Source organism: Perca flavescens, chromosome 12 (assembly GCF_004354835.1).
Source record: "Perca flavescens isolate YP-PL-M2 chromosome 12, PFLA_1.0, whole genome shotgun sequence".
Lineage (NCBI taxonomy): Eukaryota > Metazoa > Chordata > Actinopteri > Perciformes > Percidae > Perca > Perca flavescens.
Window position 1 is genome coordinate 4372862 of NC_041342.1, and position 72089 is coordinate 4444950.

At 39.8% G+C, this 72089-nt stretch overlaps 2 protein-coding genes across 2 annotated transcripts; both read left to right on the forward strand.

Annotated features, from left to right (window-relative positions):
• The first annotated feature begins 29365 nt into the window (after positions 1-29365).
• LOC114565413 (zonadhesin) lies at positions 29366-48584 on the forward strand. The gene is given in 26 exon segments (XM_028593448.1): positions 29366-29679; positions 29884-29936; positions 30073-30141; positions 31315-31538; positions 31636-31711; positions 34158-34555; positions 35183-35747; positions 35895-36091; positions 36192-36581; positions 37020-37312; positions 37584-37849; positions 39729-39791; positions 40103-40240; positions 40339-40595; positions 40683-40767; positions 40902-40973; positions 41144-41278; positions 42225-42481; positions 42637-42721; positions 42811-43479; positions 43713-43921; positions 45603-45650; positions 45653-45761; positions 45859-46280; positions 47576-47705; positions 47846-48584. Coding segments are annotated over 26 exon segments (5430 nt in total). The 5' UTR covers positions 29366-29602; the 3' UTR covers positions 47989-48584.
• A 17634-nt stretch (positions 48585-66218) lies between these two features.
• On the forward strand, positions 66219-69433 carry LOC114565414 (chitinase 3-like; the record flags this gene model as incomplete). Its single annotated transcript, XM_028593450.1, has 4 exons — positions 66219-66873; positions 67068-67133; positions 67607-67695; positions 67865-69433. Coding segments are annotated over 4 exons (885 nt in total), but the record flags the coding sequence as incomplete, so codon positions are not given.
• Between the last annotated feature and the right edge of the window lie 2656 nt (positions 69434-72089).

Below are 72089 nucleotides of genomic sequence, written 5' to 3' on the forward strand. Positions count from 1 at the left end.
CCTATTGGCACCGAGTTTCGGTACCCAACCCTAGTATCAAAAAATGCCTTGTCATTCAATGCCAAATTTTAATATCTAAAGAGTAAATCTCATCAGCGTCAATGAGCCAATAAGAATGCAGCATGCTTCTACCAAGATCTAATAAAGACGCTGCTTGGCTGTATACACATTGTAGAGACATGCAGGAAAAACTACATTACACAGGGACAGGCCTCACTTGTGTGTTGTTGTATTTTAAGAGGCTTGACTACAGTCACATGGTGTAAAGGAGCTGGCAAAAAAAAGAAAGTACCGTAATGTTGTCGTTTTCTTAAAATGGATTTTATAAAATTGGTATAAAAAAAAAGTATCATTCAGGAACCAATATTGATGTCACAGTATCGGTCTTGCTAACGGTATTAAAAATCTTTGAACGATACCCAGCCCTAACAATGATCACTGCATACAAAGTATATTTAAACAGCAATACATTTTGTGTTGATATGCAATGAATAAACTGTAATACCTAGTCTGACCAGCAGAGGGACTTAGTGATTTGACCATGGTGCATGTGATTGGGGACAGATAAAGAAGAACGGCTAGGGAAGCTACGTGGTTGTGATGATGTTCAGTCGTACATTAAAGTTTGAGCACAAGCTCATTATGGATTAAGAAAACTAAGTCTCATCTTTAAGACTCAAACAACACACATTTACTGAAAACCCAACCTGCAGAAGCAAACTGTGACTCAGTGCAGGTTGTGATTGGGCCTGATTGCAGATAGAATTGACTCACATTATAAGCCAGTTATCTAATTCTCTGAATGTTGACTGCCAGTGATATTTATGGAGGAATGAAAATAAGGATGAATAATCTAGTGTTAATTTTGTCAGACGAGACGAGACTAAATATGTTCGTCAACGACCTTTTTTTCCATGACTAAAACGAGACGATAACGAGACTGCGCCGTTGTCCAAAAACGCTGACTAAGACTAAATTAACATGCATTATTGTTGACGAAAAAAGACGAGACTAAAATGTTTTGCATAAAATAAAAACTAAGATAAAATCTCTCTTCATTTTCGTCTCCAATCGTCTCTACTTTTTCATCATGAAATAGAATATTCAGCTGTTACTGAGACCCGGTGCTACGGCACCGACAGGTGCCCTAACGACCGTTATCTACCGGACCGAATAGCCTGTGCTTCTCTCCTCTACGCCTCCTCAACGGAAGTTAGAGTCAACCGAAACATCGCTGCACGGGGCGCTAGTTAACACTACACTTGGCAGCAGGTAACGTTAGCATACCGTTAGCTAGCAGTTGGAGTTAACACAGTTAAAATGCTGACAGCTAAACGGTGTAAAGGTTTGTCTCTATTTCCAACACGAGACGTACGACAGTCTGCAGCTGCCGTTGTCTGAAAAATAATACATGTTGCGTTCACTTGAAATACGCCTCGCCAGCTTCGTGCTGCATTTATTTTATTGTAAAATATCCTCCCATGCAGTGGTTGTTTTTGTCGTTTACTGGTGAAATAAGGAAGAGGCTCAATATTTATATAACTTTATAGCATTTATTTATTTTTATAACTATTTGACTGAAATGGTTATCAGAAATAATTTATTTAAAAAAAGACTAAAATGTTTTGACTAAAACTTGACTAAAATGGCGAGACTTTTAGTCGACTAAAACTTGACTAAGATACCTTGAGTTCTCTTTTGACTAAAACTAGACTAAAATGACAAGACTTTTAGTCGACTAAAACTTGACTAACAACAAATGTTGGCACAAGACTTAGACTAAATTAAAAATAGGTGACAAAATTAACACTAGTATAATCCATACCGCTTTACACGCACACGTATCATTGATACTGTCAAATGTACAGTATCTTTGATAATTCAGTGTATTTTAAATGCCTGAGTTAATAAGATTATGTTAGCTGTGTTTCACTGCAGCTCCAGGACTTCTGTGCCATCAACAGCACTGCACCACACATACTGTACAGACAGTGATGATGCACACATAGATACAGGCACACAAGCTGTCCACACCCACCACACTCTTAGAGCAAAACCCTTACAAGTGCTTCAGAAGAAAGCTGGAATGTAGTTTTGCTGCATAGAACTGTAGTTCCAGACTCAAATCTGTGTATGTACAAAGGTAGAAATATGCATAAGCTCTATTTAAGTATTTTTCTTTGTCAAAAAAGCACAAAAAAGCAGAATAAAATATAAAACATTTGAGAACACAACAGCCCTAAAAATTGTATTAATAATGCGCATAATTTAAATGAGTTAGACTCCAAAACATCTACACACTCCTGAAACAGCGTAAGAGAGTAACGTTGCCTATTAGATTCGGTTTCTCACAGTTTTTCCATTTACCCTTCACCATATCACACTCAGCTCGCTCTAGAAAATTGTGTTTGCATGGTCTGAAGTGCACGTATTCTAACTGCACATTCTTGTCTTATAAATGGGCTGCAACTAACTAACTAACTAACTAACTAATGGGCTTCCAAGCCCAAGATGTCCTCAAATGTCTTGATTTGTCCACAATTTAAATATATTCAGTTTACTGTCATAGAAGAGTGAAAAAACTATGATATATTCATGAAGCTGTAAGCATAAAAGTTGTACTTATTTTCATAAAAAATGATTAATTAACCGATTAATCGATTATCAAACTAGTTGGCAAATAATTTAACAGTTGACGATTAATTGATTAATCTTTGCAGCTCTACTTATAAATATCACAAAAGGGGCATATGCATGTTTTTTTAATGTGCGCAATGTTAAAGCATATGGCCCCTGGTGATGAGTCCACACAGGTGAGTGTGCAAAAGCACTTCCAAATGAACTCTCACTGCATGTACTATACGTCTGAGTGTTTGGTATGTCCTGTGACATGTGCCAAGATCCTTTGTACTCTTGCCCTGAGGTTGTGAAAACTGGCACCGTGGGCATCAACCTGCTCCACTGCCACCTACAGTGCTGGACTGCAGTATTTCCAGTGCATAACCCAGAGTAGTGAGTGGAACCAATGCTGGTGTGATTAGTCTGGCTGGGGGGTAAATGAAAACCATTATCAAGGTTTTTCTCTCTGCCGCATCCTAATGCAAAGCACAGGAGAGGGGAGATTTGAATTGCAAAAGCTGATGCTCATTTGGAACTGGACAATCTTAAAGCCGAGGCAGCGTTTCTACGTGCTGGCTTTGTTTTGTTTTGTCATGTGTCTTGAAATGATCATCGTTATTAACTGCGACACTCTCAATTGGCTGATGTTCTACTGGTTGGGTCCTGCAGTGCAGCGGCCGTGTAATGTTGGTAAAAAAAAATATGACAGAGATGAGCCATTTTGTTCCTTTTCATTGATGACTGAGAAGTAAATGAACTGATAAAATGGACATGCCACACTGGCACTCAAAATACCTCCGAATGCTGAGATTATGCTGTGGATGTATTTTTGCAGATTTTAAATGAATCAATCCTGAAGCACCTTGTTCAGGGACTAATGTCCATACATATTTAATGACCTTCTATCACATGCACAGGTTGTTAATTCTGCCCACAGACTGACTATACTGTACTGCAAGTTATCTCTGGAAAAGAGACAAATATAGAACGTCTGCTGCATATTTTCTTTTCCAAAGGCATCTCCTAGCTTATAATGAGTACCATATTTAAACATGTATTCTATTTCCTTTTTATAACAGACTCAATTACAACTGCAGTCTAGAGAATATGTGACTCAAAGTGAATTTGACTGAGTTACTATCTTTGGTTCCTAACAAGCATCAAACCTGTCGGAATACAGCACACACAACAAAGCACACTGACAACAATGAAGCACAAAGTCAAGTCCACAAAACAAATAAACATCACAGTTTCTCTGTCATCACTGTAATGTGAAGATACGACGTGTGCTTGCCTATGCCACAACTCAAGTGTAGCAATTCAGATAATAAATTGCGGATAAATTGATCGGGTGCAAATATGCAGATGAAGGCCCAAGGTGGGATAAAAAAAAAGTAGTTCCTGCTCTCACTGTGGCAAAAAATAATTATCTAATTATTCAATACAATACAATTTATACAAAAGCCTTCACTTTTCACAGAGACAGAGAACACGGAATAACAACTGACTAAACAACAGTGATACTAGCCTTATACAGAATCTTCAAGAAATAGATGTTTTCGTATGCATGTAACTGCCAGTGGTTGCAGAGGTGTGATGGCAACTAATTTGTACAAATAATATTTTGAGTTATGCATGTATGAGTAGGTTATTCTCTTTTAATAAGCAGTGAAGCATATGTTCTGAGGAAAGCTTAATAGTCCAAAAGGGACCTATTTAGAATGATGAAAGAGACTTATCCTAAAGACGACACACTTCCAACAGAGCGTGTGCATGAGGAAGCACTTCTTTGGCAAACATGATAAACAACGATTTGGACTGTGCAAAACAAGCTCATTGTTAGCAGGAGGGTAAGTACACAAAACAGCAACAATGCGCTGGGAACAATGCAAAATGGTGGAAGCGCTTGGAGCTGCCTGCTTTCAGCAAATTACGGCTGTCATCCTGGTGGTTGGCAACACCTGTCTACTGTTTAATTGTCATGAAGCGTAGTCTCGCCCGCTCTCTCTTTCAGTCTTTCTCCTATTTTATAGCTCCTTATATTCCCTTGTTTTCTCTGCTCTCCCAATTTCATTGCTGGGCATTCTCCCATGTATAATTCATGGGCGACATGCTTGTTTTTACACACCCCGTACCAACAGCCATGTTGTGGCGCCCTGAGGGGGTTTCATCTATGCCAGCCTGTAATCTGCTTACACACAGAGCAACCAGCTCACACCTCTCCTCACCAATTACACTCAATTGGTGGAATGGCTCTCTCCCTGACACGAGGTTCGTTGTGATGATCCCGTCCTTCAAAGAGGCATAGGCAGAGAGAGTAACAACACAACCTTGCATGTTTATGTGTGACGCCGAGGTAATTGGTTGAGTGCTCAGCGTTGGGGGATTGCACCAGGCCGATAAAAGCACGTCTCTGAATTTGACAGTTGGTCTACTCAATGCAAGGTTAGAGGGCCTCGATAACACCAACACACTGTCCGACCATGGAGCTCATTCACTAAGTTAGAGACTGAAAGCCACGCAGCAATTCACCCAAGGGTGCTCACAATTCATTGTGCACAAGCAAAATCATAATTTGCTGTGCACACCAATACACACTGATACAAAAGCACACACCCTAGACATTGCAGGTAAATGGAGTAGAATGTAGTGCTGTGTAGTGGGTAATGAGTGCTGATTGTTTGTGACGAGGCTGTAGTAAGGTTGATTTCCCAGCTGAGGAATGGGGGCTTTGTACACATCACAGGACTGTCAGCAAAAGACAGAAAATGGGCGCATGCCTCACCGCTCTTTTGAAATAGACAGCCAGAACCACTTCACTGTTTAGCTTTTAGACAGCAGACACGGGCAGAGACTGATAATGTGAGTATTTTAAATATTTTGTGATGCAATTCTAGCCTATTTGCATGGAAATGTGCACTTGGGTGTTATACATTTGAGATGTGTGGGGGGGGAAAAACATGGTTCTTATTCAAGGGCACAGTCAATTACTGACTCACAGGCAGTCTTTATGCTGAAATTTGCATAACACTCAGGTAGACATATTTAGAGGAAAATCTTATATTTTGGGGGGGTATTTTAGCAGTATCATAATCACCCCCGTGATTAAGTATTGATTCTTTTTTTTTACCATCCGAAGGCATTAAAGCAACACACATTTAGGGTTGCTTAAAAAAAAGAAAAGAAAAAAAAAGCATTTCCCAGAATCTAAAAGGCTGCTGTGGAATGAAGAATAAGTGCACTGTAACAATGATTTTTTTCTTTCATTGTGCACACGTTACATTTATATTTGGTCAGGGTAATAATTCTTTTGATTAGTGGCCTTATAAATTAAATGGATTTTGTTTGCATACATTGCATTACAGCCTGGATTAATATCACTTTTTCATTAGGTTTCCTTGATGACACATAGTCAATAACTCATCGATCTTGGTGTGCTTTATTCATAAGTCTTACAGTGTAGAGGGGATCATTAAAGAGACTTTTTGCAAGCTTTGACTACCACTCAATGGAGGCAAATGATTCCTTCTGAATATGTGAGGAGCAGCAGCTCCGTTGGAGTTAAGCTATCCATACCTACACTGATGACCTGCTATTAGCTGCCTGTTCAAACAGTTACAGGCTAATCTACTCAAGTCAGCAACGGTAAAGCAATACATCTCTGGTTTTAGTTTATCTGGTCACTCTCCAGGTGAAGGGAAACAGTCAAAAAAGTTTCCACATGAACTAGGACATACAGTATATTGTAATAAGGATGAGAATAGTAGGCCATTTGTGACCTGAACATTTTCTTTTCATACACAAGGATGACAGAGGAAGTCATTTTTGGAATAACCCCGAATTGTCAACTGTCCTCAGTGAAGATTCATAACTCAGAAATCAGTCAAGTCTCGGTCTATAAATATTTGGGTGTCATGATAGATGAAACTCTCTCATGGACTTCTCATATAGAATTTATCTGCAACAGCATGTTGATTTTCTCCTCGTAGATTGAGATCCTTTGGAGCTAGTAGCCAAATCATGTCTTTGTTTTTCACATCAGTAATTCAGAGTATTATGCTCTAATGTAGTACTGCTTGGCTAAGTAGCCTATCAGTTAAAAATCAAACAAAGCTATTTAATCTGATTAAAATTTGCTCAAAGATTATAGGACTACCTGTAGCACACTTCTTTCAGGAGGCTCACAATAATAGTATGCTTAGACTGGCCAGAAATATTTCAAATGACTCTTTACATGTCTTGCACAGTGAATATCAGCTTCTGCCTTCAATCAGACGCTTTAGAGTTCATTCTTTTAATTGCATCAGACTTAAAAACTCTTTGATACATCAATCTCTCCTATTGTTAAACCAGCTACATTAAATCCAGTGCAATCAATACTTATCGCAGGGATATACGTCTCCAAGACATTGTCTGTGTGTACGTTCATGTCATTTTCTGTTGTTATACATGTTTTCTTTGTTTTCCTACTTGGAAGTTTATGTCATTTGTGGTAATGTTGCATGTATGTCTGTGGTGTTATTAATCTCATGTATGTTTGTATGTATGTCAATGTCCTCTTTTTTATACAAGCTACCCAGGGATGCACAAAGAATTTCAGCCTTGGCTGACAATAAAGTTGGATCGTATCGTACAAGAATATAGACAAACAAAAATCTAAATTGAGACACACCCATCAGCATGTTCTACAGACAGACATAAGTAGGGTTACCTCAATTAGGCCTAACTAGAATAGAAATGGAATAACACTAAAAATAAAGGAAAAATATAACTGCAATTTAAATTAGATTAGCTCAGGCACTAAATGACTAAATCACAAATCTTTTAGAATCAAATGAGCCAAGATGAAACACTTTCTTCTGCCTTCATTATGCTCGAAGGTGCACAGCTACGCAGTGAGCTTAACACACTTCCACTAAAGACTTCATCAGTGAAAGATTTGTATCAGAACCACATTAGCCTCAGACAACTAGTATAATGTCTGGATTGGTTAGCAATAAGATGATATTAGGAGAAATTGATTAACAAATTATTAACAAGTAAAACATTTTCACTCATTTGGAAAATAATGCAAATCACTGTGATCCAATCAAATTCCTTTACGGCATCCAGTTTCAATAATTATTGCACTGCTTCCATTACTGTAAAAAAGAAGGCATTTAACATCAGACTCACACAATTGTCTGTAATCATACGCACTCACACCATGATTTGAAAAGTTGACATTTGAGGGTGTTTGTTTTGTTTGTTGCAGTAATTTGTAGCCGTTTCATCTGACTGACAGCAAGCTCCCTCCGCTGCATCTTGTGCAGCCTCATGTATTGTCTCTCACAGAACTGCTGCAGATGGGGAGCAACCAGAAAGGCTAAAGGAAGTTATGACAAAGAAACAGCGTCTCACTAATCTGGATCTAGCTCGCTACATATGTTCAACATCATATTGCATTCTATAGCTCTCTGGTTTCCAATTAGGGGTAGCACATGCCAATTAGGCATTCCTATGATGAAGCATCTAGTGCTTTTGCTTTCATTTCACAGAGCAAATAAGTTACTATTCCAACACTTCCTTTTTCTTTCAAATAGATGTATAAAATTAACACAGCGTGTTGTCAGTGGTATGGAAGAGTTACACAGCAGCATCTAACCGGAGATAAGTGACATTTGTGTGTATGTTTACATGCTTTTTAATGTGCTGCAGCTGAGCAGCTAATTAGCTATCTAGCCCGAAAGCTGACGTTGGCAGCGCACCTATCCCCAATGAATGTTTGTTTGGCGACTCATTCAACAAGCTAAGGCGCAGAACAAGATGTGTGTTCATGTTTGCAAGTTAGATAAGAAGGAGACTTTAGCAGGAGAGCTAATGTGGGTTGTTGTTAAAAGTATGTGGCTCGTGTGTTGTGTAGCAGGCTGCTGTCTGGCTCAGTGTGACCATCTGCTCTGCCTATTAATGAACGCTTTATGCAAAATTTGATTGGCTGCATTAAAATCAGGTCTTCATCTACGTAGACATGGATGGATAGATACCGGACAGGTATTCCGTCAAAGTAATTTAAAATAGGGGGCGTCATGATGAAACCAGGAATATCTCCATCATGGTTTCGGATTTTTTTCTCAAAGGAGAACACAGGACAAGTGAATTACAGATATATTTATGCTGTAGCAGACCAATAAAATGCTATTTAATTTCAGTTGGACTTTACATTTGTTAATGACTTCTATACCATAGTTTATGCTTAATTTATAAAAGTGTGTGCATGCAAAGACTGGAAAAAGAGAGAGAGAGCATCCAAATCAACAACCTGTTAACAAAACAGATAAATTATAAAGATTACGACAACATAATCAAAGGCACAATTTTAAATTTTACAGTATTTCACTGAATAGATTTGTAAAGTGTTTCCCCATCCAAATGCATTTCATAAGCAAAGTGCACCACCACCGATTTGGACACAGAGCATCACAGACCATTGACAATATTCCAGGTAATAACCATAGCAGATCATGTTTAGCATCTGTTAATAGCATCTGCATGGCCTGGCTATCAATTCTGGGATAGGGAGAGATAAATTGATGTCTTTATTGGTATTGTCTATACTAATCTAGTATTTAAAATGTAAAATAAAAAAGTCAACCACAAAAAGATAACTGCACACCGTCCTATTTTGATCCTATGGTGCATTATTATGATTTCCATTCATGGTGCTATTGATACAATAATTTGGATCTGTATGCATTTATGCTCAACTCGAGACAGGATACAGAAACTTGCTGCCCATGTTTACGCTAAAGTCCCCATATTTCAGATAATTCTGAAAAAAGATAACTTACAAGGATTTGCTTTTGTGCATGAAAGAAAAGCTCAACCCCAGCCTCAAGAAAGACGCTTGTCTCCAGAGAACTCACCTGTTTACTAATGTGTCTCGCTATACTTGTGAGGCCTTTGCCTGATAGAAAGGCTGCACGTAGCATTTCCCTTTAAGGGACAATAAAGATAAACATTGACTTGACATTTAGCTGATTGATATGCCTGAACAAGTTGGATTATCGTCAGGTGTCTGGGCTCTGATAGCCGAACACAAAGACTGGCAGAGCTAAGCTCCACTCCCAGGTACAGAGCATTGCCTCCTGGCTGGAGGGTAGCTATACGCCCACTATGACCCCCAGCCAGGTTAGTTGCAGTGTCGACTGGGCTGTGTGGAATATGACCCACCTTGGGGAGTATGGTGATGCAGTCATTTAAGCAAAAGAACCCAGACATCGAGTGGCACCTCAAGCCCTGAAGAGCCATCTCCACTCATTTAGAGAAAGTTTGCAGGGCTGCCAGAACGTGGCCGAATGGCAATCAGTTGTAATGAGCTACCCTCTTTAAAGCAAAGTGAAGACATTCTGTTGGGAAGCTACTGAAACATGAGGTAAGCATATTACCGTGTAAGCCACCAGAACATAAAGTTAAAATCTTTTAAATTATCTCTTTAAACTCTCACTGGGTTATACTACTTCCAGGAGCTTTTTTTAGTCTCGACTCCCAATCCCAATTTTAGTGTGAGCTCCCCCTCTGGCCATGTAGTCGACTCCAATTAGTCACTGCTAAGGTATATAAGTGGTGGCTGTGGGTGGCATAAGTAGATGCTGCTTGGCTAGCAAATGCTACTGCTATTCTGTCATTTTGTTGCACTTGGTAAGACAATAAATAGATGGGCTGAAAAAATATTCACCTTAGCCTCCTTGCTCACCCTCAAGTGTCCAAGATGACAAATCACATTTTTGATTCTTCTCTCTATTCTTTGGACTTTGTTGAATCCCATAATATAACTTTGATATGGGGAAGCCAACGTATGTCTTATGATCTAGCTGGTATTTGTGCATTCTTTGCTCTTGCGCGACATATTGTTTAGAATGTTAATGCCCAAATTATGTGTAGTAAATCAAATTGTAGTCAGTCACCGTGCGACTGCTATCCTTTCTTACAGTCCATGCCATGAGTCAAACTGTTCTTGTGACCGGGGCAGAAAAAGGGAAATGGCCCAGACCTTTATCACCATATGCCTCTCACAAATATAAGTGATCTGCATTCATTCAGTGTCATTTTCCATATGGCATCAACAGCAGGCCGACAGAACGTTGCAGGCCTCTGATTACCTGGTTACCTTTTATATTTATTTTGCTCCCTAGCATAGTAGCTTCTTCTGACCTAGAATTGCCTGGCTGGTCTCTGACCTTGGCTCCATGCCTGTCTACAGTGTATAATCATCCTTTAGCCATGGATTGGCTCCACTCTCCCTCTATCTCGCTTTCTCCCCATTGATTTTGGTCATTTTATACCTGAACACAGTCATTAATCTGATTATGACTGAGCCTGGGTCCAGTTCATTAGTCTGGCCCAGCTGTAATACAGGCAGATGCCTGCTAGGCCAAAAGGATTCATCACAAAGCTATTGAGGCCTGAAGAACACACCACGTAGGACAGCATCATAACATATATAAACAGACAGACAAACAATGGCTTAGTATTGAAGCCTTTTCACAGATTTTGGCAATGAGAGAAAGTTACATAAGGATTACTGATAGATAGATAAAGGCAGAATTATGTTTCTGCCCATTAGGCTTTTTGATTCCCATTTGCTGAGCTCTGTACTGTACATATATGGTTCTACCATACAGTAGCTGTTGTGTAGCTACAATAATAGAGTATAGTTGGAGTCCATGATTATGTTTTATTGTGTTGTTTTTTTAGCTTCAACTTCTAGTTAATCCCTGCATGGTGCAGTCGAAGATAGTTCCACTATATTTTGTTTGCAATAGAAAAACACTGATTTGTCATTGCAATTGTATCCGCTATTTAAGATAATTAAAAGCTTGATAAACTGCAATAAAAGCAGAATGAACACAACTATTATTTGTATGTCTATAGAGATCAAATTGCTTTGCAGCTGTGGCAGAAACAACACCTGCCACAGAAAGATTTGGATTTTTCTAATTCAACAAAACACACGTAGACTAAATTAGCAAACTCCTTTGAGTCCTTGATTATCCGTGAGAGGTAACTGGTTACTGTGGAGGGTGTTTTCTACTGTAAAGGCCAGCTGTGCATAAGATTCTTTTGTGTAAACATGTTCATAACTTGACCAAGCTTTCCAGAACTTTAGACTCCCATGTGCACACTGAGCATTGTGATACTTACACCCTCCATTCCTTGTTCCTACAGACGAGGCAATGTAAGGATCACCAACAAAAATATCCCATGCTTCAGACATTTCTTTAACTCTGCCAGGTAAAGTCACTACTACAACATTTGGTTACGCTTTATTTGAAGGTATCTACATAAGAGTGACATGACACGGTCATGAACGTGTCATCAACATTATAAAGAAGTCATAAACGTTTATGACATAACACTTCTTTTACTAAGTGTCATTCGGTTTTGTCATGACAAGTTATGGTTAGGGTTCATCGGTCATGACTGTGTCATGACAGTGTCATGTTTTCATGATAGTGTCATGTCACTCTTATGTAGATACCTTCAAATAAAGTGTTACCAAATATTCCATCACTGTCTCCTTATCAGAAAGCATGTTAGTTGGGGTTAGAGCTCCTCCAACATGCCTCGCCAAATGGAATTAGTATTGTAGGACAATGGTGGTAATGTAATTCCGTAAATGTGCACGACAGTTATTTTTCAATTTTATTGAATGATCTAGATAGCAGATGCAGTACTGTATGTATTGCTTTCCTACTCTGATATATTACTGAGAGGTTATATCATTTCTTTAAGATTTAAAACATGTCTGCAATACAAAGTATTTGCCATTAGAAATAATTTTAACATTGATGATATTGTACTGTTGTGAAAGTATCCTTTTCCCCTCGCTCTCTCCCTGAAAAGTCGGGAGGGGAGAGGTACCATTTTTTTATCAGCCTGGAGTAGGGGCAGTTATAATGCTTGATGAGTAACTTAATATCACAAAATAGCTATCCTTATAACAAAAACAACCCAATATCCTACAAGTTCTTCATTATGCTTTTTTCAGTACCAATGAAGTAAGAAATGTGCTAGTTAAAGTGCAATGGAAACTAAAGATGACAAAGTTGGGATTGCGGATGGGCATTTAGGGTCCATACAATATTGACATTTTTATGCCTAATTTTAAAAGCATATTTTTAGTTTGCTTCAAATGAGCAAAAACACCTCTTAAAAAGTGCTGTTAGCTAAAAAATGCTAATTATTTTTGCAAAATTCTAACTTGATGAAAAGGCGGATGCAAATTATCGCATTGATTTTGTGAGTAAATATAGTTATATACTGCTGTCTCTTTTTCTTCTTTTCTTTTTCTCTCTGCCTTTGTTCTGCCTACTTTGTTAGCGCAAAGGCAACATTTATACTTTAAAGACGTGGATGACTGCAATCAGATGCAAAAGTGTATGGGTGTTTACGCTGTAATGTTATTAGCACAATATCTTTTTTGAATCTGACCTTTCAGACGGTAGAAAGTGGAGCGCAATTTATGGTGCTATCAGCGGCCCCAATCCATTCTTTTTTAATTCCCCTGAGAGTGTTTCCTTTAAGCCTCTCTCAGCCTCCGTAGCTCTTTCCACGCTTTTTCATAAATTGCACATTTTCAAAGTCTTATTTTAGTTTCCGTTATCACTTTTGACACACTGCAAAGATGACTTTAAAGATTTTTTGTGTTATTCTGCAATTTCTTAAATAACCTTAGGCCTATCCCCACCAATTGTATCCAAGATGGAAGGCAGTCCAAAAATTGGGCATGGTGGTCAAATGATGAGCCCATTTTGAATCAAGAGAACACTGCACCCTTGCAACAGCTTTTTTATTTGACATTTCAAAAGGACATGTTTTGCTGGGTGGGCAATAGAATGGTGGCTATTGTTCCTTTGTGGTGCTCAGATTGTTTATCGACTAGGTGAGCATGCACCCGTAGCCCTCTGTCAGTGTCCGAGTCCTCTGGAGACAACTGCAAACTAACTGTTCATCTGAGAATCAATACACAAGTTGCATCAGAGAAGTGAGGGTCAGACAACTTTCACCAGTAACGCAAACACATATGTACATGGTGAACGTCCAGCTAATAGAGTAAACACACACACACACACACACACACACACACACACACACACACACACACACACACACACACACACACACACACACACACACACACACACACACACACACACAGGTATCCCTCAAAAGAAGGCAAAGAAAAAATCTTTCTCAGCCCACGTAGTCAACCTGATGGAAGCATAGACCAAACCATTGAAAAAAACTGTTTCTATGACAGTCCACTAAAAGATTCTTCTTCTTCTATTAAGAATTTAGGTTCTTACCCTACACTGATGTACTTTACTCTCTGGTTACCTCATTACCATCAGCAGCTATAGATGGGTGGTGTTAGTTATACACTGAGGGGATGATTAAAAAAGATTCCAAACATGCACCCACTCAGATAATTACAAATTAGCTAGTATTTGCATAAATAAAGCAGCGCATCGATTATTAAAACATACCTCCTGCCTTGCCTATTCTTTACGCAGCTCTTTTTTGCTTTCATTTTGCATTCAGGGCTGCATTAGGCAACTTCAAATTAATGCCATTCAGTTCCCAAGTCTAATCCCCAATATCATGATTCAAATTCCCATGGCTTTTATTCACCTTATCACAGTTGCTCCATGTTGAGATAACGTGTGTCTTTACGAACTGACGAAGTTGCTGTGCCATTTGTAGCTTCTCCTCTGATATTTGACGGTTGACATTCAAATGTGGTCCTTTCTACCTGGTTGCGGCTGCTCACTGTTATCTGTTTCAGCTAGGTTGAGCGAAAAGGTGCATAGGTTGGGTGCTGCAGGCGAAGACGGATCTTCAAAACATAATGAGGGTTTGCCAGGGCGCCTCTGTGCCTGGTCCCTTTACAGAAAAAGGAGAAAAATACAATTATTCTTCCTGTTAGGGCATAGAGGCCCTACAACGCTGTTGTTTGAATATACTGTATGCAGATTACTCAGTAATAAGAATGCCAAAGGTTTTGTCTTTTCACTGTTTTTGCTTTTACCTCGTTAAATGAAATGTAGGTACTGTTTCTCTACGTCCTACCATTACTGACCACAGCCACATATTTTAAGAAGTGAAAAAAAATGGAAGATGGAAAGGAACTAAGGCACAACTAGAAGCCGCACAAAGAATGGGTTTGTCAGTGTGTGTGTGTGTGTGTGTGTGTGTGTGTGTGTGTGTGTGTGTGTGTGTGTGTGTGTGTAAAAGCTTAGATTGTTCTTATATGCTCGACTGCACAGGATTTTGGGCTGGCAACCTTTTTGCTTGAAGCTTCTTTCCCATTGTCTCTCTCTCTCTCTCTCTCTCTCTCTCTCTCTCTCTCTCTCTCTCTCTCTCTCTCTCTTCTTGTCACTTTTTTTGATTCCTCCTATTCTCTCAGTGTAGTAGCTGTATTTCTATATTTCTATAGCTCGGTTGGAGACCAGCATCTCATCACAAACTGGTCTCGACTGGTTGGGTGAGCGAATCAAATCCTGGATAGCACGACCGAAACGATTTCAGTTTGAGACTGGAGACCCTGCCTCACATCTCAGTCATTGGGGCACGTTCAATTGGATGCATTCAATTCAATTCAGCTCATACGTATATGGGAGGTAACGGGGAGAGCGCTGTTGGCGGACAGCTGAGGTTACAACCCACGCGCTTGAGAGAGACATTGAAACATATGGAAACCTATGGTATCCTCTCTGTTAAATGTTTCTGAGAATCACTGGTCTCTCCCACTGTCTTTAAATGTAACTACCAAAGAAATTAGGTTCACACAATCAAGCCCATTGAGACAATGAATAAAAAATGCAACAAAGTCTACAACAGTGTAGTGAAAAAACATTCTGTCTGCGTGCTACGTAAGCACAAAACAAAGTACAGCCTTAAACACATTCTTCATGCTTCTATAACTGGCAACGTGAGTTACTCATTTATGTCTAAGACAGAATGAGTCATTCTGTTACTCTTACCAATGCAGGAATCCCTTTGTGTATAACATCACTACAACTACTCATATGCACTTTTTTGTGCATTATTAATTAGGTGACCTCTTTCCTCTGAGTGGCTAAGTGGCAGTTGAGTCGTTATGGCTCATTGGCTGTGTTTTCTCCCTCGACTCAGAGCTGCTGATGTCATACTTACATCACTAGGTCTGGATAGTGCACTGGTGCAGAAAAAAAACCGCAGAAAAATTCTGATACTAACAAATAATTACAATAGTATTTAAAGATTCTATATTCAACATTTTATCACACACTATGTGTATGTCAAAGAGGTTGCTCCACTCGTAATGAAAAACCCACAGAGAAGCTCCAAGAAGCGTTTCAGCGTCCTTCAACTCATTGTTCAGGTTTTACTGCCCTCGACATTACTGCTTTGGTTCACTCTCAACGCTCTCATTGTCTCATTTCCAGGCATAGCTGGCGGCTGTTTTCAGCAAAAAAAAGCTGTAAAATCCCACTGTTAGGTACCTGCCCAGCACCAAACAACACACAGACAATGTTAGCAGCTAGCTGGTGAAAATAGTGGAGCATTACTCAAATAAAGAGCCCAATGTTTCCCTCAGAAGCTGGTGGAGAGCACATTATAACTAAAAGGAGATATAAGAGACATAGTCTCGCATTGCCAGACCTTCCTCCACAGCGCTGCACAGTAAGGTCTGGCTAGTCCATACAACATTCCCAGAAAGGGGAAAAACATGCCCTGGTTTATTGGCATTTCCTTAAACCAATCACAAACGTCTTGGGTGGGGCTAAGCGTCAGATGCAGGTACGGTGCCTCTGCAAAATAGCCTTTGGAATGAACGTGTGTACGTAGGGAGGCGAGCTCTGGAATTGAAATGGCTGTTGAGTGTGTGATAAGAATTTGAAAAAAAAAATAAAAAGAAGATAAATATAATTTGATTGTCGGTTCTAGCTCAGAGGATGTTTCCCAACACAAAGAAAGCGGAAGGTGAGGGGTATCCGGCCGAAAATGAGGGACATCCGGCGGAACCTCCAGCGGCACCAGAACGATCCTGTAAATGAAACGTCTTCGATATAGACTATAGGAGAAAACAATCCTGTGTTCCCCATAGACAACAGCGTAACGACAGACAAAATGTAAATCGCTCCAAACTTATACTTTAAACAAACCGTTTTGAATTAATAACTAAGCCGAAAGGTTGCGGAGTAGTTTGTTGCACTAAAAAACCCCGGTCTTCGATTTGTCCTCTTGCCATGTACTAAAATAGATCCTGATACAGGCTATAGACCAGACGGGCATCGCCGAGGATCCCAATGAGAGAGAAGAATTGCTCTGTCTCATCACTGTCACATCATTGTCACACCACCCCCTGCTGCATATCTAATGTAAATACATGCATATTTGATAAATTGCCACTACTTCATTACTGCACCATGTTACCACCATTATAGATGAACTAATATTTGACGATTAAGATTAAGATTAATGTATTTGTCATAGTTCCTTATGTACTCACATACATTAAGACAATTAAAAGACTGCCACCAGCCACTTGCAGTGCAACAGGAAAAGACAACAATCATACAGACGTATGTAACAATACATACATAAACTAACACATATAAAACAAGATTTAAAAACATTTAAAAACAGTTAAAACATGTCGTTTAGTAGTGTTGATGGTTGAATATTCGAATAGTTGATTATTGACCTATTAAACCGCTATCACTGAGTAATACAAACCTCACCAATCTGAAGAGAAGTTTGGATTATTTTGTTTGTTTGTTACAAAGTTGTTATCAAGTGGAAAGAGATGAAGCGGAGGAGACAGAGAGGACAGGGAAAGAATTAAACATGGAGACAAGAGAGAAGACTAAGGACACTGATGCAGCTCAAAGAGATGACCACTAAGACAGACGGAAAAATAGACACAAATTACAGCAATGTAGATAGTTCAGAGAACCCTTAAATTTGAGGAGAGTGACAAAATGCAATCTAACGTAAAAAAAAAGGATAAGTAAGACCTGTAGGTAAGCTCACAAATAGTATCCCGCCCAAAGTGTATAAACGCCCCCTATGTGAAGCAATTAAGGGGGTGAGCTGCATTTACTTCAGTAGTTATATAGCAGCCTGGGGATTGTTATTACAGAGATACATTCCTGATTGCCTGTCACTCATTAGGGCAGAGCCGAAGGGCTAACTGATATGAGGGGCCTCCTACCATTAAAATAATGATGTTCTCTAGATTTTTGAATTAGGAACTCAGCTTTTGCTCTAAATTATGCATTTAGCTCATTTTTTCCCCTCTGACTAAGCTGACCTAGCCTGGCTCCGCCCTCCTACGTACTTCCGCTCAATTTTCATTTTTCTTCAGTACTCCGTCTGGGTTTGCGGTATATTCTTGGGTTTTATCCGGTCAAATCTTTACCGGTCCAAAATGTTATCTATTCTTGAGTATGATTTATATCTGTTGGAGAAGAAAGTATACTCTTTGCCCACTGGATTATGAGATCTCCATATATCCAACATGCTGAGATGTAATAAAGTAGCAGTTTTTTGACAAGCCTATAATTAAATATTGATTTGGTTGACCTTACTTGTGCTGAAGCTTGAGCATTTGCATATACTCACAATACATATGTCCCTGAAACATTAAAATCCGAAAATCCGAAAGGAGGCAGTTAACTCAATATTGACTATAGACTGTAAAAATAATGGCCGTAGCATCCGTGATGTCACTCGTTTGTCGACTGCCATTTTGAGGCCTCGTGTTTGGCAATACGGTTCTCTTCCATCTTCTTTTTTTGCAACTGGATGTGATGATTTTTTGACGAGAGGGGGGAGCTGGGGAGGATGTCGTTTATGGTCGCAATAGTCTATATCCACGACGTTCCGCCGCCGGAAATTCTTTTCAGTCGGATATCCGTTACCTTCCACTTTCTTTGTGTTGGAATTTTAAACTCCGGTGAATTTATGAGGACTATGGTTAACTGCTCCTCAGATCTCTGCAGGGTAAATCCAGACAGCTAGCTAGACTATCTTTCCAATCTGAGTTTTCTGCTGAACGACTAAAACAACCTTTGAACGTACACATGTTCCACCAAAATGTTATAAAAGTTTCTTCCCGAGGCTATTTTGCAGATGCCCCATTGTTCCGCCCGGTGCTTTGAGACGTTTTTCTCCCATCCCGGAATGCTGTGTGGACTAGCCAGACCCCCCTCCGCGGCGCTGTGGAGGAAGCTCTGGCTATGCGAGACTATGGTTGCAATGACCACCTGTTGGTCCCTGGGACTCACTACTATCTGGAACAAACTCCCAGAAAACTGTAGGTCCGCTGCAACTCTCAGTTCTTTTAAATCTAAGCTAAAGACCTATCTTTTTGATGTTGCTTTTCTTTAAATAATCTATTTTATTAACTTTAATTTCTTATAGTGCACTGTAACTTTTATTCTTATACGGCACTATCAATTTTATTCTTGTCTTTTAATGTTTTTAATTTGTTTATTAATTTATTAATTGTTTTTAATTGTCTTCTAACTGCTCTTTAATGTTTTATGTAAAGCACTTTGAATTGCCCTGTTGCTGAAATGTGCTATACAAATAAAGCTGCCTTGCCTTGCCTTACTAGAGCTGCAAAGATTATTCAATTAATTGATTAGTTGTCAATTAATAAATTAATCAACAACTATTTTAATAGTTTATTAATTGGTTTGAAAAGTAAAAATTATCTGATTCCAGCTTCTTCAATGTGAATATTTTCTAGTTTCTTCACTCCTCTGTAACCGTAAACTGAATAACTTTGAGTTGTAGACACAAACAGACATTTGAGGACGTTATCGTTGACATTTTATGGCCCAAACAAATAATCAAGAAAATAATTGCCAAGAAAATAATCATTAGTTGCAGCCCTTACTACAGTACATTGAAAACGTATACACATCACTGAATACTACTAGCATACACATTTTTTATTAGAAAATTGCTCTTCCAGGTTTTTCTTCCAGAGTTTCCCAGTACAAAATTGGTGGTGGGTACCAATTTTGTACATGGTAAAATGGATAAGCAATCAGACTCAAAAAGTTTTTGTCTTACACAACTATACCTAACATTGCTTGTATAGCAACAGAAGTACTTCTAAATTCTAGCAGAGCTGATGATTTGTTGTGTTTGGAGGACAGAAAGTGGGGCCACACTGACATTGGCCAGTTAGCTCAGTAAACTACAGCTACTGTGTGTGTGTGTGTGTGTGTGTGTGTGTGTGTGTGTGTGTGTGTGTGTGTGTGTGTGTGTGTTGACCTTTTGCTGATTGTGAATTAAGTATCTGTGAGTGCTTCAGGTTCCTGGCCTTTGAAGGTTATACGGACTAACTCTGTTCACTCCTGGACCAATAAACAGCAAGTACACAGGACGAGTAGAATCTGTCTGTCTCACGCTCTTTCCCTTTGTATCCCCCTTCTGTATCATCCTATCTTTCTGAACATGGGATATTTTCACACCCACTCCCAGGGAGATGGCGGGATGCTGAAAATGGAAAGAAAAACAATTAGTAGCGCTGATGGGCCAGTGAGAGGTAATGAAATTGCGTGTCTCATTGTAGCGTGTAATGGAGAGCAGTTTGAAGTTAATTGAGGGGAGATAGAACACTGGGCCACTGTCTGCCGGAGTATTGTGGTTAGGCCAGGGTTTATCAGTGAGAGAATCACTGATCCTAGAAAAAAAAAATCCTTATCAGACCTCACAAATGGGAATTATCTGGCTTTAACAGACTACATAGAGATTCAATCAATTGTTACTGTAATTAAATTCATATTCTTTTCATCTGGTTCTGGGTCAGGTTTATGGGCATGAAAGCAGAGACCCATTCAGACTAAATGTTACAGCCAGTCCATGTCCAAATCCGTTTACATTACAGGTTTATTATTTCTAAAATATGTATTTCAAGGCCTTTCCTCAAATGCTAAATCATTTTTCAAGTCAGTTTAACATTGTACATTTCCATCAGTGGTAGAAAATCAAAGATGTTGTTTTTACAACATGGTCTGGCTGGTAAACCTTTAGAAACTTTACAGTCATGGCTCTGACACTAGTTTTTAAAAGGCGACAGAGTGCCACCTTCTGGTGATTTAAATGTTCTGCTCCTCATGAATGTGGCTTGTAGAAATTGAGCTTGGCAATTAAAAAAAACTGCCTTAAAAGGGTTACAACAGCTCATATAAAGCACACGAGTGCTTGAACGAGCTATAAAAAAACAACCGTAGTGCATGAAAATGGCAGAATCCTGGTTTGACGTTATTTAAAACAGCTTGTTCTAAGGTGCAGTCCTATATAAAACTTGGGATAGTGTGCACAACATGTATTAAATGACGTATGATGCTAATATTGTGCATTTCCTCTCTTGTAGCCCTTACACAAACCAACAACAATTAAAACGTTCTGTTGTTAGGTTTGTTTTTTCGTGACTGGAGTTTTTCCTCAGCAAGCTGCATGTATTAATGTATAAAGCCTGATAAAAGGATCGAGACTTTGGGCAGATGTGGGGGAGGGGTATAAGGGAGTGGGGGGGGTGAGGGGGTTCTCTCACATCCTCACACAGTGTCACAGTGTTGACAAAAGACAATTAAACGCAGCTTGCCTACAGTATTGATCATGTCTCCCTGATAGGCAGAGCAGAACCACAGCACCTGTATTCATTAAACAACCTGTTTAGCAGCCATGCGGCGGAAAGAGAAGTCAAGCTGTTTGTGAAACAAAGCGCCACTGGCCAAGGCCAAGAAACACCTGCAAGACCCCACGGAAACCTTTCAATGAAGTGTGACGCAAGGAGTGAACAGAGATAGAAGCCGGGGACAGCTCATGACCTTGTCTTATTGAAAAAAGGAAAACGGGGAAGCAACAATCAAACCAAAAGCATAAACAAAAACCAACAAATTTGGTGTGTTTATTGCAATAATAATTGGAATGAGACAGAGGTTATTTATTGCTTCATTGCTTTTTAAACACTTGTTCACTTTTGGGGCTTGGGGGTTAATTGTTAACAAGTTTGACTTGTCCCTGTGAAATTAAGAAATGCTTTGGCAAGTCAAATGATTCAATGCATATTAAACAGACGCTGCATATTGAGATTCTAATTTGTTTTGATAGACTTGTTTGGTTTTTCGGAAAACTGAAGCGATTGCGTCTATCTATAGCTTGCCTACTTTACATTCCTTTGGCTGCTTTCTTTCACCCTTCAGTGGTAACTCTTCATTCTAAGAACCTCTTTCAAAATAGGTCATTTTCCAGCAGACAGACTATAAATGGCAGCTCCTGTAAAAAAATGCCCACAGTCGGGATTTAAAAAGCAATGTTTTAGACCCACTTAAGCAGTTACGTATGTACTCAAATTTCATGTACCGATGTAATTTACTACTAGAATTATAAAGTATATTATACTGTGTATATATTATTCAAGTTTACAAACAATCATTATTCTGCAGTGTTTTGAATAGAATAGAATCTACTTTAACTGTCATTGTGCAGTAGAACCATACAATGAAATTTGCTTGTGAAGCCTCTAAAACAATACTCACTTTAATATACACACTCACAAAATAAATAAAGTAAGAAAAATAGAAAAAAAAACATTACCAAGGCATCCAATATTGCAGTCCCATTGCATAGAATCCTGATCTAGAAAGTGCAACTGTGCTGGCTGGGAGGAGGGGGGGGAATGATTGTTCAGTTCTGTGATGCCCTGGGGATAAAACTATTCTGCAGCCTGGAGGTGCGTGCTCTAAAAGCCTGATACCGCCTCTGCAGATGGAAGCAGGGAGAAGAGATGGTTTGAGGGGTGTGTCTCATCCTGCAGAATATTGTGCACTCGGCGGAGGCATCGGATCTTAAAGATGTCGTCCAGTGGGGGTAGGGGAAGTCCAATGATTTTTTTCAGCAGATCTTATGATTCGATTGAGGGATTTCCTGTCCTTCCCTGTGCAGTTGGCATACCATGCAGTCATACAGTATGTTATGACACGCTCGATGGAACAGTGGTAGAAGATCTTAAGCAGCTCAGCAGACAGGTTGCTCCTCTTAGTATTTGTAAAAAGTAGAGCCGCTGTTGCGCCTTTTTGACCATGGCGGTTGTGTTTATCTCCCATTTTGAAGGCCATACATTATGATCTATAAACTTTGAAGGAGTAGAAAAGAAATCATGTGCAGAGTTTAGAAATGCCAAAACATCTATACACACTTCCAAGCTGGGAATATATATATATATATATATATATATATATATATATATATATATATATATATATATATATATATATATACATATATATATATATATATATATATATATATATACATACATATGTATATATATATATATATATATGTGAATCCTGGATTTGATCAACTGGTCTCTCAGCGCAATTGACACCATCTTCTCGACGAAAAGCTCGGGTTCGGGGGAACCTGACTGCCCTGCCGGAACGTTCACAGCTGGCTACACGATGGACGCGTGGGAGAGGTGGCGGGTCGTGTGTCTGGCGGCTCTTTAAGTGGAGGATATTGAAGATATCTACCTATTCGGAACCATGATAACAGGTCTTTTGCTGATTGGCTTAGGCATTACCCTGGTTTATCGAGAAATTAAGAAGAAGACGGGAGCCAAACAAAGTACAAGGCTGCCCGTTATGGTCGAAGCTGTGGGCAGAGCTGTTGGAACTCAGATTTGGACTATGAACACCATGAACCACAACATGGATACCATCTTGAGGAAACTGACAGCTTTGGAAAGGCTGGACAACGTCTTGGGGAAATTTGATTGATTTGGAGACCAGAGTGGACATTTTAGAGAAGACGTGTGAAATTAAATGCTGCTACTCGCCCTAAAACAAAACAAATCCAATCTTATCTTTCGGCTCCCTGAACCAGCACTGGCCTTGGCCGAGGCCGGTGTTGAACAACACCTCCCCTAGGAGCACTGCAGCGAGGCACACTCTTGCGTTCCTTACCCAACTCCCACAGACACGTGCTGATTGTTGGCTCGGACTGGGTCCTGTTCAAGGTTGACTCCATGGCAACCGGCTGTGTACCGCTATGACAATCTTGCGGACTGAGACAACGAGATTACAGGGCCAGACGTAGTTTGACTACTCAGGCCTACACACACACACACAAAACCTTACACATATACAGATATGCAATCACCCCCCACACCCTGTCCCTCGCCTTCGCCGCTTTGTACCCCCAGTCAGGCGGGTGGGTCTGTGACCAGCGCCGAGAATGGCTGCTGGACCAGATGGCTGCTTGCCTGTGCTGGACTACCTCCACCCCAACACTCCCCTCCCCATTGCGAGTCTTGTGTGCTCTTGTACTGGTTATGTGCTTATGTTGCTGAGGTGTTTTTTTCCTGTTCCCACACTGTGCTCCTATCAGGGGCATAGTCTGGGAGTTGCCTTTTTCTCACCCCTCTCCTCATGGCATGCTGTATTTTTCTTCCTTAATACCCTGTCTTCCTGTCCTGTCTACCCCATTGTCATATTGTATGTTTGTATATGTATGGTCAGGTTGATGGCTAATTTCGCTGGTACTTGTGACTATGTGACAATAAAGGCTACTACTACTACATATATAAACTTTAGATTGCAAAAATAGGGCATCAACATAAAAGTTCCAATATTTCTGTTCAAACTTGAGAGACAAATGAGAGCCCATTTGTCTGGCCTCTTCCCCACTGGTTTCCATCTTTGATGGCCTTGACCCTACATTGAATCATTGGACATTGCCTCAGACAGCAAAAAGAAGATGCATTGTGATCCTAGTTAGCCCTCGTTTAATTCTCACATCTAAGGAACGGGAGCGAATATATGAATGAGAGCTCCAAAAAAGTAGAAGCGCTAAAGCTCTGACATGAGGAAGCGCTCGGCATCTGCCCTGTCTTATCCCGTGTCATCTATCAGACGGGACTCTGACCTGCTGAGGACATCTCTGGGGACTGCAGAGTGTGAAGACAAGCGAACTGGGAGGAAGATTTTCATATGCCATTGACTGGCCTATTCGTAGATGACAGGCTGCATTGTGGATTGATTTGTGTGTTTTTCAGCAGGGGTGACCTTTGGGTGCAAGTCTGGTATAAACTGAACTCTGACAAAAGATCGAAGAAATGCTTGAAGGGACAGGGTAGGAGACAGTTTTCCAAGATTAAGGGGCAAAGGTTTTCCAATGGAATAACAGACTTAGGGTCACGTGTCACACTTCCAAAGGCGCGGTTAGAAGCCAGACATCGTAGAGATGCGGGCATAATCATTGCAATATAGGGATTTCACTGCACATTTTTTGTCTCTCCTGAAAGAAATTTCTTGTGTTGCACTTGTTGACAGAAAAAGTTGTTTCCAACTGAAATTAAATTGCATGTTTTTGTGTCTCTTCTAAAGCATACAAATCTGCTCTGTAAATCCCTTGTCATATGTTCTCCTTTGAAAACGTATATGAAGAGTATTTGTCTACATAGATCGAGTCCTTATTTCGATACAGCTAATCAAATTTTTATCAGCTCTATCAAAAGCAGTATGTAAAAAAAGCAGCGTATAAAGCAGTGGTTGTTGTTCAAAGTCTGTAGCTCTTGTGTTGTGTAGCACACACAACACAAGAGCTACAGACTTTGAACAACAACCACATAAGCTTCCCTGCTAAAGTCTCCATCTTATCTAACATAAAGACATTGTCCGGCACCAAAACATTCACCGTAGAAAAGTGCTAACGTCAGTTTGCAGGCTAGATAGCTAATTAGCTGCTCAGCTGCAGCACATCCCTCTGCTTCGGTTTCACTCACCAGTGAGTCTGACTTAATGTCCCGCCCACCACAACACTATCTGACTATATCTTTTTACTGTGTATTATGTGGAAAGTTTCTAATGTATTAAATAATTGCTCAAAGCATTTAAGAAACGTTTTCTGTTAGTGTTTGAAACATTCCAAAACCTTAATTTTGATTTAAAGATTTTCATTTTCACTGTAAATGCATATTGGTTCCAAATATCGGTTATCAGTTTCATTAACCAGTATCAGTTGAACCCTAGTAAACGTAAAACTGATGCTGGTGTGGTGCTTACCACTGACGACAACCTGTCTGCTTCTGACATAGGCTACAGTGCAAGTTTAATTTGTCTCTCATTTCCTACGGTGTAACAGCGGCACTGCTAGCTGCTGTCAATCAATCACAGACAGGGACTCTCCCCTCCAGCTGAGGCTGAGATGAAAAGGGATGATGAAATTTCCCCAAAGACCTTCCTTCATCCTTTTAATAATAAAAACTAACTATAATATATTACTTATTTATTTTTTAAAACAGAGACATTATTTCTGACTAAAACAAGGAATTAGGAAAGCTGTTTGACCATCTGACAAGCACTTCTGTTGAAGCATACTGGCCCCTTAACTCCCACCCACTTACAATTTCACTGTATAGCTGTCCCCAAAGTAAAACTGCTCATGATAATCTTGTAGGTCCAAGTGGAAAATCCCAAGTGAGATTTTATGAATTGTTCATGTATCCACTCTTTAAAATATGTAACTTGACACTTGCTTATTCACTTTTTGTATTAGGCATTATGTAATGCTACACTTGCTCTCTTAAACAGAACACTCTGGAGAGGAGCAGGTCACTCTATATCTCCTTGAGATTTGTAAAAAATGTGTATTTTTACCTATAAAACAGTGGAGCTAGCAAAGAGGAGATTCAAAGAGCAAACATGTTTATTAAGGGTTAGTCATGGATCAGGACATCTGTAGTTCACAGTGATCCTTAAAGCCCACAGTATATTGCTTTGCACTTGGTCTTGGCCCCTTGTTGCTCTTTCTCCCACTTACTGTGGGCGAGGTTGATAATTAATGACCTTTTTATTTGTTGACTGAAGACATGCAGGAGGTGAAGTATGAGGACAAGTACAGATTTATGGGTTTATAGGTATGTAATTGAGCGGCATTTTCTGATTATGTCATCTTTCTTTTTTTAATTTACAGGGGTATATCGATAAGGTTATCATGTAGTTTATAATTGTATTTTACCCATTTTGGTGTGGCAGATCGGTTGCTACATTGGTGACTGTCTTGGTTACCAATAAGATGCATCATAATTGGCTTCCTCAGAGCTGGGTATGTATCTTGATAAAGTGACTTAAACACATTGGACCTCAAGGTGGGTCTTATCACAAGACAGACAACTCCGTTCCAGTAATTATCATGGCCGTCCTAAAATAGAAGCCTTTGATAAACATTATCAGGCTCAATTTTAGACTGCTCTTTTAATGGGGGGGGGGGGGGGCAGTAAGAGATGTTGGTTGGGCACAAAGGCCTAGTGTTAATGAGTATTCTTTAGGACTGTAAACTATAATGTGGACTCTTTTATGTGTTTTATCTAAAGCTTTGAACCATAGTAAATAACACATACCTTTGTTCATTTTACCCCCATCTCATAGGAGCAACATTTTATTCATGCCAAATTTATTAAATGCCAAAATTATATATCAATATCTATTCTTACAGGACATGGAAACTAGTTAAAAATGTGCCACCTGCCTTCATCCACTATAGTTTCCACGTCTACAAGGTATGCTTGTTTTTAGTTTTAGGTTTAGTGGTCATTACAGTTATAAAAGGTGACTATTACAAAAGGTGACTATGAACCGTGTAACGCTCACCGGGACACAAACTCTGATCGCCCAAATCTTCCTGAGTGAGAAAGAGAGAGCAAAGCACAGAGAGAGAACTCCCACCACTGGCCTACCGCAATCCTCGTTTGAGTCACTCAAAAAGCTAGCTAACACCCAACCAACGAGAACCGGCCCGCGGTAAACAAGTTTACTGGTCCGAAAAGTGCCAGCCGTCTCCATGTCATCCAGAGTGTGAGACTCTCAGGTATCTAAGGTGTGTGATGAATGAATGGCACAGGAAGTGAGTTACTTATAGATTGACCCATAAAGGTCTTTACAAAACAGGCACTGATATTTTCAGAGCTTTTAACATAAAAACATTAAAGCAATATCTAGTCAAAATCTGTATAAATACCCTCCAAGGCAGCAAATATGCTTGACTTTATTCAGTTAATGTGTTCACTCAGGTACTTTTTTTGTTTTTGCTATGCATATACTTGGGACAATGTCTAGTAAATTGGGAAATTGCGCACCCAAATAAACAAATGAATTACAGTGTAATGAACAGGCCCAGTTCTAAGCATGGGCACGTGAGCAATGTCCCCCTAAACGCTCCGTCAGCCCCACTATATTGTTACTAATGTTTTACTAATACCTGATTGGTTGGTTTGGCCCTATAAACCTGAGACACACGGAGATAAATCCTTCGTTATCGGTTAGAAATCAGGCTGGTGTCTTTTTACTGTATATTATATCTAAAGTTAAGATAGTTGCTGGATTTCCATCTCTTTGCCAACGTATGTGATATTGTGTAACTGATCCACAACAAAGACCTTCTTTTAGGTTGGACAGTTTAAAAGAGCTCTAATATTTGTTTTGGGCCACCCTCTCTATTGACACATACCAATAGGACTTCAGGAATGTCATAATGAGTGGATCAAACAGCACCTCCCATACAAAGTGTCTTTCTTATCACTCTTTTTCCAGCTGTTCTAACAGTGTGCTCTGCTCTCTAGCTGACATACACTAAATATACTCTAGCAGACCCTTTTTGAAGCCTGTTTATTATTTTACAACAATATTATCAGGTCACAATGTACGCATGCCTCGTTTTGTGCTTTTAAGTTTACTGTATGGATTGCATAAATTGACTCGGCTCATCTTTTTGTCTTATCTTTGCTAAGTGTGAAGGAGTAAGAGACTTATCTTTTTCTACCTTTTACTGCATGATTGTCTGAACAGAACATACTATCACATACCTTTGTGTAAAAAGTTACCTAAGTAATATCTCAAGACAAACATGTTTGAAGCTAATTCTTTAACAATAAACAGTGTTTTCGGTATCTGTTGGGCTATAATAGCAACTTATATGCAGGTACATTAAATATTATTTCTGTTTGAATAGTTACCCTCTTCTTATAATGAAATTGTGCTCTTGAACCACCAGTGTTTGATCAATAGCTTAGTCTACAGTAAGTGGGCACAATAGTATTGAAGAATCCATTGTAAGAACAGCAGAGGTGAGTTGCAACATTCCTGTTGTTTTTCTTATCATAAAATCAAAATTACATTTAATTCATAATCTATTACTAAACAGATTATATACGTGTATGTTTTGGTCTGTTATGGTCAAAATACAACACCATGTTTTTTCCGTCTTTCTACCTTTTAGTACCCTGTGTAATGTTTGAATAGTTGTAGATTGCAGACTTTATCTTAACCATTTGTCTTTTCATCCATCAAAACATTATCATTAACATGGCATTTTTATCCATCAAACCTTTATAGCAGTATAAGTATAACTCTTTCATAATAATGAGAAGTCCATGAAAGCCATTCAATTGCTTAGTCAGAAATGTATGTTTCTCATACATCACTTTATTACCAAATCATTTATTTTTTTTCAAGTATTTGTATATGTAGTAGTTTACGATGGTCTCAGTGCTTTTTACGACCTAGCAACACTAAACGCCAATCTTGCTTATCAATATTTACTGTAACTGTGATAGCTTTTAGAATATTTTTACGCCACAGACGCAGTCCAACCCCTTTCATGTCTTTTATGTCCACCAGTGCTCTTTCTCCACCCACTGCCGAGGTTACCTGGTTAGGTGGTGGGGCTATAAATGCTTTCAAACCCGCCGCTCTGTTCTGAGAACAACACAAGAGGGTTCACACCTCTGTGCTGGCAGCTAAAGGGTCACATAAGCTGCGTTTCCACAGAGAGGCTCCACAACAGCTACTGCTCATCATTCATTCTTCAACTCATCAAAGAGAGAGAGTATTAGCAACGGGAGAGCAAGTGAGAAGCTGCCGTTAAGGGATCAGCCATGCTTGGAAGCATCCACACAGATTTGGTGGTCACAGTGACTCTACTCTTTCTAACTCAGACATGGACTCAGTGCAGGTGGGTGTCAAGATAACTCAGCTTTTAACTATTAAATGTTAGCTGATGCGTTGTTTAAAATAGTATTTTACTGACTGTAATCATTTTATTAAGTGGAAAGTGAATGTTTTTGTATTTGTGTTAAAAGTTTTGTTTTTAAGTCAATCAGATATTTTGTTAATTTATGGCAAAAACAATTGAAAGGAATCTGTTTTCCTATTTCAGGGCTGAAAATGACTTTTCATTAGTTACTTTACCAGATTGGATGCCAAATTCAGGTATGATGTTTTACAATTACTAAGACTGGTAGATACTCCATTGGTCACAACCACAGGGTTTAAACAACTAGACAGAGATAATGTACATGCATACTCTACATAATACTATATTTCACCCCTTTCTTTTCTTTCATAGAATATGTTAAAAAGTGTTCCTACGACAGACACAGCAATCCGATTTGTGACTGGAACCAACGAAGAACAGGTACAGGTTATTACTGCAAAATAGCCCAGCAATGGATTTCATTAATTAAATCTAATGATGAAATTGAAAGCCATATGTATTTTTTTTTAAAAGGCATCAAGCCAGGTACAGTTTTGTTTAGTTAGAGTTTACTTTGACGCTATAGCCCCTTTCACACATGCACTGCAAACCTAAAGTTATCCAAATAAACATTACCCGGCAAAGCTGTATTTGAGAACACCAATGATTAAATCACTTGGATCTGATATCAACCGCTCCTTACACTGTCATCTCCCTAGTACTAAGTCCGTTTAATCTCTGATTAAGCCAAAAGTGTGATAATTCACTCAAGTGAGTGAGCGTGTTGATGAAGAAAACAAACATCCGAAGGTATAGAAGAAGGGGGGAGTTACATGAAGACAGCAATGAAAATGTCTAACTGGAGAGACAACAAGATTTGGGAACTTTTGTAGGTAAGGGCCGATACCAAAATCACCAAACAAATTCAAGAAACGGCAAGATACTCGGTTGTTTATGTCCAAATTACGAACGGCTCACGTGACGCGGTGAAATCAACATCATGTCAGGTCTGCTGCATGCTCTACCCAGTGCCACCCCTCGTATATATCAGACAATATATTTCCAGTTAGTGGAATAGCATCTGACACGGACAATCTCCTATTGTGTACAGTATCAGTGAAAGGGAAACTCCGAAAAATGGTGGGACCTGATTCCTTGGACATGCTGTAGTCCGGAGATCACATGTGAAAACGGATTAAGAGATAACATGCCTGATTATGAACACAGTTCAAACACACAGTCACAGTTCAAACACACAGTCAAAAGTAGAGGGCCTGCTCTTCAGGTTCAAATAAAGCACAAAACACTCTAAACTGCTATTTTTGCATTTAATGATAATTGCACAGCAAGATACGTACTTCTTGTTTTATTAAAATAACAAAGACGAGTGAATGGTTTGCTATTTCTGATGTGATTACAATTATGATAGCACTTAAAAATGTGTTACTGCATTTATATTGTGGGGTAAAAAAAGAATAGAGTGGTCATTGTCATCAAATTTGTACTTAAGAGATGTTACATTGAAACTACATGTATTTAAGAAATAGGTTTGCTCGCTTTTGATTATGTGGATGGAAACATATTACATTTTTTTGTTGTCCTTTTCACCTACAGACGATTTTGTAATGACCACTTTAGAAAGTGGTCCACTGGAGCTGGAGGGCAAGGCCTGTCTAGAGTTTTGGTACTTATCGCCGGTTGCGGCTAATGAGTCAGAACTTCGCATTCTGCTAAAAAGCAGCATTGGTCTGATGGAAATCAGGACCTTACCTGCCCTGCCCAGGGATTTTTGGAGACAAGTGTTCGTCCCCTTGAACATCATTGAACCAGGGACTCAGGTAAAATGGCATATAACCACATACCAATAATTAAACTGTATTGGGGAATCAAAATATCATAGTTTATTTTTAAATAAATGATGTGCGTTTATATCAGGTTGTTGTCGAAGCAGTGTCCAAGGAGGGAGGGCAGTTCATATTTAACCGGATAGGTGTAAGAAGAGGCTCATGTGGTAAATATTATTTTATACTCTTATATTTACTATATTAAAGCCTACTTTCGGTTCCTTCAATAAAAAAGGTTACACTTTATAATAAACATCACTAATAAATGGTAAATTGATAGTTATTTAAACTTAAGTTAATAGTTGTTACTGTTAAAAATAAAATTATCGATGATAAAATTATTTAATAATTATTGATGATGCTATAATTTACGTTATTTAACATTGTGTTACACACAACATAACATTTGATATATTATATTAAGTATTTGGTAATGATTACCAAATGATTTGTAAATCTTTAAGAAATTGTTAAAGATTTACATTATTTACAATATATTATTTGGGTGGCTGTTACAAAGTTGTAACCAGTGTTGTGTGTAACGTGTTGCAAAGTTACAAAGTAACGCGTTACAGTAACGGAACTACTTTTTCAGGTAAAAAGTAGTGTAACGCGCTACTACTGAAAATTTGGTAACAAAACATAATTCCTTATTCAATTCGGTGCAACGTTACATTTCCCAGGGACAGATTTGACAGCGACACTGCCTTCTCAGCCGCGCACTCACAAGCTCCACACGATACGTGACAGAGGCTGATAGCAGAGCAATCATGGCAAGCAAGAAGCAGCCAATGCTAACTTTTGAGAGCATTTTAAGCTTTGTGGCTATTAGTGGAGAGCTACGTGAGACATGCCACTACATCGCTGACAACTGGCAGTTAAATTGGCCATTCTACACACAGAACATGCCAGGCAGACACAAAGGTGACAACCTCACAAATGGATGCGATAGAGATGGCCTCATACATAGGCTACACGCAGCGGACTGCTGTGGAATTGTGTTGGTTGACACGCAAGGATTTCCAGAAAAGAGGGTGCATGTGTCTACGACAATGCACGGACCATCGTGGCTGCGCGACCGGTACAAGTCAATACAGACATCGCATACACAGATAAACTAACACTGTGTAACGCGAATGACCTGCCGATATGCTTTCAACCCGCGCTGGACTCGTTCATAATGAATCAGCCGTCACTCTGTGAGTAGAGAATCCAGTCTGCAGTGTAGTTCAGACACTTCGCTGATAAACCATAGATTGGCTTCATAGTCAAAGATAGTTTATGTCTCTGCCAGAGACGCCTGCTTTTAAAAGTAACGTAAAAGTAACGAGTAACGTAAAAGGTTACTTTCCATAGGAAAATAGTAATCGGACTACAGACTGTAGGTGGTGCCAGAGGAGTTGGATTTTTTTTTTATTACCTGCTTCATTTAGTTCTACTCGAACGTAGGGTCAGTTTCAGCAAATATTAGTCTAGGTAGTAAGTCTTACCTACTGCACCTTTAAAGGTGATTATATTCTGTAAAGCATCTATAAATATTCTTTAGATAGCATTTATCAGTGCAAAAATAATCAACAATCATCCCTTTTATATATCAGAAACAAAATATGCAATGGGGCCGAATTAATGTTGTTAGAAGCTTGCTTTATAAACCACTTATTAATTATTCCCTAATTGTTATAATCATTAGTTGCAACTTTATAGTAGCCATCCAAATAATGTAAAAAGATGTTCTGCAAAAGAAGTATTAACCATTCACAAAATATTACCCATCTATTTAATTTATACTAAAGACAAATTACTTTACATTAAATTACTTGTGACATACATTGCAACATTACTAATAATTAGTAAACATTATTAATCATCATGGTTTCTGAACAGTAAAATAACTATTAACTAACATAACTATCAATTTACTAGAGCTACAAAGATGAATCAATTAATCAATTAGTTGTCAACTTTCAAATTATTCAGCAACTATTTTGATAATCGGTTTGAATCTTATTAAATGTGAATATTTGAGTTTCTTCACTCCTCTATGACAGTATTATCTTGGGCTTTGAAAAACACTGATCAGCATTTTTCACCATTTCCTGACATTTTATACACCAAATTAATCGATTAATCACAACAACAAAAAAATGTATCAACTATGAAAATAACCGTCAGTTGCAGCCCTTCGATTTTCTATTAATGATGGTTTCTTATAAAGTGTTACCAAAAAGAAAAATCCTACTATATTCCGGTAAACGTAGTGATAACAATGTGTATTCAATAAACCCTTACTGTCTTAACACTTCTGTCAGATTACGGTCAGTGAAACTGAAAAAAATCCTATTTCACAACACCCTCCTTAAGCTTAAAGACATAAAACATATCCAAGTTATGTGTCAGAAGTTCATAATTTTAGTAAGGCAGTAAGAATGTTTTTCGTTCTTTTGATTGATGAAGTGTCACATACATGAATAATAAATTGGATAACTAAGATAATTAAAAAATAAGCCATGTAGTACTATACATAATAATTAACCAATGTTACTAATCAGTTATTCCTAGCCAGATGGTGTTGTGATTACAAAGTGATTGTTTACTCGGTCACATCCCCCACAGGACCCCAGTGTGAAATGAACACAGAGTTCTGGACAGATGAGTCCACCCGCTGTCGCTGTTCTGGTGGCCAGCTCGCCTGCTCTCCCTTTCAGTGCCCTAAGGGCCAAATCTGTGGTCCTCAAATAGGAAGCTCTAGTGGGATTTCCACCACCGGGACGTGCACTATACACCGTCACACAGAATGCAGCACTTTTGATGGGGTGCTGTTCCGCTTCATGGACCCTTGCACCTACATGCTGGCTAAGACCTGCTCACCCTCTGAGGCCCTGCCCATGTTCAGTGTGGAAGTGGTCAATAAGCAGAACAGGAACTCATCTCTGCCAACTGTTCAGAAGGTCACTGTGAACATGGGGAAGTTTAGGGTGTCCATGCTGAAAAGGCAAACACATCGGGTTGTGGTGAGTCACCTTAAAGTGGATAGAAATTTAGGAAGGCACATATGCTGTTATCGATTGCTGATGTTTGTAGCTTCTGCCAATATATGAACAAATCTCCCCAAAAGATAAAATGTCATGCTGCCTTACAAAGGGAGACCAGTTTCCTCTGATGTTTATAAAAATGTATTTCTGAGTCTAAACATCCAAATAAGACTTATTTAATGTTTTACAGCTTCTGTTTTAGAAATTAGAACCATGTGGCCAATAACTTTTTTATTAACAATTTTATTCTAATACTTTATTTACAGTCTACTCAGTTAAGCTGTTAATCTGTGTGACTTCACACATTTGAGCACAATATGAGTATTTTTAATTACTAAAGTAATGTCTGTACAAGTTCAGTTTTGTGGGACCTTGACATTATGCTGTAATGAGTGTTGAGCTAAGTAATGTACTAAATGGAGCATATCTGCAGCCCATTCTACTAATAAACTGATTTTATCGATAAGTGCAAAGTTTAGTGGCACAACGTCCTAGATTTATCTGCCTTATCAATTCCCAAAGAAATACCTCAAGAATGCCAAGAATTTTTATGCCAACTCTCAGATACAGCCGGTAAGGAAGTCTAAAACTTATACTGTTCTTCAGGTTAATGGGGTCTGGAAAAAGCTTCCACTGAGCCTCAGCAGAGGCACTATCAACATTAAGAGCAACCCAGCTGCTGTTGAACTGGAAACCAGTTTTGGTCTTTCTGTCTCATATGACAACTCTGGTGCTGTCCATGTCGCCCTGCCATCCACTTACTCTGATAAAGTCTGTGGCTTGTGTGGAAACTTCAACTACCTCAGTGGAGATGACTTCATAAAGCCTGATGGAACAAATGCCCAAGATGCTACAGCCTTGGCTGAGAGCTGGCAGACTGGGGAAACCAACTCCTCCTGTGAAACCATTCTAGTACCTCATCAGTGTGACCCACTGGAGGAGGCTGAGTATTCTAGTGAGCTGTACTGTGGAGGCCTCCTCTCTAGAACGGGGCCCTTCGCTGACTGCCTATCAGTTATTGGGGCAGAGAGCTACTTCAGGGACTGTGTGGTCGACATGTGCTCTACTCATGGTGACCCAGCTGTGTTTTGTAAGACCTTACAGGTCTACGCTGACATCTGCCAGGAGGCTGGAGTCGGCGTACCCATGTGGAGGAACTCTACATTCTGCCGTAGGTTGATTAATTGCATTCTGCTTTCATTTCTCTACCCCGTCATTTAAATATGGGACATGGTTGCAAATATTGACTGTAATAATACAATTACAGTTAAGTTCATGCCCTCTCTTCTTTCCTCTCACTCTCTTGCACCCCTCTCAGCCCTTCAGTGTGGTGAGAACCGCCACTATAACGCATGTGCTGATGGCTGTCCCGAAGTGTGCTCCAGTCTGGATATAGTTGGGTCCTGTGGAAGCTGTGAGGAAAGATGCGAGTGTGACTCTGGCTTTCAACTCAGTGGGGGGAAGTGTGTCCCAGCAGAGGACTGTGGGTGCTGGCATAATGGCAAACACTATGAGGTAAGTGACGTACATGTAGATGAACAGGGAACAATTTAATATTCCCCTTTTCACGTCCACAGTGCTGGAATGTATTGACACAACTCCCTTTTGCCTGCAGAAAGGAGCAACATTCTCAAAGGGAGAGTGTGAGCAGCAGTGTCAGTGCATGGGTAACAATGGCCTGGAGTGCACCACAATGCAATGCGCAGTCAATGAGGTTTGTAAGGTCAAGGATGGGGTCAAAGGCTGCTTCCCTTTCAAACCCGCCACCTGCAGCGTGTATGGTGATCCACACTATATCACCTTTGACGGGTGGGCATATGACTTTCAAGGTGGCTGCAGTTACACGCTGACTACCACGTGCGGAGGACAAAGCTCAGTCCAGTTCTCTGTGATTGGACACAACATCCTTCCTCCTCTTCAGAACTTCACCCGATCCAAGCTGGAAGCTGTGACTCTTCAGGTCGACGATCTACACCTCACCCTGAATCAGAGCGGAGAGGTCTATGTAAGCATGAAAACTCCCTGCCAAACAAACTCTTTTATAGCATGTACATGTAAAAGAGGTGGTTGCGCAAATGTGTTTCAGTCTCTGCAAATGTGTCTGGTGACCTACAAGTGGCCCATTTACTGGATTTGGAGTGTCATTGTCCTGTATTATCTAGTGTAATTTATTAATGACTGTGGTTAATGACTTTAGTACCAGCACACCCATGTTTATGGGATCAGTTATTACTCTGGGTCAGGTTATTAGGAGGAAGTACCGCATTTCTCATCTGAGGCTTACAAGAAAACAAATAGTAATAGCTGACCCAGTTCACTTTGCAGTAAAAAGCTAGTTGGTAGCTAATTGGTTGCACTAAAAAGTGCTATGTTTTATGTTTTAAAAAGTGCTATGTTTTATGTAAGACATTCTACATTAACTTATGGATTGTCCTCTGTTTAGGTGAATAACAGCCGTGTCTCGCTGCCCTATTCCACCAATGGTAAATACGGCTCAGTATGGGTCTACCTGAAGAAAAATTATATTATCTTGGAAACAACCTTTGGCCTCAGAATGATGATAGATGGACAGAACAGACTCTTCCTGAAGGTGGATGAGCTCTACAAGTATGAACTGTGTGGACTCTGTGGCACGTACTCAGAACGGCAGGATGATGAATTCATAACACCAGGAGGCCAAAACACTACGGAGTCATTTGAGTTTGGTAATAGCTGGAAGGTTCCAGGCAATAATGAGTAAGCCATTTTTCTATAAAAAGGTATCTGCACAAAATGGTAGTACAGTGTAAATGAATGTTATAACATTGTAATGCATCCAAAAGGAAGAAAAAACAACATTTTAACTGCAGGTGAAAAGAAAAGTTATTTTTTACCACTTTTTTTAGTATTTTTAAGTATTAATAAATACATTTACAAAAAAAACATTAATACATCTTATTAACCTAACCTTATTTTGATGTAGCACTATAAAGCCCAATGTCTAGAACGTTATTCACTTGTCCTCCAGGTGTATTTCCCATCCAAATAATCCCAGACTTTGTGATTATGATGAGGAGAATGTGGCCTACAAAGAGTGTGAGACACTACTAGGGGATGCCTTCAAGCCCTGCCATGAACCCATTCACCCAAGCAGCTACCTCAAAAGTTGTGTGTATGACTACTGTGCCACCAATGGTGACCAACACACCCTATGTGAATCTCTCGAGTCCTATGTAGCAGCATGCCAGCTTAAAGGAGTGGAGCTGCCCCAATGGCAGACAGACACAGCCTGTGGTGAGTGTGTGATGATGGTAGTGTGAATACTCTGTATGTGTAATGATATCTGGTTGTGACTAAATATAAAGTCTTTTTTAACAAAAAACTGTGGCGATCTATTAGCACTAAATATACGATAAAGACATTCTGTTACAGGTCTTGTATTTCTTAAGCCTGTTCTATGGTTCTGCGGAAGCTCCACGAAGAGCTTTCGGCGTAGCCTGTGTAAGTGGCCTGATGTTTATACTTGTGCGCTGGTGTATGCGTCGAGCCAGCGTGTGTGTGTGTGTGTGTGTGTGTGTGTGTGTGTGGTGAGTGGGTGATAGAGCGAGGGAGAAGTGAGAGAGTGACTGCGATTAGCTTCTGAGCGAGTACCGACTCTAGAGTCATAGTGAGAGAAACAAAGTGTCTCCCCTGAGCTTTCTGACCACGGTGGGAAATCTATAGCAGGAGAAGTTAACCCTCTCCTTGATTTCATGTTGTTTAAGGAGAAGGAGAACCAGAAAATGAGTCGGGGGAAATGCAAGCTATACCAAGCCACGGCCAAGTGACGTGGTCAAGTGACGTGGCCAAGCGACGTGGCCGAGCAACGTTGCTGCGACGTGTAGTTACATTTTTCGAGAGGTGCGCGTCAGGCTATGGCGTAGGGTCTGGCGTAGACGCAGAGGGGTCTGCGGGGGTACGCCGTCGATTCAACGCAGAAGCATAAAACAGCCTTTACCTATTAATTATTTTTTAGGCTTCAAAACACTCTGCTTCTGCTTTTTTATTTTGTTTCGATTATGGCACAGGGCTGGCCCATTGCATGAGCAAACTAGCCAACTGCCTAGAGCCCTGCCTGAGTCAGTCTTTTTTTTTTTTTTTTCCTCTCTCTTTGTTTTGTCATTGACAGTGTTGGTCATTTTACTTTAAAAAAGTAATTAGTTACAGTTACAAATTACTTCTCCCAAAAGGTAACTAAGTTAGTAACTCAGTTACTGAGTTAGTGAGTTAGTGAGTTAACTCAGTTACCATATTGTAATAGTAATTAGTTACTCAGCAAAGTAACTGACGTTATTATTTATGTTCTATAACGATATTACGTTCTATAACATCTTTAACGTCAAAGAGAAGAAAAATCGAGCGTTGCTTATTTTAACAGAGTGGCTCCGTCTCCTTCACGCTAGCTGCATTTGGGCTTGGGGTTGGGTTAGCAGCAGCAACAAGGGTCGTGTTAGCATGTGTTGATGCGCGGTGCTTCATAAGATTCGAGTTGCTTGAGGCAGACATGGATAAAGTCTTTTTTCCTGGGCATAGCGTGCATGTTACATAAACATTCTTGCTTTTAATTTCAATGAGCGAGAAGTAGTGCCGGTACTTCCAGTTCGAGAACGCTACCTTGAATTTCCCTGGCTCGTCGCCATTGTCGCTGTCTTGTGTTTAGTGGTAGTCAGAGCGTGCAGTGAGACAGCGTGAGCAGGGCATCCGCCCGCCCAGCCAATCATCATCGCATTTGCAACGGTGTCATCATCCCCACCCCTGCTCTCTCCAGGCAGCTGATGTGTAGCCAAAGCCTGACACCTCGCGCTTCATTCAACCAAATTGTAGTAACGCGCCACTTTACATTCTCAGTAATGATAACGGCGTTGCAACGATGGGAAAAGTAATTAATTAGACTACTCCGTTACTGAAAAAATAACGCCATTAGTAACGCCGTTATACTTAAACACCGTTACTCCCAACACTGATCATTGATATAAGCAAAGTTGGAAAAAGTAGGTGGTTAAGATTGTGGAGGGGCTTGCTTAATGCAAAATATTTCTTAGGGCACCAAAAAGGCTAAGGTAGTAAACTAATTTCCTTTTTTTGTTTTTGTTTGTTTGTTTGGCTTTTTGTTTTGTTGTTGTCCCTGTTTCAGCTGACCCCACAACCACTGCAACTGCATCTCCAACTCCTACCTCTCCAACACCAGATCAGACTCGTAAGAGCATTCAGGGTTGGGAAGGTTTATTTGTTACTGGTTTAGATAATCAGTGGCATAATATCCAATTTATAATTAGTATTTCAAAAACCATTTCACCGAAACCAAGTAACATTTTAACTATGCTTGCTTTTAAATGCTGTACAGAAGTTTAATGTATAAATGCATTGAATACATTTGAATGACCCTGGTGAAATTATCTGGATGAAATAATACTTTTTGTGGATATATTGTTTTGTACTGTAATAATCCTACACATAATTAGCTCATAATACTTATCATTTGCATTGTGTTTGTATGGTTTTTCATAGTCTGTCCCATAAACTGTGACTTCGAAAAAAGTCTGTGTGGGTGGGAACAGCTCATACAGGACAGTTTTGATTGGACAAGACATTCAGGACCCACCCCATCAAGCCTAACTGGCCCAAACCAAGATCACACCACTGGAGGTAAAACCCATAATCGGGACAAACTATCACATCTATTGTGTTGCTGCATTGGTAATTCATTATTCATGCTTATTGTGCTACTTTTAACGTTTCTCTAGCTGGTTTCTACATGTATATTGAGGGAAATGGTGTAACCCATGGAGATTCAGCTCGTTTGTGGAGCTCAACATGCCATTATAACGGCCCACTTTGCCTGCACTTCTGGTACCATATGTATGGTTCCGCCACAGCCATGGCCCTTAATATCTACCTGACCAAAGGCAATAATGTTGTCAAGCTCTGGTCCATGATGAACAACCAAGGACCAGCCTGGCATCTAGGAAATGTTGACATCAGAGTGTCTGGTCCATTCCAAGTAAGTCACCATATACATACAATATATGGGCCTAAAAGATGATCTTATTTTATATAGTGAAACATATTTTGCAATTATCTCTTTCAGATCATAGTGGAGGGAATTCGAGGCTCAGATGCTTTATCAGACGTGGCCATTGATGACATTTCCATCAACTTTGGCTCATGTTTAGGTGACATTCATCTCTAACTAAATATTCTAAATTTGATTGAAAAATATATGTAATCTAATGGTGAAAATAAATTAATATCTCAAATTATTACCATATCAGATATCTCATGGTTTAAATAAAATCACTTCCTTCAGGTAGCTTCCCTGGCCTGATTATTGGAACTGAACTTCCTTTAACAACTGCGGAGGTCTTCCCCTCACACCCAGGTAAGTGCACAGGAAGCTATATTTTATGGGTCACTTGCTTCTGCATCAGAAAGCTGAAGTGTGGTTACAAATGATACATTTATGTATAGTGAAAATCCAATTTTGATTAGTACCTGAAGTTACAGATTGTCTAAATTTTATTTTTATTTTTTTTCAATTTTATTTTTTAGTCTGCAATATAGACTGTAGCTTCAACAGCAACCTTTGTAGCTGGAATCAGATGATCACAGATGCTTTTGACTGGACATGGCAAAGTGGTTCCACCCCAACCCTGATGACTGGGCCCTCTGCTGACCACACTGGGGGTAATATACTATTTCTCTATGTAATATTATGAATTGTGACAGATACAGTAATAGACAACTAGACTGGGTAAACCCAGCCCGATCTGCTGGCGATTTGATTTTGCCCTGCAGCTCAGGCTGGAAACCTCTACATTTATCTATCCTGCTTCCGTTACAAATCTGCAGGAACCAATCACAAACTGGCTTATCCACCTGGCGCGCTATTGGCGGGTTTAACACAATGACGATAGAGACGACAAGCAGCCTTTTTTTTTTACATTCAACATGGTGGCAACCGAAGCGCAGCAACCCATTGATGCCGCTGTCGCTGCTGTTTTAAAAGATTTCAAAGGCAAGTTTTCTCTGAAAATGGAACAGAAACTTGCCCTGGAACAATTCCTACAAAAGAAGGATGCGTTTGCCTTACTACCGACCGGCTTTGGCTCTGCAAAGTACGTCACCCGGATCGTTGGTCTGATTGGTTGAAGGACTATCCAATTGCGTACAGAGTCATTTGAACTATGCCCGTTGATCACGCCTCTTGTGCAGTAGAAAATACAGAGAAGACTCCCAAGACTAATGTTCAATCTTAAAAGATTGAGATTGATCTGGTGATAGCCAGACTAATATACAACAGTACAAAGAACACTCTTTGCCAGTTTGACATCTTCCACAATCATACTTCCAACTATGAAAAAAAACCTCATTGTTGATTGTTAAAGTAGTACTTCCTTGTCAAACCAGAATACTGTCTGGTTAAGAGTTCCTGATGTATAGTATTTCCTGATGTATAGTATTTCATCAAGAAAATATATCTTTCCTTAAGCATCCTGAGGCAGTGTCAGTAGAGCTGCTGCTTATGAATAAAGACATGTCTTGAACTTAAAGAGGTTTTCTTAGTATACAGTATTCAAGAAAATGTTATATTGTGTGCTTCAACTTACCTAACTCTCATGTCCTTAACCAGATGGCCACTATCTTTACATCGAAGCCAACAGTGCGTCACATGGAGACACGGCTCGTCTCATCAGCTCTGAGTGTTCTGAATCTGGTCCACAGTGTCTGCAGTTCTGGTACCATATGTATGGCTCAGCAGATACAATGGGCCTCCATGTCTACTTGTTACAAGATAGAAAGGCTGACGCTGTTTGGTGGAAGCGAAATGACCAAGGAAATATGTGGCACATGGCTCAGGTGGACATCACAACAACTGGAGCTTTCCAGGTGAGAGGTTTATTCCTAACCTGTCTGATGTTAGAAACTTGCAGAGCTAAACACTCATAGCGTACTACATGCAATAATAAATGAGGGCAATTGGACTTAATGAATGTGCATGCTATAACAGGATTACTATTCTTAACCGGGGCACTTCATTTTAGATCATATTTGAGGGGCGAAGAGGTTCCAACGATCAGTCGGATGTTGCCATGGATGATGTATCACTTCATCGTGGGCACTGCACAGGTAATTCTGTCCTCTTACTAACATTCAATTTAATTCACACACACCGTAACTGAAACTGAGACTAACTTGAATGTGAAATGTATTTACAGACCAAACTAGACCAACAACCCCTGCTCCCACAACCTTCAATCCAGTTGCAACAGCAGATCCAGAGCTTCCTCCAGTGAACAGCTCAACTACTACACAACCACAAACATCTACTTCATCAAAACCCCAGCCACCATCAACAACTATTTTTACAACAACGGCCGCCACAACAACAGCAGCCACGACTGATTGTGATACACAAACCCCTACAAAGCCAGCAACAACCGTAACCCCAAAAACCTCAAATCCTGATGTCCCAACAACAAGACCACAGCTACCAATAACATCAACACCAATAACAACAACCACAACTGGACCCCAAACTACAGCTAGACCCCACCCACCAACAACAGAGCACCCAGGAGTTGAAACTTCAGAGCAACCAGAACCTGAAATTACAGAAAAACCTCCAACAACAGCAAGACCAGAGCAACCAGCTACATCAACTAATGAACCCCAAACCACAGCTAGACCCCAACCCCAAACAACAGAAGATCATGAACCTACAGCTGGATCACAAGCACCAACAGCTACACCAGAATCTCCGACAACAGCTACACCACAACAATCAACAACAGCTACACCACAACCTCCGACAACAGCTACACCACAACCTCCAACGACAGATGGACCACTACCTACAACAACCAATAAACCACATCTGACAACAGGTAGACCTCAGCCTACAACTACAGCTACACCACAATCTACAACAACAGCTAGACCACAAACACTAACTGCACCTGTTAAAAGTTTGCATTTCTCTATATAAAAAACAAACATGGACTGGGTTTCCCATAATGAATACTTTACACCTCACATGTTAGGCATCAGTGGCAAAACTCACCTGTAAGATAAGATCGGTTTATGACTAACTCTGTTTCTACAACTCTTGTCTTTCCAGCACACCCTTGCCCAGAGAACAGTCATTACACTACTTGTATCCCTGGTTGCAGTCCAACCTGTACATACCTGAATGGTCCACCCCGCTGCAGTGACAATAATCGTTGCGTGCAGGGGTGTGTATGTAATGAAGGCTTTGTGCGGAAATGGAGGGTTTGTGTGCCTATCCAACAATGTGGATGTATGGACAGGAACGGCACTAAACATAAGGTGAGTGACAAAAAAACTCTTCATCAATGGCACAAGTCATATACAGCGTGAAATACTTTGGTCTACTTTCTGAAAGACCACAGACCAGGGGTCTCATTTATAAACTGTGCATAGGATTCTTACTAAAAGTGTACGTACAGCAAAAAAAAAAAAAAAAATCAGATTTATAAGCTGCTACAGCTTGTAAGCAATGTTCCCTTTTTAAATCACAGATTACCCACAAGTGTACATCCGTGAATCAGCCTCTTATCCCGCCCTGTACATGCCCATTTTTAACCACTAATAGTCAATGCAAAGCAATATAATTTTGGCCTGTTATCGCACAGTGTAGGGAAACCTGATCTACAGACTACCTACTGTATATTAATAATATTGTCGAAAACGGCAGGCATTACCGCCCTCAGGGACGGCTGCGATATACCAGACCCAAATGATAAGATTTAACAGAACTATATATTATATATATTATTATATATATATATTAAGATTATAATAATATTTATATAAAACACTTATCTGCCATTTCCCTCTGGAAACATTGATTGTCCCCAGAGTGGCGAGGACCTGTATTTGGACCAGGATGGCACGGTTCCAACGTGTTGCCCTCTTTACTGGACCCAATTCAGAACATAGATCCAAGAGCACGGCTTTAGGGAATCTAAATGAGCATTTTAGCCAGTCATCATGGTCTCTGAACTTTCTTCAGAATCATTCAGTCGGGCAATCTCTTCCTCATGCACTCCTAAAGTGGACAATGTGACAGTGAGACAGCACCGAATATTAAGAACAAATTTTGATGGGTGCCCGGATAGCTCAATTGGTAGAGGGGGCGCCCATATATATATATATATATATATATATATATATATACATAAAAAGGGTTTACTCCTTGACACAGCGGGCCAGGGTACAACTCTGACCTGTGGCCCTTTGCTGCATGTCATCCCCCCTCTCTCTCCCCTTTTAATGTCTTCAGCTGTACTGTCAAATAAAGGCCTAAAAAAGCCCCCAAAAAAGAAGAAAAAAAAGAACGAATTTTGATCTAAGATCTGACTTGGATTTTAAAAGTCAAGTCAAGTCAGCTTTATTGTCAGATGTGCTATACATGCATGACATACGGCAAAAATTAAATTTCAGTTCTCTCGGACCCACGGTGCAAAATGCAATAAAAAAAATAATAATAAGTTATCTATAAATAAAAAAGACAGAAGAAACAATCAACAATAGGTGTTTATGGAACAATTATCACTCAGTAAAAGCGCAAACAGCACTGCTGGATGTAATCTTCATGATAATGTGGATGATTGGGATGGAGTGAATTTACGTGTGTGAGGCATCAATACTTGAAAATATTATGAGTAACCATTCTTCCCACATTTACTTTCTGCAGTCTGACTTCCGTTCACCACCTCACCATCTGCGTCGCCAATTCCCATCGTCTCCAAAATGTGCATACGCATGGGTCAGAGTTTGCGTGGAGGACTGCGCATTCTCCAGTATAGTTTGTTTTTTATAAATCACAACCTTTGCGTGGGAAGTGGCGCACGCACATTTTAGGCCCCATTTTGTGCATACGCCACCTTTATAAATGAGACCCCAGACCATTATTGCAAAAATGGTGCATGTGGAAATTTGATGTCCTAGCAGTATGATGACTCTCTATTTTTTTTTTTTTTGTCAGTTTAATGAAGTGTGGTACACCAATCACTGCAGTCAGAAATGTAAATGTGAAAAAAAAAAAAAGGCCTCGGGGAGATTAAATGCCAGGACAAAGATGAGTGCGATGGAAATGCTGTCTGCCTTCAAAATACGGAGGGCGATTATTACTGCAAGTCTACAGGTGATGTAAATGTCAACATTTAACTCTGTGATGCATCTAAACCTTGTTAGATCTTGTTCACTCATTTATAAATTGCTCTACACTTGTTGCTACACAGGCTTCAGTGAGTGCAGAATCAATGGAGACCCTGAGTACCGAACCTTTGATAAAATGAAGCATGGCTTTAAGGGTGAGCGGTCATATGTGCTGGTCCGGACCAACAACTTGCCAAATAACCATCCACACGTTTACATCGAGGGCAACAATACCATAAATGATGGCGAAGAAAGTCTTTATCATGGTGACAGTAGCAGCGAGGAAGACCACAGTCACAGAATCAGGGATGAAGATGATGATGATGATGATGATGATGAAGACTATAATGAAGAAGATGAAGATGACAACAACTATGATGACGACATTGAAGAGCAGGAGGAATATCCCAGACTACAAGTGTTTAAGAAATCCCACAGATTACAAGAGCTTAAAATCATAGTGTATAATCACACTGTGGAGTTCAAGAAGAACCGGAGGCTGGTCGTAAGTATCAAGGGCACACACAACAACACACTGCTTCCATCTCATTTTCATGTGGCTCCTTTTCAGCTGACACAGTATTTTGTTCATGGGATAATGTCATCATATTTTGCCCACCCTCAGACATTTGGGAAAGCGATGTGCGAAATAACCAGTGTTCCTTTATATTTTCTCTGTGAGGTGTTACTACAGCAGTGAGGCAAATGATCTGTGTCAAATAATGCTCTGTTTTACAGTATGTTATTTTCCTATTGGCACTTTACACGTGTGTATGAGAGCGAAAGCAAGAGAAAGAAAATATATTTTTTTTTAAAGTCAGTCAATATTATGTGTGTATCCTCTCAGATTCTCTAAGGAGTCTAAGCCACGTCACTTTAAGATGTCCTGCACACAGAATATTGTATGTAATATCAAAAGAACAACACTAGTACCAAAGCTTAGGCATATATTAAAGCAGTAACACATTTTTGAAATTGGTATAGCTTATCTTTTCTAAATGTTTCATACAATTATGAATTATTTGTTCAAAGAATAATCCATAAAACAAAACTGACCAAGGTCAGTTACTTGTAAAAAAAAAAAAAGTGAAAATGTTTTAAATACCACTCGACCACACAGAATTTTAAGTAAAATACTCAAGCTAGACTGAGAGTCTACAGCCATGCTTGTGGCCTTGTGAGGTTGCACTTACAGTGGACCTTGGAGCTAAATGCTAACGTCAGCATGCTAACATGCTCACAACAATATTGCCCACATGCTGATAACGAGAAGGTATAATGTTAACCATGTTCCCCATCTTATCATGCAAATGAACACTCTACACAAAGAACAGCTGAGGCTGATTCAAATGCCATTAGTTTTGCAGGTATTTGGTCAGAATTGACCAATTACATTGTTTTACCCAATGAGAGGAGTATGTTGAAAAGTGATGACCAAAGCTATTATAATTCATCCTGACAGATATATAAATGTCTCTACCAGCTATAATGGCAATTAATCTCATAGTTTTGGAGACATTTAACTATAAGTAAAGAAATGCAACCTCTTGGAGGCGCTAGAGAAAAACTCAGGGGATCACCAAAGTCAGTAACATTCAACTTGTGTGGACCATGAATGTCTGTAGCAAATTTCATGGCAATCCATCCAATAGTTGTCGACATATTTCAGTCTGAACAGCCATCCCAAGAGTGCACGTGGTAGCATGGCTAAAAATGCCTCTTGTGTGACTTCCTGCACACAACATATATAATCAAGAAAGCATACTAGATTAACACATCCCCCTGTTGGTCTCCCTCCAGGTGGATGGAAGGAGAACTAATACTCCGGCCTCACCGACTGCTGGTCTAAACATCTTGGAGCATTCCTCTCGCATCTACCTTAAGACCGACTTTGGCCTCTCAGTGGAGTTTGACGGACACAGCAGAGCAGGTAACTAATCCTCACCTCATTAAACAAGTCTTTTATCACAATTTATCATACCAGCCCATGTGAATAATTAAGTTAATTTGTCTGGGGGAGAGTTATACGCTGAATTAAGTAACACTGTGTTGTTGGTGTTGTTTCTGCAGGGATCATTCTACCACGCATATATAAAAGGAAGGTGGGGGGTCTGTGTGGGAACTTTGATGGTTACAGACACAATGACCGGATGAAACCAGATGGTACCAGAGCCCGGAGTGTTCAAGAGTTTGGAGAGAGCTGGAGAGTGTGAATATCAGATGGATGTAAAGATGAGACATGGCACTTAAAAATAACCTGTGGACATTTTGACCATTAGTAGAAACATCACTGTGGCAGTTTACAAGAAAACTCCACACTGATTATATATATCACCTATAAAATAAGAACAGACAAAAATAATGCAGATTTAATTTTTTTCCTTAGACAAGGTATCCTCTCCTAAACCTAAGCTACCAAACATGACTTGGCATAAACATAATCAGTAGCAAATAAAGCTTTCTGGGAGTTTCATGAATCTGCTACTATTTTTAAGAAATCTCTAACATCGTAACTTTCTCAAAAAATATTTGTACTATATATCAAGATTTACTTTTTTGTTTCATTGCTAACAGCATACTTTTTATTTCAAGGTGATATTATTACAGATGTGCATATACTGTATGGGAAATTATGATTATGCAGGACGACAAATGGATTATTCATCACTGTCGATACTGTTGGAAATAAAAAAATGGTTATACAAAATGTTTCTTGCACTTGTCATGTGTATTTGAAAGCCAGTGCGTTAGTAGGTTTTCTACTGAATCTTCAGTTCATTGTTCTAATAAACATGCACTGTGGATACACCTTTGTCGCCATCAGTCTAATCATTCCAGTCTCAAGTGTAGATAACTGCATTCTTGACATATCTACAGTCTGACTGTGTTCTAATTATTACACAAAAGAAAATGTTACAGAACTTCTGTAACATGATATTATTCTGTAAGACAAGGTAATTGTTTTTTTTCCTGGCAGACAATAGTACTATTCTCATCAGCAGTGTTCCTGTATAAAAAAAAGCCTTTGCAACACTCAGCAGCCACACAGAGTCATGGATCGGTTTACATTGTACTTCTCTCTCCTGTTGGCGTTCCTACTTTATGATGGTGAGTGAAACATTATCACATTTAATATCAAACAGTTTAATAAAGTAAAGTCACGGCATACTTATCTCATTATACAAAAATGAGTTTAACTTAGGATATACAGTTACAAGGAAGTTGATAAACAATTATTTTACTAGCTAGCATAATTTGATAGTTTTTTGACCTAACTTTTTTTTAAATGTTCCATACTACATGACTCAGCTGATTAGATTATTCCAAAATATAATGGTAAATTATATAATTGTTTCACAAGTGCAAGTAGGCTCCATAAAGAATATGCTGCTGCTGGACCAGGTCATTGTCCATTGGGTTCCTGCTTTGCTTTTATTTTTAGCCGACCGACTTGGTTCTTAAGTCCTAGACATTTAATGTCGTAGAACAGCAGCCACCTGCTCCCATATTACATGTTAGTAAGAGGTCATTTATCAGTGCTTATTGTACTGACCACAGTGTGAAAATTACCCCTATAAATAGGCACTACGAATAACAAATTACAAATTCAGTTCTTATTTAAATTAAGAAAAGAGGCTTAAGTATGTAAATGTCTTATGTAAAGGTTTGGTTAAGGTCTTGATGACAGTAAGTGACACCTTTAGTAGGTAAACTTCCATTTATCCAGTGACAAACCAAAGGTGCAGTCAGCGATTCTAATCCAATACATGTTTTGTCAAATTCAGCAGATACAGTATTTCCTCATGGACTGCCAGCTGACTGTTGTGTGTAAAAAACAATCCGGTGTTCATACAAAGCCCGGCTCTGTAAATGGGAAACAAAAAAAGTGATTTGCACAAGATTACCCAACTGAGCAACAGTGTTCATGCACAGGACAGGGGAAAAGCCATGGATGTATAGAGAGAAAGGCATTGGGAGCGTGATAGACGGTAAAAAAAGGAGCACTGATGGGAGGGCTGTGTTTATTTGGGTCCTCACCTTTAAAGAAAAAAAATGGCAAAAAAAATTATTTGCCAGACATTTAGCCTATATGAATGCAATGTTGTCTAGACAAAGGAGGAATTCCTTAATTAGACCGTTCTCTACCTGTTGCAGGGTAAATAAAACTGAATCTAGGTGTCTGAAAACCATCTTACAGGGAAGATTAACCACACCAATGCCCAACTTTGCTGTATGACTTCACTGTGAAATCCATGCCAGTCTCCTTCTCTTTCATCTCGAGCAAATGCATGACTTAAATATTTGTTTTTCCTGCATTCAAATGAAATGAAATGTCATTGTCCTTTTTCATTTTCTAGCTCAACCAGCAGCTCCAACAGGTAATACCCACAACACCACCTCATACACTGTGCTTCCTGCTCCCATTCCGCCAGTGCAACAGATTCTTCCTCCATCTTAACCACACAATGATCAGCAACATCCCTTTCATGTTTCTCAGCTGCATCCATCCAAGATGCATCAAACAGTTTCACCCCTCTCATTTGGACTTGGAGTGATCCTTTCCAACCTTCCCCTGAGCTCTAACAGCTGTGCCAGGCAGCAACATAGCAAATATCTCACAGACCCCTCAATCTAGAGATTCTTAGCTACAACTACTAGTACCATTATACCTACACTACTTGCTGTGGTACAAACTGTGCAATTAAAATCTTAAGTATCATGATTTTCTGCGACTATTTTAAAAATGTATTCTTTTCCCTAGAATTTATATTTTTTATTTGTTTTGTTTTTTAAATCAATGATTAACCTAAATATTTTCTGTTAATACGGTACCGCTGACGTCATATAAGTTTTCAGCAAAACAGACATGCCATGTGATGTGTATTCTTTTTAGAAAACAATTTGTTTTTAGAAATGTCTCTTTTTATGATCTTGAAATAACGAGTGAAGTTATAAATGAGTACAGTGGTGATCTTGTATACAGCTGTGCTGTGTGTGTTTCAGGCTGTGCAGATCCACCCGTGCTGTGTTGTTCTGGTCAAAACAACTCCTGCTTAAGGGAATGTTTCTGCGATAACGCCTGCTTGAAAATGGGCGACTGCTGTCTTGACTACATTTCAACCTGCACGCAACGTGAGTAGAAGTGAACACAAACAACTTAAATATGATCATCATCATCATGTTACGTCAGTTTAGGATTGGAGATGAGGTTTAAGATTTAATAGTGCAAATCTTTATTCTTGATTACAGCTTTTATCACTGCACCACCAAGCACACCCATCACAACAAGCCGCAGTACTACATCTACACTGGCAAATGACATCACAACTTCTTCATCCACTGTCTCTTCAGCACCCAGTAAAACATCTACACTGATGGAAGAGAGTACAACATCAGCATCTATTGTCTCTGTTACTACAGCAACCAGCCAAACAAGCAGCAGCTCATCTACACCAGCAGATAACAGCACAACTTTACCAGTCTCACCAGTAGATAACAGCACAACTTTACCAGTCTCACCAGCAGATAACAGCACAACTTTACCTGTCTCACCAGCAGATAACAGCACAACTTTACCAGTCTCACCAGCAGATAACAGCACAACTTTACCTGTCTCACCAGCAGATAACAGCACAACTTTACCCGTCTCACCAGCAGATAACAGCACAACTTTACCCGTCTCACCAGCAGATAACAGCACAACTTTACCAGTCTCACCAGCAGATAACAGCACAACTTTACCTGTCTCACCAGCAGATAACAGCACAACTTTACCAGTCTCACCAGCAGATAACAGCACAACTTTACCAGTCTCACCAGCAGTTAACAGCACAACTTTACCGGTCTCACCAGCAGATAACAGCACAACTTTACCGGTCTCACCAGCAGATAACAGCACAACTTTACCTGTCTCACCAGCAGATAACAGCACAACTTTACCTGTCTCACCAGCAGATAACAGCACAACTTTACCAGTCTCACCAGCAGATAACAGCACAACTTTACCCGTCTCACCAGCAGATAACAGCACAACTTTACCCGTCTCACCAGCAGATAACAGCACAACTTTACCTGTCTCACCAGCAGATAACAGCACAACTTTACCTGTCTCACCAGCAGATAACAGCACAACTTTACCAGTCTCACCAGCAGATAACAGCACAACTTTACCCGTCTCACCAGCAGATAACAGCACAACTTTACCCGTCTCACCAGCAGATAACAGCACAACATTATCTACAGACTCTATTTCTCCAAATCCCAGCACAACAAACAGCAGTACTACCTCTACACTTATAAATACCAGTACAACTTCAGCACCCACAGCTTCTGACACATCACCACCAAGCACAACAAGTACAAGCAGTACATCTACACCCACAGATACCCCCCCATCTCCGTCATCTGCAGTGTCTTCAACAACAGAACACAGTACGACAAGCAGCACTACTGCAGCTACAGGTTGGTCATTTTGATTTTGATGTCAAAAATGTATATTTGAAGAAATACATTAATTGTCACTGCTGAAAATGTATTGGCAATCTTTTGATCCAATTTCAGTAAAAAAAAATGTTTTGTTTGCATCAGGGTCAGTTAGAGAGTCACCTCCTTTGGCATGCTTACTAATAGTTTCCTTGTCCTCATAGCAGGGACAACACTGACAGACACCAGGACAACTCTGGATACCACTAGTGTCACATCTTCACCAGCAGGTGGGAGCAAATCTCAATTTTCCAACAAAAACACAGATTCCACCGTCACATGGACTTCTGTACGTCAGTTCTGTAGTTAAAGCTCTAGTGCGTAACTTTTTGATATTAATGAACATCGGTTATATTCAAGTCATTGCCAAATGTGTTGCTACATAGCTAATTAAGACTGTATTTCTCAGTATGGCTGTGTTCAGAAGATAGTGGCATCCAATGACTTTCCCCTGCAGAAACTCAAGTGAGGATTATAACCTCTTCCGAAGAGTCCATCATGTGTTTTAATCCTCTGTGTCCTCCTTGGCTACTAGCAACTGTGTGGAGGAGGGGGGCGACAGTTTTGTTGTCATTACTTTGAATTTCTCATGGGGGCGGCAGAAACTACGCACTATAGCTTTAAGTTTAAATTGTAAAATACATTTTTATTTGCACCTTTATCTCCACAGATGCTCATATAGTGACTATTTACCTGAAAGCTTCTGTTTTATCCCAGAATGAGGACAATGAAGATGGGATTTTTGAGGACTTATCCAATGTAAGCACAAACAACCTTCACATATACATTGTGCAGTTACAGTGTCACAAAAAAACATTATACACAGCTCTGTCGCACAAATAATCAGTGAGTGTCTTCTCTCACACAGTTTATTTCCCAGACCCTTCTCCAGCTGAACTGTAAGGGCTGCTCATCAACTATCAGACAGATCAAACGCACCTGAGAAAGGCCAATGTTTCAGCCAACGGTGAAATGTTTTAGCATGTAAAATGATATGCAGTATTATAAAGCTCACACAGGTACATATCACAACTTAATACTACAACATCGACCGATTACACAGTTCATGTTCACATTAAAAAGTATAAACGCTTGTATAAATAGGCTACATAACTTACACAGTCTATAGGCTACTGTAATAGATATAGGCCCAAAGAAAACCGGCTTTAACGGCGGTACACTTTTTGCTGCTTCCAATGTTACATGAATGCTGGATATACCAAGCTAACTTTTCTTCACTTTCCTCGAGCACGATCGGATAGTTGACAGGAACATCGCAACTTCTGTGTTGAAAAAGGTTGAGAAAAAAAAGGCGCTATCATAACGCTGGCTCTTCCGTGTCTTCCCTTCACAATAAAAGCCCAGCTTAAATTCACTAAGAGCACTTCCCTAAGACGAAACTCAATAAAAAGCCATTTTGCTGATACTAAATATAAAACAAAAGCCACTTTATAGCATTAAGTTGCTGTGAGCGGTTAATTCACCACTTCTAAACAAAGCCAGAACATAACTTAATCTCTGAGTTTCCTCCAAAGTGTGGCTTCCTTTCACCAGACCCACCCTGGGTCTGGTTAATTAAGTGTAGCCTACTGCTAACTAATAACAGTAGCCTACCGTCTTCAAAATACCCCCGCAATTATATCCCTACTTCAAAGTTAACCATCAAGCCACTAAGCCTGTATGGAAATGAAGTGTTATATTCGTCGATAATAATAATGACGAGACACAACACCGGCATCATTAAAGGGAAACTTCACCGATTAGCATTTCGCTTTGTATCAGTAGAAACCTGGTAGTATTTTTGAATGACCATGCTTCCCTCCCCCATATCCCCCTGAGAGGGGAGATCTCTGTATTGTGGGTCTCTTTTTTGCCCAGAGGCAAAAGACTACAGCCTGTATTAGGAGCCACTTCCGCATAGCCCAAAGGGGGTTGGACTGTCGGCTTTTTCCGGAGATTGCTGAGGAAAAAACGAGTGTCAGCCATCTTGAATCCTCGCTTAGCTTCTCAGCAGGAGCAGAAACTGTTCATCCCGACGGAAATTTTAGAACAACAATTATGTACATTCAAACTACCACACACGTGTACCACCGGGATACATTGGAACACATCGGAGAATATGCACGACACTTTATTACGGACGCAATACTCTACACACTACGCAAGCTTTGCCTGCACGGAGACCAGCGGTGGTTCTCTATTCCACTGGCCGGTAAAGAGACCTCATCAGTGGGGAGCTTTGAACGAGTGTGCCGGTGGAAAGCTAACGCTAGCCGGCCACCTGTTCCACCAATCCTGCTTGCAAGTGTCCGCTCATTAAACAAACTGGACTACATCCAACTTCAACAAAAACTCCCAACGTGAGTTCAGAGACTGCTGTGCTGTTTTTGTTGTTGTGGAAATATTGCTGTGGACAATCCAGCCTGCTGTCACCGGGTAAGACTACTAGTGGAGGTGGGCTGTGTTACCCCGGACTGCCTGTTGCAGAAATGGGGTGATTTGTATCCAACTAACTGCTAACTGCTGGTGGAGTTTGTGACTGTAAAATGCCGACAATTCTAGCTACATCCCACGCAAATGTACAGCTGTGTTTATACTCAATGTTTATACCACAGCCCACCAAGAGCTAATGCTAGTAGCTATGTGTTAGCCTTCTTTTATGGCTTATGGCTTGGTTGAATTCTAATGTAGAATGCGGTCTGTTATTTCTTGATAACAGACCGCTGCTAAGGATAACACACCGTTGCCATGCATAGCAGAGCGTTACCATGGACACAGTTCTGTTCACTCTGGAGCTATCAATCAATCCGCTGAAAGAAGTCCGGATAATGTATCAGCTGTGGCAAAAAAAAAAAGCATGTTTTAAATGTGTAACACCACTTGAGCCACGGTGAAACATTTTTTCGTGTATATGGTTGAAATGACAATAAAACACACTTGTTGAGTTGATCGTCTCACTGTCTGTCTATAAAGGGTAGGCGTGGCTTGGGAGTGGCCTCATACAGCAGTAAAGCAAGTGCATTCTGGGATTTGGTGTCTTTCATCGATATGAGACAAAAACACATTTTCTGACTTATCTCGGCCTAGAAGGCACCAATTTCAATTTTCTTTTTACATTTCTACTACATAAGTGACCCAATTTAAAGATATATTCAGCTTTCCAGCGGTGAAATTTCCCTTTAAATGCTGACTGTGGCAATATCAACGTGCAATATCGTTGACGAAAAAGACTAACATGACGTTGAACAGAAACTTTATTTGCATTGCCTTCCACCTTTTCTTTCCGCCCTCTCTCTCTCTCTCTCTCTCTCTCTCTCTCTTTCTGCGCACACAAACACACTTACACTCCGGTGCCGGCTGACTGCATTTCTGAGTCGAATGTGAGTCCGTCTCTGTACTCGGTCAGCTTCTGGTGGTTGATTACCGCAGCTTTTTGCTGATTGGCTCTCATAACGGGTCGGATGGGTAGCACACTGCCATGAGTCCATGAGGCAAATGTCTGATTAGTCCACATTTATGTGTGATATTTTGTGATTAAATCTTGTAGTAGTACAATGTCTTCCTCTGATGTAGAAAGAAACTGTAAGTCAGTAGTAGGCTATTCAGTGGAGTTGCATATTAAGTGGTTTGGGGTCCTTCTATAAGTAATTTTGGGGTACAATGGTTCTGGAGAAAGCTACATGCAGCAATACCACAAGCCACGCAATCGGCCCGTTCCATACACAGGCACTGTACTAGTTACATAGAAAATGCCACTGCATTTTGCTACTTTTTCTATTGCATTCAGCTTTGGTTTTAATTGAAATCAATTAAATCCAAAACTAAGTGTGTATAAGACAGATATTAACATGCATACAGTTTATTAAAAGGTTATATTTTTTTGCAGTGCATAGTAGGGCTGGGAGATATATCGATATTATATCAATTTGTGATATGAGTCCAGATATCGTGTTGGATTTTGGATATAGTAATTTCTTAATATGGTAAGTGTTGTCATTCCCTAGTTTAAAAGGCTGCATTACAATAAAGTGATGCCATTTTCTGTTCTAGCTGTTCTAGGCCTTTACCCACTTAGTCATTATATCCACATTACTGATGATTATCTAATTTTAATTTTATTTTAATTCTTTGATCTAATATTTTGTAAAACCACCAATAGTCAACCCTACAATACCTCGCAATATCAACATCGAGGTATTTGGTGAACAATATCGTGATATGGGGATTTTCTCCATATCGCCCAGCACTAGTGCATAGATGTCAATATATGCACTGATTTCATGAGTGCTTGGGCATACACATGACATCATGACTACAAATTGTGTCAATATCTTATAATGTCGCAATTAATGGTTATTCAAATATTGATGACATTTCATCCTTATGTGTGCTGAATATTCGTACTTCGGAGATTTTCTACTTTGAGTAATGGTAACGCTCTGCAAGTGTAGCTGCAAAAACACTTACTTATATACACAGTACTTATCTACAGGTTGTGGTGTAACTCAATATCTGTCAGTTATACATTAAAAAAATCATCACAAAAAGAAAACATCAAACCACTATTCGATACTGTTGGAAAGAAATGCAATAAATGGTTATACAAAATGTTTCTTGTACTTGTCATAATGTGTGTTAGTAGGTTTTCTACTGAATCTTAAGTTCGTTGTTCTAATAAACTTGCACTGTGGTTACACCTTTGTCGCCATCAGTCTAATCATCCCAGTCTCAAGTGTAACTGCATACAGAACTTCTGTAACATGATACTATTCTGTGAAGACAAGGAAATTGTTTTGTTTTTTTCCTGGCAGACAATAGTACTATTCTCATCAGCAGTGTTCCTGTATAACACTCAGCAGCCACACAGAGTCATGGATCGGTTTACATTGTACTTCTCTCTCCTGTTGGCGTTCCTACTTTATGATGGTGAGTGAAACATTATCACATTTAATATCAAATAGTTTAATAAAGTAAACTCACGGCATACTTATCTCATAATACAAAAATGTGTTTAACTTGGGATACACGGTTACAATGAAGTTGATAAACAATTATTTTACTAGCTAGCTTAATTTGATAGTATTTTGACCTGATTGTAACGATGAAATCATTTTCATTCTACATGACTCAGCTGATTGGATTATTCCTAAATATAATGGTAAATTATATAATTGTCTCACAAATGCAAATAGCCAACATTAAAAAATATGCTCCTGCTGGACCAGGTCATTCTCCATTGGGTTATTGCTTTTATTTTTAGCCGATTGAATTGGTTCATAATAGGACTTTTGTCTCCGAACTTAGTTATTCGAATATAATTCAAATATTTAAAAAAAATAATGATATTGGAACGAATATTAGGCAGCTCTTAATATTCAAACCTGTTATGGGCATTATTTTTTGTAAACGTGCTTGCTTGTAAACATTGTTTTCAATAAAGATTCCAAGGCTTTTTCACGCATTTCACTCGGCCGTGGCTTGCATTTCCCCCCCGACTCATTTCCTGAGGCCTGTACTACGAAGCAGGATTTGGCGTTAACGAGCTAACTTAAGGCTCAACCCAGGCTTTTCTGTACTACGAAGGTGGATCAGTTGTTAACGGGTTCAATCGCCGTGGTAACTCATGCTGAACACCTAACCTGGTCGGGAGCAGGTTAAGTTGGAGATCAGAGATCAACCGGTGTAAAAGCACCACCTACTGACCAATCAATAGGTCGATTGATAACGCCGTCACCGTGAAGATCAGGCGGAGCTCGGTGCAGAGAGAGAGGGGGAGAGAGAGAGAGAGAGAGAGAGAGAGAGAGAGAGAGAGAGAGAGAGAGAGAGATGCGCTCATAAAAGTTAAAACATCTGGAGACCGACAACCCCGTTAACATCCCCTGATGGGTATCTTAATGAAATATATTTTAATGGGAGGGAATTACATATGGGCTTCTTGAGCTGTGTGTCGCCAATGCGCACATTGGTTTGAATTATTTTTGTATTTTTTATTTGCTCTCACGATCACTTCCCACTGCCAGGGTTGCAACTGAAATAATAGGCTAAAGCAACGACGTTTATGGAAAGCGCAAGTGTAATTATGGTCAGATCTTGGTCTTGACTGATGGGGAAGTGATATTAATAAGCGTTGTGATTTAAACATAGATAAGCATCTTCTATTTTTTTATATTTTTTTGCCAGCTTTCCTTCCTGTTTTAGGAAGCAGCGACTGTATTGCGTTTTCCCTGTAAAACCGTGTCTTCATATTTAAGAATTATAATTTGCTCTTCTTATATATAACATGCGGCTCTGGTAGATGTTTGCGATTGGTCGTGGTGCGCAGACACCGCCTCTTTGAATGTGAGAAGCGCCGCTGGATTGGGAAACCCTGAGTTGACTGAACTAGTTGATAACCAGCGTCGTAGTACAGGTTATGCAGGACCGCGGTTGTTAGGTTAGGTGAAGCCGGAGAAATCCAGGACAAGTTGATCTTGCTTCGTAGTACAGGCCTCTGGTTCTCCTTCTCCATAAACAAGGTGAAATCAAGGAGAGGGTTAACTTCTCCTGCCACAGATGTCTCACCGTGGTCAGAAAGCTCAGGGGAGACGCTTTGTTCCTCTCACTATGACTCTAGAGTCGCTACTCACTCTGAAGCTACCGGTAATCACCGTCACTCTCTCACTCTAACACACGCTCATGCAGATTTGACTGGATCTGAACGCTACGCTGTATAGGGGTAGTGGGATCTCCGTTTGCAGTCAGGCTGTACCAGACTCTCCCAGTAACCATGCTGCACCGGGGGACGCAGCGAGAAGCCGTAGCTCTCCTTTCGCCGAAACTCCAACTGCGGTCTGTCCACGCGGCGGGCTGGTCTACCATCTATCCGTATTAAAATAGTTTCATAACCTGTGAAAAAGTCTCGTAGTCGGGCGCCCAGATAGCTCAGTTGGTAGAGCGGGTGCCCATGTATAGAGGATTACTCCTCGACGCAGCGGACCCGGGTTCCACTCTGACCTGCGGCCCTTTGCTGCATGTCATCCCCCCCTCTCTCTCCCCGTCTTCAGCTGTCCTGCCTAAAATAATCTGAAAAAATAAAAAGTCTCATAGTCGCGCTAAATAGTAGTCCAGTTCTGTTTTGTTAGAGTTGGTTTTAACACCTGATGCACTACGGAAGTAGCCTACGCTTGAAAACCACAGTTCGGACCACTTGATCGGCATTGCCCCGACTCCCTGAACAAGCTGTAGAGCTCTCCGTCTCTCTGCTGAGACCTGTTCACGTAACAAGGGCAGTCCAACTGTATTTCACACCATGATGGTTTAATTTGCAATAAATCCGTGGTTCACATGCGTGGCGAACCATGGGGGCGGTCCGTTAAACTAGGGTTGTGCCGATGGACGATATCATCGACCATCGTGATGGTTGAGCCACCATCGTGATGCCACGCCCCCCACCCTGTCAGACTACAAATAATCCTAGTGAACAGGAAATTGACAAGTGCGTCGGTCTTAAACTAGCAACAAGCTACGTGCAACCTATTTGTAGTTATACAGTCTCTCTCTCTCTCCCTGTCAGTAGAGTATCTCGCTCTACCTGGACTAGTAATGTATCAGCATGCGGTAGGCTAACCATGCTCTGCGCCTCGACTTGGACACAGCTGTCTCGAGCGAGAGAGAAAAAAGCGTTAACATGGAACGCTATCACACTTTCCTTTATCCCCTTATTGGACTAACTTTGTGGATACTACTGTGTGCGTGCATCAATAAGTAAGTCTGATGACGATGTTATGTAGGATTTATGAATGTACGTTAGCAACAGTAGGCTAATCCACGAGGGTGCTATTTAATGTGTGAGCTAATACTGCGCATCTGTTCATGTGCAGAGTTAGGTTTCTGTTTATTGAATGCGTTATTCAGTGCTAATATAACCGAGAATGTAGTTTAAACTCAATAATGGTATATTAGGTTATTACTGTCGCTCTGTTAAAGGCAAACGTTCCACTTTACTGACATCTGTTGAGTCTAGACTTTACGGCACTGTAGTTAAGTGAAAGTAGGTCAAGTTGTTGCTGCCCCTACCAGCACCAGCATTTAATACTGTCTATTTACAGAGGGCATTTAAATGTATGTCAGATTGTTTAGCCCATAGTAGTAGAAACAAATATTTATGTAAAAAAGATCTAATCCAATACATGTTTTGTCAAATTCAGCAGATAGGCCTACAGTATCTCCTCATGGACTGCTAGCTGACTATTCTGCACTGAAAAACAATTGGGTGTTCATAGTATACACAGTGCTGGCTCTGTAAATGGGAAACAAAAAAAGTGGCTTGCACCAGGTTAAACAACACTATTCTAGACAAACAGCAACCGCTTTGTTCCTACATAGGAGAGGGGAAAAGCCATGGATGTATAAAGAAAAAAAGAAGTGGGAGCGTGATAGACGGTAAATAAGGAGCACTGATGGGAGGGCTGTATTTATTTGGATCTTCACCTTAAAAAGGTAAACAAATTGGGAAAAAAAAGTCAATTCTGTCCTTATAAATAAATTTAATGTACTTTTAGTGTATCTCCAAAACTGACATTTAGCCTACATGAATGCAATGTCATCTAGACAAAGGAGAAATTCCTAAGTACAGGGTTTGTACACCTTTTCCAAGGTCAAATTCAAGCACTTTTCAAGCTCTTTCAAGGTCCATTTTAAAGCTTTTTCCAGCACCTTACACCACCGTAAAATATATACCAATACATAGTCAAAATTATTATTTAGTGTTTTTGTCACATTAAAAGACATAATGCTATAAACAGCCAAAATTGTGTGTTCGTAATAGCAGAAGGATCAAATATTTAAGCAAAACACAAGTTTTATTTTTCAAAATGTAGACTTTGCTTGCTATCTAACCTGCCTGAGTCAATGTAAAAACAATTACCCCAAACAAAATCACTCGACAGGTTCACTTCACTAACCCTGAATTATTACCTTTAAAATGTTTAACCTCTTCATGGTTCCTAACGTAACATACAGCAAGACAGCTATGGAGAGGAGTGGGAGGATGTGAGCCAAATGACATGCAGCTGGCCCATTCTGTGTCAAAATCCAGGAAAACAGTTGGTGCACTCTTTTAATTTCAGTCTTTTCACACTTTTTTTCTATATCTAGGACACGCCGTACAAACTTGTAATGGTTCAGTCATATTGACATGTTTGTCTTCCACCCTACAAAGTTTGGGCGGCTTATGAATAAATGTCCAAATATTGCTTCCCAGATAATGCAATTTTCAGGCTGTAAAATTGAAGTAATTAAAAAGGGCTAAAATATGAAGACATAGGATTTGAACAGAAATATTTTACAGGCCTTGGTTTTTATTCATACACAAGACACACAATACCAACAAACCATCAGTCATGCCCTACAGCGCTGCTTTTCCCTCCCTGTCTCCAAACCTGCGCTCTCTTCCATAATCAGAAGAGCTCTATTGTTTGGCACTGATCTCCAACAGTAGCAGGGAGGAGGTATGAAGAGCGAAGGAGAGATAACCTAAACAAAAGGAAGGACATTCAGTGGAGGAAGTGATGTTTAGTTTCAGAGTTGAACAAGCTGCACTTGTCTCTTCATAAATCTTGCCCTCTTCCTTCCTGTGTTTCCTTCTCCCATGTTTTTCTTCTCTTCCTCCACCACTCTCTTCTATTCTTGCCTCTCCTCTTCCATTCGTGTACTTTCTGTCTTGTATTTTCTCTCTCTCACTTGTTCTTGGTGCTTTTATTATTTAGCACCTGTCGACCATAGAACAGAAAACCTTGTCACACGCGTATTTATAATCTGATTCAATCAGATTATAAATATTAGTCCTTATAACCGCGACATATACTGTTTTTAACTGTCAACATTGCTTTAGAACATCAGATTTATCACAGAAAAATGAGAAATACTTGGTGGACCCAGATTTTATAAAATACCATATCGGTAACAATTTCTACGACGTCCATGTCTATAATGCATTATAAAAACATAGGCCTACTTATAATGCATAATGCGCTTGAAGCACTGTATAATTATAGTTATAAGCACTCGTAAATATCCATAATGTTTTATAACAATAATCATGACTTAAGGTTAAGTATCATAATACTTAATAATTGCTGGTCACTCACTGGCATTTTATTCACGGATCATAGTGTATTACAATTCTCATACTAATACATTGTAGCCTATTATCTAAAATGTATTTAATGTTTAGAGTCAGTAAAGTTTGGGGGGAAACATCACATTAATGAAATGTAAATGTCTATCATTCAGTAGTGTCAAAATGGAGTACCTTACCAGTTCTATCCTATAAACCATTAATTATACTCTCCCCTTTCACCTTTTTATTATTAGCCAACATTTGAAGTGCAGTTTTATCTCACATTTGGTCAACTTTGCACATTTAATAGGACTAATGTCTCCAGTAAAAGAAAATACCTTAAGTACTTTACCTTCAATCATTAAAATATACATTTATAATTATAAAGTTTTTGTACTTGTTCTGATGCATTCCTTTGTTTATTCTTTGTGGATGTAGTAAAAACTTTGTCACCTTAATAATTTCTCTGCACTTCAAAGTGCTCATTTCTTATGTCTGTTATTATTGCTGGCTGTTTGTATATCTTCACATAAAAATAAATGTTATGATTTTTTTGTGCAGAGGTGTCCAAAATATTCACATTCATTACTCAAGTAGAAGTAGATACTAGGGTTTGAAAAGTATCAACTCAAGCTTTTTACTCAAGTAAAAGTGTAAAAGTGCTGGTTTCAAAACTACTTAAAGTATAAAAGTAAAAGTAATCTAAGGGGGAAAAAATGCCATTAAGGACAAAAGCTTAGCGCACTCAACAGGGGCCTAATAGTGCATATATTGATAGACAGATTTTCAATTGATATTGTATTGCCATTATTGTTATTACTATTTTGCTTAATATTGGCTTAGCAACTTTAAAAACTGTTTACTGTTAATTCTAACTATTGTAAGATTCATATTTCGTCGCTTTGGACAAAGATTAACAACACCAATGCCCAGTTTTGCTGTACGACTTCACTGTGAAATCCAAGCCAGACTCCTTCTCTTTCATCTCAAGCAAATGCCTAAGTTTGTTTTTCCTGCATTCAAATGAAATGAAATGTCATTTTTTCATTTTCTAGCTCAACCAGAAGCTCCAACAGGTAATACCCACAACACCACCTCATACACTGTGCTTCCTGCTCCCATTCCGCCAGTGCAACAGATTCTTCCTCCATCTTAACCACACAATGATCAGCAACATCCCTTTCATGTTTCTCAGCTGCATCCATCCAAGATGCATCAAACAGTTTCACCCCTCTCATTTGGACTTGGAGTGATCCTTTCCAACCTTCCCCTGAGCTCTAACGGCTGTGCCAGGCAGCAACTCAATATCTCACAGACCCCTCAATCTAGAGATTCTTAGCTACAACTACTAGTACCATTATACCTACACTACTTTCTACTATGGCACAAGCTGTGCAATTGGTACGGGTGGGGGAAAGGAAATTTAAAATTGTTATGTATCGTGATCAATGAAAGTACAGTTATAAACGAGTACAGTGGTGATCTTGTATACAGCTGTGTTGTGTGTGCTTTAGGCTGTGCAGGTCCACCCGTGCTGTGTTGTTCTGGTCAAAACAACTCCTGCTACAGGGGATGTTATTGTGATAACGCCTGCTTGAAAATTGGCGACTGCTGTCCTGACTACAACTCCACCTGCACGCAACGTGAGTGAGGCTGAACACAGAAAATTGGAATTTACACTGTTATGTCAGTTTAGGATTTGAGATGAGGTTTAAGATTTAATAGTGAAAATCTTTATTCTTGATTACAGCTTTTACCACTGCTCCGCCAAGCACACCCATCACAACAAGCAACAGTACTACATCAACTTCTTCATCCACTGTCTCATCAGCATCCAATACAACAGCTACACTGATGGAAGAGAGTACAACATCAGCATCTACTGTCTCTGTTACTACAGCAACCAGCCAAACAAGGAGCAGCTCACGTACACCAACAGATAACAGCACAACTTTACCAGTCTCACCAGCAGATAACAGCACAACTTTACCAGTCTCACCAGCAGATAACAGCACCACTTTACCAGTCTCACCAGCAGTTAACAGCACCACTTTACCAGTCTCACCAGCAGATAACAGCACAACTTTACCAGTCTCACCAGCAGTTAACAGCACCACTTTACCAGTCTCACCAGCAGTTAACAGCACAACTTTACCAGTCTCACCAGCAGATAACAGCACCATTTTACCCGTCTCACCAGCAGTTAACAGCACAACTTTACCAGTCTCACCAGCAGATAACAGCACCACTTTACCAGTCTCACCAGCAGAAAACCGCACCACTTTACCAGTCTCACCAGCAGATAACAGCACAACTTTACCCGTCTCACCAGCAGAGAACAGCACCACTTTACCAGTCTCACCAGCAGATAACAGCACCACTTTACCTGTCTCACCAGCAGTTAACAGCACCACTTTACCAGTCTCACCAGCAGTTAACAGCACAACTTTACCCGTCTCACCAGCAGTTAACAGCACAACTTTACCAGTCTCACTAGCAGTTAACAGCACAACTTTACCAGTCTCACCAGCAGATAACAGCACAACTTTACCAGTCTCACTAGCAGATAACAGCACAACTTTACCAGTCTCACCAGCAGTTAACAGCACAACTTTACCAGTCTCACCAGCAGTTAACAGCACAACTTTACCAGTCTCACTAGCAGTTAACAGCACAACTTTACCAGTCTCACCAGCAGATAACAGCACCACTTTACCAGTCTCACCAGCAGAAAACCGCACCACTTTACCAGTCTCACCAGCAGATAACAGCACAACTTTACCCGTCTCACCAGCAGAGAACAGCACCACTTTACCAGTCTCACCAGCAGATAACAGCACCACTTTACCAGTCTCACCAGCGGTTAACAGCACCACTTTACCAGTCTCACCAGCGGTTAACAGCACCACTTTACCAGTCTCACCAGCAGTTAACAGCACAACTTTACCAGTCTCACCAGCAGATAACAGCACAACTTTACCAGTCTCACCAGCAGTTAACAGCACAACTTTACCTGTCTCACCAGCAGTTAACAGCACAACTTTAACAGTCTCACCAGCAGTTAACAGCACAACTTTACCTGTCTCACCAGCAGTTAACAGCACAACTTTACCAGTCTCACTAGCAGTTAACAGCACAACTTTACCAGTCTCACCAGCAGATAACAGCACCACTTTACCAGTCTCACCAGCAGAAAACCGCACAACTTTACCAGTCTCACCAGCAGATAACAGCACAACTTTACCCGTCTCACCAGCAGAGAACAGCACCACTTTATCAGTCTCACCAGCAGTTAACAGCACAACTTTACCAGTCTCACCAGCAGATAACAGCACCACTTTACCAGTCTCACCAGCAGTTAACAGCACCACTTTACCAGTCTCACCAGCAGTTAACAGCACAACTTTACCCGTCTCACCAGCAGTTAACAGCACAACTTTACCAGTCTCACCAGCAGATAACAGCACCACTTTACCAGTCTCACCAGCAGTTAACAGCACCACTTTACCAGTCTCACCAGCAGTTAACAGCACAACTTTACCAGTCTCACCAGCAGATAACAGCACAACTTTACCAGTCTCACCAGCAGTTAACAGCACCACTTTACCAGTCTCACCAGCAGTTAACAGCACAACTTTACCCGTCTCACCAGCAGTTAACAGCACAACTTTACCAGTCTCACCAGCAGATAACAGCACCACTTTACCAGTCTCACCAGCAGTTAACAGCACAATTTTACCAGTCTCACCAGCAGTTAACAGCACAACTTTACCAGTCTCACCAGCAGTTAACAGCACAACTTTACCAGTCTCACCAGCAGATAACAGCACCACTTTACCAGTCTCACCAGCAGATAACAGCACCACTTTACCAGTCTCACCAGCAGTTAACAGCACAACTTTACCAGTCTCACCAGCAGATAACAGCACAACTTTACCAGTCTCACCAGCAGATAACAGCACCACTTTACCAGTCTCACCAGCAGAAAACCGCACAACTTTACCAGTCTCACCAGCAGAAAACCGCACAACTTTACCAGTCTCACCAGCAGATAACAGCACAACTTTACCAGTCTCACCAGCAGATAACCGCACAACTTTACCAGTCTCACCAGCAGATAACAGCACAACTTTACCCGTCTCACCAGCAGAGAACAGCACATCATCTACAGACTCTATTTCTCCAAATCCCAGCACAACAAACAGCAGTACCACGTCTGTACTTGTAAATATCAGCACAACTTCAGCACCCAAAGCTTCTGACACAACACCACTAAGCACAACAAGTACAAGCAGTACATCTACACCCACAGATACCCCCCCATCTCCACCATCCGCAGTGTCTTCAACAACAGAACACAGTATGACAAGCAGCACTACTGCATCATCATCAGATGTGAGCACAAACTCAGCCGCCATGTCTGCTGCTACGCCAACCAGCCAAGACAGTAGCAGTACCACATCTACGCAATTAGATGGCCTCACAACTTCAGCATCCACAGTCTCCGCAGTAACAGGTAGGTCATTATGATTTCTGCTCAAGCCATTTCCAAAATTCATATTTGAAGAAATACATTATTTCTGTATGTCACTACTGAAAATGTATTGGCAATCTTTTGTCAAATCAGATTTTTTTTTGTTTTTTGTATCAGGGTCAGTTAGAGATTCACCTCCTTTGGCATGCTTACTTAAAGTTTCCTTGTCCTCATAGCAGGGACAACACTGACAGACACCAGGACAACTCAGGATACCACTAGTGTCACATCTTCACCAGCAGGTGGGAGCAAACCTTGATTTTCCAACAAACACAGATTCCACCATCACATGGACTAGGGATCAACAGATACTGGTTTTTCAAGGCCGATACTGATTATTAGCAGTTAATAAAACCGATAACCGGTATTTGGAAGCGATATGCATTTTCAGTGAAAATGATAATCTTTAACTCAAAATTAAGATTTTGGAATGTTACAAACTCCAACAAAAACCTTGTTTAAATGTTTTAAGCAATTGTTTAATAAATTAGAAACTTTCAACATAACACAATAAAAGATAGTCAGATAGTGTTGTGGGCGGGACATTCAGTCAGACTCAGTGGTGAGTGAAACCGTAGCAGAGGGACAGACACAGAACTGTAGCACATAATACAGTGTATTAATTAACTTTATTGGTTTGGTCTTCTGTATTTCAGTTCTGTAGTTAAGTTTAAATTGTAAAATACAATTCTTATTTGCACCTTTTTTTCTACAGATACCCATATAGTGGTAATTGACCTGAAAGCTTCTGTTTTATCCAAGAATGGGGAAAATGAAGATGTGATTTTTGAGGCTATCTCCAATGTAAGTACAAACAACCTTCACATATACATCATACAGTTACAGTATCACAAGAAAACAAATTATACATAGCTCTGTCGCTTACATAGACTGTATATTATTATTAGTAGTAGTATTAATATTAACAGTTTATGGTCGCTTACCTAATCAGTGAGTGTCTTCTCTTACACAGTTTATTTCCCAGACCCTTCTCCAGCTGAACTGTAAGGGCTGCTCATCAACTATCAGACAGATGAAACGCACCTGAGAAAGGCCAATGTTTCAGCCAACGGGAGCACCAGTGTGGATGTAGCTGTACTGTGACAGCAGGCTGCACAACTCTCAGAAACAACACCATCACCTATTAAAACTAAATAAACTTGTAGAGATCAGGGCCCGAATATCAGAGATATTAGACCTACATAATTAATACATTTCTTATGTACCCTTTAAGCATGTAAAATTACATGCAGTACTATAAAGCTCTATAACTTTAACTATAAAGTTCTCACACAGGTAAATCACAACTTAAAACTACAACATTGACAGATTAAACAGTTTATGTTCACATTAAAAAGTATAAACGCATGTATCAAATACATGACTTAATGGGTCTACTGTAATAGATATAGTCCTAAAGAAAAATAGCCTACAAGAGTATTATTATACTCTAGGCATTATTACTTATTAAAGCTTATGACTAATTTTTCAGCACAGCTTAAAGGGTAACTACCATTTTTTTCAACCTGGAGTCAGCAGCAGCGAAACAAGCTACAATGTAAGTTAATAGGGCAATAAGACTTTAAAGACAAATAAGGATGAATATATTTTCGGAAGCAAATAGCAGACCTTCTGTACAGACTCCTTCATGAAACATACATCAGAAAAAAAAAATGCAAAATCTGGGAAATTCCAAAAGTGTCCCTGCTGTTTGTGAAGAGAGCAACAAGCAAGGCACCGTACAGAATATAACCACCACAACATCAAAAAGTACGCAATAGCTTCCAAGATAATAATAATTCAACTACACAAGAAATTAAATACACAGAAAGACAAAAAAGACATTTAACTACTGTGAAGAAAAAATAAAAGTTAACATGTGCCTGAGTTCAACAAAACAAGTCACACCGAAGCCCTGAGTAAATGCAATCACTAATCTGTTGCTAGGGTGTCTGATGGGAAGATTCCATTTTTGGGACAGCCTAGAGGGCCTTCCCCCGGTAACTTTCCATTCTGAAAAGTTACAGATGACGTCATCTGAACTATTGAACTCAGCTACTTTTTGTGTGAAGTCAGCAGTCTCCCGCTGTGATACAGGCTGGCACATTGCCAGCTCTTTGTCCAGAGAGAGGATGTGCGACTGGGAGAAGTGCGAAGATCAGGGAAGCTCCTTGACAGATGATAAACATGCCAGTCAAAAATTAAAGGAACATACATAATATCTATGCTTTTGGTTTTAACTTTTAACCAGTTTTGACACATTTAATACAACATTTAAAAACTAGGCATATCATGTTTCAAGGAGAATCCCTCCCCTCAGGAGACGTCTGGAAAAGCCATTGGACGCACAAAACAGACCTGACACCTGCCGGGACCAATAAGAGAAGAACGCGCCGGAGTAGAATAGTATTTAAACTGTTTAGGCAAAGGATTCGGGGCACATTTTGCAGAGTTTTCAGAACGAAGCAAACTGTCGCCCACAGTTATGTATTCCTGTACCCTTTTTCTGCCTTATTGCTTGGAAATAAAATCTTGAACAGAAGGAGAGAAGTTGTAGATTTTTATCTGAAGTTGGAGTGACTTTTTTACCTTCTTCTCAACAAACGAACACGCTCACACTACCAGCAAGTAAAGTTAGGTAACAGTCAGGGGAGTTATTTGACTGACGTTGAGGCCCATTTTCCGCTCTTTCATGGACTTGAAGTGGTGATTCTCCATGTATCCATATAAATGTCCCACTCCACGTGTTGCTGTGATGGTCATTTAGTTTGTTTGTCGACATAACTCCTCATTTTCTCTCTTATCGTCGGCTAACGGTAACTGCAATAGCATTAGCAACACTTGAAAACAAGCTAACGCTCTGTTTGATTAAGCAGGTAAATCATCAGGAGCGAAGGCTGCTGTTGTCCAAACCCTCGCCAATTCCACAAGGCAGCATTCTTGGACCCTTACTTTTTTCTTTTATACGTCAATGATTTCCCTCGAGTGTGTAAACATTCAAAATACTTACTGTACGCTGATGATACTGTGATTTTTCTCTCCGATTCAAATCCTAATGTCATAAATTGAACAAGAACCACCTGACCATCAATGTAAAGAAAACTGAATGTATGTATTTTCATTCACCCAGAAAAAGTCTTTTTCTTTTACGGATTTTATTACTTTTGCAAACCAAGATCTTGTCGTCACAAAGACCTACAACTGCCTTGGTGTGCTACTTGATTCACACCTTACATATCGGGAACACATTTCTAAATTAACAAAAAAGCTGAATCAGAAACTTTATGTGTATAACAAGATTAGATCATATCTTTCCTTTTCAGTTTCTGAAACCTACCTACATGCAATTGTGTTTTCAACAATGTCCTGTTCTCCAATCTGGTCTCTTACTACTAAGGACATTACTGAACCAATAGCACGACTATACTACCGAGCATTTAAGATCCACAGTAACCTTCCAAAGTGGTCTCATTTTTTACAGCGCACTCAGACCAGCTGCCTCCAGCCCCTCCCCTCGTGAATTCTTGCGCTGTGTGTCTCGCACAGTCACTTTGTTTAACTGTAGGCCTACTAATAAAACTGTACAAAACACCGCGGCCACACCGCTGTGGAAGCTCCCCGAATGTCATTTATCAGAGTCTGGTTGTTACCCTTGTCCGTGACAGTCTCATCCACTAACTGAAGCTATCCGCTAACGGAGCTAACCGCTAACGGAGCTAATCGCTAACGGAGTTAACCGCTAACGGAGCTAATCGTTGCTAACAGAGCCTTTAGTTCTCCGTGCCTGTATCCATTAACTGCATCTATGGACTTGAACATGAATAAAACCCTTACTTTTATTAAATTGGCTGGACTAGTTTTAAATTACAACTCAGTTGTTTGAATGACAGAAATCTGCTCAGATAAGATCCTAATGAGTGCAACAGGACATGTAACAGTATCCCAAAACACAGATACAACACTTCAACCAATGAACAATGATCTAACAAACAAGGTGAACAAGAATTGACTTTAGATAGCCCTAGTCTGATGTGATTCAACAGGAGTTAAATAGTGTTCAGATTAATAATAACATGTCACTTTCTGTGAAGCTTGCAGATTTGTATTCTCATAAGTTTAAATGCTGCTAAGTGCACTAAACTTTATTTTTTCATTTAAAAGTTTATTTGATCTTCTTACCGGTTTCGTTTATTTAATATATTTTTCATACATTATTTATACAATATACAGTATGTTTTTACATTATACAAGTGTAGATTGGTGAAGTGTTCAATAAAGGTTTTTGTTGAGAAATTCTGTGTATATTAGCGTTACATTTTATCTTTCAAATAGAGGTTTAAAAACAAGCACATATCGGCCAAATATCGGCCAAAATTAATCGGCAGCATTTATCGACCATCGGCTGACCCGTTAGCCGAGATTTAGAAATGTGTGTTTATTAGTTGTAGCTGCAGGATGGCAGGTAACGCTGCACCTTATTTACTTCACTATCAATGTTACATGAAGGCTAAAATATATGAGTAGTATCCCATGTAACAAGTATAACGTTGCATATAACGTTACGTTATAGAATTCATAATGGTAAACATATTTTTCTTGTGTTTGCTGTCTTTTAACAGGGAAAAAACGGAGGTGTTCACTGATGATGGGAAAGCAAAAGACAAGCAGGGAGACAGAGGCCAAAGAGAGATGTTGAATAGCTAGATTATTTGCCATTCTGAAAATAAATGCATTAACTTAACTGGTTTGTCTTTGTCATTTTGTTTTTGGGTGTGTATATAATATAAACGTTTTTCAATTTCTATTTCTAACTGAATAATTATATTCAGATGGTACCTGTTTCAATAACTTGTAAGGTATATAAGCTCTAAAAAGACATTAACGAAACGTGTATCTTTATTATAACATTTATTCAAACATTACTATACTGTACACAAGTATATTCAACATGAAGCGGCGACCAGACTACGCAGCTGATGATGGGGTTGCTTCAAGACTGCAGACAGAAGGAGAAAGCTTTAGGTTAGTCCAGTAGTTATCCAACCTGTCCTGGTAAGATTAGAATTGTATCACAAATATATTTAAGCATACTGCATATCATACTGCCTGTGGTAGGTTATTAGCTGGTAGTGTTTACCTTGTAGATGCTGATCATATTTTGCACTGCATTTGTTTGAAAGCTAGAAGCTACTGGACAA